At 43.9% G+C, this 72089-nt stretch overlaps 2 protein-coding genes and 1 pseudogene across 2 annotated transcripts; 1 reads left to right on the top strand and 2 right to left on the bottom strand.

Moving 5' to 3' along the window:
* Positions 1-10744: 10744 nt before the first annotated feature.
* Positions 10745-11841, bottom strand: LOC120970477 (alpha/beta-gliadin A-II). The gene has a single exon (XM_040397546.2). The coding sequence runs from the start codon at positions 11764-11766 to the stop codon at positions 10909-10911; it is 858 nt and encodes a 285-aa protein (XP_040253480.2). The 5' UTR covers positions 11767-11841; the 3' UTR covers positions 10745-10908.
* Positions 11842-28589: 16748 nt separating this feature from the next.
* Positions 28590-65462, top strand: LOC109760466 (uncharacterized; annotated as a pseudogene).
* On the bottom strand, positions 46311-47403 carry LOC109760459 (alpha/beta-gliadin A-II-like). The gene has a single exon (XM_040391756.3). The coding sequence runs from the start codon at positions 47327-47329 to the stop codon at positions 46475-46477; it is 855 nt and encodes a 284-aa protein (XP_040247690.1). The 5' UTR covers positions 47330-47403; the 3' UTR covers positions 46311-46474.
* Positions 65463-72089: the final 6627 nt, after the last annotated feature.

Raw genomic sequence — 72089 nt, 5'->3', positions numbered from 1 at the left:
TTTACTCCCACATAAGCAAGTTTGCTGAGTTGGAGTCGATGTTACTGCTGAAGTTACTCCCACTTTGGCTAGTCTGATACTAGCTAGTCGTCTATGATATACTAGCTACCTCACTAAGAGCATGGTTAATAATACAGCCAAGGGTCGGCTATAAGAAGTTGTCATGTCATATACAGCCAACCTCTTAGCGGCCATGTGCAATAATAATTTTTATATACGTACTAGTTTATCAATAGTTGGCCACCTTACATCCTCACAAAGTGCTTGGGTCTCGTGTTGTAGCTGGCTCTACTAACCAAGAGCCCGCTTCTCTTCTCTTTCCTCCAACTAATAAGCACATATATATTATTCTATTCCTTATAGCCTGCTTAGACTACCCACAGTGGGAGTAACATAGGTAGTAATATCACACATACCTAGATAAAATAGATGATGTGGCAAGCAATAAATGAAGAAAGAGAGGAAAGTGGTAACATAGACTGGCCACAATGGGTAGTAACATGCACATGTTACTAGTCTATGTTACTACCTCTATAGTGGGGATTAACATATGTGTGGTAACATGCAACACTTCATTTATTAGGCTATAGACTCATTTTTCCTTGACAAATCTACACAAATAACACATAAGTAGTATCAAAGACAAGCCATGCAGCAGTATAGGATCAAACCGACAAACAGTAACAATACTCTAATGCAAGCAGTAGAGGGAAAGAGTAGGCGATATCGGGATGATCAAGGGGGTTTGCTTGCCTGGAAGCTCTGCTTACAAGGAGGGGTCATGGACACCGTAGTCGACCGGGGCACCACCGACGTCGGTCTCGTAGTCTACCGGAGAGAAGAGGAGGAAGAAACAATGAATACAATGCAAACAGATGCATGACGATGCATGACATTACAATAAGTGGTGCTAGGTATGCCCTCACGCGGTACTAGGTGCTAATGGTGAAGGGGAAACATCCGGAAAAGTATTTCCCGTGGCTGACATTTTCGGACAGTCGAACCGGAGGGGGATGGTTGCATGTTTGCTATGCTAGGGACGTGTGGCAGACGAACGGACTGTGTATTCGGATTCGTCTCGTTTTTTGAGCAACTTGCATGTATAAAGTAATTTCATCCGAGTTACGGATTATTTTATTTTAATTTTAAAAGTTTTAATCTTTTTTTGAAATTATTCTAATTTATTTTAAAACAAATATTGTAAATGCAAAATGCTAGGTGTACTTAGAAAGGTACCCAGCAGAACAGCACAGAGGCTGACTGGTGGGGCCCTCTGGTTAACTGTCCGGTCAGCATTTGACTAGACCGTTGACTGGTCAAATGTTTAGTGGGGCCCATATGTCATAGACTCAATGTTAATAGATTTTAATTAAATCAGTTTAATTAATAGGGGACCCACATGTCATACACTAATGTTAATTTAAGATTTTTAATTTATTAAATGGTTAATTAGGGGATGTGGGTCCCGGTGTCAGCGGGTCAGTGGGGGTTCATTAGCGAGGGGGGGGGTAGGCCGTTTAGGGGCGGTTAAACGTGAGCAGCGGCGGAGCCAACCGGGAGCTTCGGCGCTGGCAGAGCAGCGGGAAGCGGCGGCGGCCACAGCGCAATATTAGCGTAGCAGTAGAGCGGTGGCGAGGCGCGGGCGGGGGAGGCGTGGCAGCGAGCAGCGGGACAGGGGCAGCCGACGCCCCTAAAAGATGGCACGGGGGAGCATGGGGGCCGCGGCGAGCGCGGGACGAAGGCGGGCCGGACAAGGGGATCACGGCGCGGGCGTGGCTAGGGTCATGCGCGCACAAGCGTGCAGGAGAGGGCGCTGAGCGGGGGCTGGCGCGGTGGTGGGCGTGCGCGCGGCGAGGGGCACGGCGGGCGGCGCGGTGAACACTGCTACCTCTTGAGCACTGCGTTGGTTTTCCCTTTGAAGAGGAAAGGGTGATGCAGTAAAGTAGTGTAATTATTTCCCTCAGTTTTTGAGAACCAAGGTATCAATCCAGTAGGAGGCCACACTCAAGTCCCACGCACCTACACAAACATATAAGAACCTCGCAACCAACGCGATAAAGGGGTTGTCAATCCCTTCACGGTCACTTACGAGAGTGAGATCTGATAGAGATGATAAGATAAATTTTTTTGGTATTTTTATGATAAAGAGTAAAAGTAAAGATTGCAAGGTAAATAAAGATAGAAATAGCTTGTTGACGGAAGATTAATATGATGGAAAATAGACCCGGGGGGCCATAGGTTTCAATAGTGGCTTCTCTCAAGAGCATAAGTATTACGGTGGGTAAACGAATTACTGTCGAGCAATTGATAGAATTGAGTATAGTTATGAGAATATCTAGGTATGATCATGTATATAGGCATCACGTCCGTGACAAGTAGACCGAAACGATTCTGCATCTACTACTATTACTCCACACATCGACCGCTATCCAGCATGCATCTAGAGCATTAAGTTCGTAAGAACAGAGTAACGCTTTAAGCAAGATGACATGATGTAGAGGGATAAACTAATGCAATATGATATAAACCCCATCTTTTTACCCTCGATGGCAACAATACAATACGTGCCGTGCTGCCCCTGCTGTCACTGGGAAAGGACACCGCAAGATTGAACCCAAAGCTAAGCACTTTTCCCATTGCAAGAAATATCAATCTAGTAGGCCAAACCAAACTGATAATTCGAAGAGACTTGCAAAGATAACCAATCATACATAAAAGAATTCATAGGAGATTCACATATTGTTCATAGATAATCTTGATCATAAACCCACAATTCATCGGATCTCGACAAACACACCGCAAAAAGAAGAGTTACATCAAATAGATCTCCAAGAGAAACGAGGAGAACTTTGTATTGAGCCACAAAGAGAGAGAAGAAGCCATCTAGCTAATAACTATGGACCCGAAGGTCTGAGGTAAACTACTCACACATCATCGGAGAGGCTATGGTGTTGATGTAGAAGCCCTCTGTGATCAATGCCCCCTCCGGCAGGACGCCGGAAAAGGCCCCAAGATGGGATCTCACGGGTATAGAAGGTTGCGGCGGTGGAATTAGGTTTTCATGGTCGCTTCTGATGGTTTGGGGGTACGTAGGTATATATAGGAGGAAGAAGTAGGTCGGTGGAGCCACGAGGGTGGAGGGCGCGCCCAGGGGGTAGGCGCGCCCCCCTACCTCATGGCTTCCTCGTCTGTTCCTTGACGTCCACTCCAAGTCCTCTAGATCACATTTGTTCCGAAAATCACGTTCCCTAAGGTTTCATTCCGTTTGGACTCCGTTTGATTTTCTTTTTCTGCGAAACACTAAAATAGGCAAAAAAACAGCAATTTGGGCTGGGCCTCCGGTTAATAGGTTAGTCCCAAAAATAATAAAAGTGTATAATAAAGCCCATTAATCATCCAAAACAGAATATAATATAGCATGGAACAATCAAAAATTATAGATACGTTGGAGACGTATCAAGCATCCCCAAGCTTAATTCCTGCTCGTCCTCGAGTAGGTAAATGATAAAAACAGAATTTTTGATGTGGAATGGTACTTAGCATAATTTTCAATGTAATTCTCTTATTTGTGGTGTGATATTCAGATCCGAAAGATTCAAGATAAAAGTTTAATATTGACATAAAAGTAATAATACTTCAAGCATACTAACTAAGCAATTATGTCTTCTCAAAATAACATGGCCAAAGAAAGTTCATCCCTACAAAATCATATAGTTTGTTCATGCCCCATTTTCTTCACACAAGAATGCTCTCATCATGCACAACCCCGATTACAAGACAAGCAATTGTTTCATACTTTAGTAATCTCAAAAAAAATTCAACTTTCACGCAATATATGAGCGTGAGCCATGGATATAGCACTATGGGTGGAATAGAATATGATGATGGGGGTTATGTGGAGAAGACAAAAAGAAAAGAAAGTCTCACATTGACGCGGCTAATCAACGAGCTAGGGAGATGCCCATCGATTGATGTCAATGCAAGGAGTAGGGATTGCCATGCAACGGATGCACTAGAGCTATAAATGCATGAAAGCTCAACAAAAGAAACTAAGTGGGTGTGCATCCAACTTGCTTGCTCACGAAGACCTAGGGCATTTGAGGAAGCCCATTGTGGGAATATACAAGCCAAGTTCTATAATGAAAAATTCCCACTAGTATATGAAAGTGACAAAACAAGAGACTCTCTATCATAAAGACCATGGTGCTACTTTGAAGCACAAGTATGGAAAAAGGATAGTAACATTGCCCCTTTTTTTGGGCCTTTTTTTCATTTGGCCTTTCTCCTTTTTTTGGGACAATGCTCTATGAATGATGATCATCACACTTCTATTTATTTATAACTCAATGATTACAACTCGATACTAGAACAAAGTATGACTCTATATGAATGCCTCCGGCGGTGTACCGGGATGGGCAATGAATCAAGAGTGACATGTATGAAAAATTATGAACGGTGGCTTTGCCACAAATACGATGTCAACTACATGATCATGCAAGGCAATATGACAATGTTGAAACGTGTCATGATAAACGGAACGGTGGAAAGTTGCACAACAATATATCTCGGAATGGCTATGGAAATGCCATAACAGGTAGGTATGGTGGCTGTTTTGAGGAAGATATAAGGAGGTTTATGTGTGACAGAGCGTATCGTATCACGGGGTCTGGATGCACCGGCGAAATTTGCACCAACTCTCAAGGTGAGAAAGGGCAATGCACGGTACCGAAGATGCTAGCAATGATGGAAGGGTGAGAGTGCATATAATCCATGGACTCAACATTAGTCATAAAGAACTCACATACTTATTGCAAAAATCTACAAGTCATCAAAAACCAAGCACTACGCGCATGCTCCTAGGGGGATAGATTGGTAGGAAAATACCATCACTCGTCCCCGACCGCCACTCATAAGGAGGACAATCAAAGAACACCTCATGTTTCAAATTTGTTACACAACATTTACCATACGTGCATGCTACGGGACTTGCAAACTTCAACGCAAGTATTTCTCAAATTCAAAACTACTCAACTAGCACAACTTTAATATCACTACCTCCATATCTCAAAACAATCATCAAGCATCAAACTTTTCTTAGTATTCAACGCACTTATAAGAAAGTTTTTACTAATCTTGGATGCCTATCATATTAGGACTAATTTCTCAATTTAAGCAAATTACCATGCTGTTATGTAGGACTCTCAAAATGATATAAGTGAAGCATGAGAGAAAAATAGTTTTTATAAAACAAAACCACCACCGTGCTCTAAAAGATATAAGTGAAGCACTAGAGCAAAAACTATATAGCTCAAAAGATATAAGTGAAGCACATAGAGTATTCTAATAAATTCTGAATCATGTGTGTCTCTCTCAAAAGGTGTGTACAGCAAGTATGAATGTGGTAAAATAAAAAGCAAATACTCAAATCATACAAGACGCTCCAAGCAAAACACTTATCATGTGGTGAATAAAAATATAGCTCCAAGTAAAGTTAACGATGGACGAAGACGAAAGAGTGGATACCTTCCGGGGCATCCCCAAGCTTTGGATTTTTGGTGTCCTTAGATTTACCTTGGGGTGCCTTGGGCGTCCCCAAGCTTAGGCTCTTGCCACTCCTTGTTCCATAATCCATCAAATCTTTACCCAAAACTTGAAAACTTCACAACACAAAACTTAACAGAAAATCTCGTGAGCTCCGTTAGCGAAAGAAAACAAAACACCACTTCAAGGTACTGTATTGAACTCATTCTTTATTTATATTGGTGTTAAACCTAATGTATTCCAACTTATCTATGGTTTATAAACTATTTTACTAGCCATAGATTCATCAAAATAAGCAAACAACACACGAAGAACAGAATCTGTCAAAAACAGAACAGTCTGTAGTAATCTGTAACTAACACAAACTTATGTAACTCAGAAAAATCTACCAAAATAGGAAGACCTAGATAATTTGTTTATTGATCTACTGCAATTGGAATCAGTATTTTATCACGTTCTGGTGATTTTTAACAATTGTTTTCGTGAACAGAAAGTTTCTGGAATTTTCAGCAAGATCAAATAACTATCATCCAAGAAGATCCTATAGGTTTAACTTGGCACAAACACTAATTAAAACATAAAAACAAGTCTAACCAGAGGCTAGATCAAAGATTTATTCCTAAACAGAAGCAAAAAAACAAAAAAACTAAAATAAAATTTGGGTTGCCTCCCAACAAGCGCTACCATTTAACGCCCCTAGCTAGGCATAAAAGCGAGGATAGATCTAGGTATTGCCATCTTTGGTAGGCAATCCATAAGTAGCTCTCATAATAGATTCATAAGGTAATTTTATTTTCTTTCTAGGAAAGTGTTCCATACCTTTCCTTAACGGAAATTGGAATCTAATATTTCCTTCTTTCATATCAATAATTGCACCAATCGTTCTAAGGAAAGGTCTACCAAAAATAATAGGACATGAAGGATTGCAATCTATATCAAGAACAATAAAATCTACGGGCACATAGTTCCTATTTGAAACAATAATAACATCATTAATTCTTCCCATAGGTTTCTTGATGGTGGAATCCGCAAGATGCAAATTTAGAGAACAATCATCAAATTCACGGAAACCTAGCAAATCACACAAAGTTTTTGGGATCGTGGAAACACTAGCACCCAAATCACACAAAGCATAGCATTCATGATCTTTAATTTTAATTTTAATTGTAGGTTCCCATTCATCATAAAGTTTTCTAGGGATAGAAACTTCCAACTCAAGTTTTTCTTCATAAGATTGCATCAAAGCAACAACGATATGTTTAGTAAAAGCTTTATTTTGACTATAAGCATGAGGAGAATTTAACACGGATTGCAACAAGGAAATAAAATATATCAAAGAGCAATTATCATAATTAAATTCCTTGAAATCCAAGATAGTGGGTTCATTGATATCTAAAGTTTTGACCTCTTCAATCCCACTTTTACCAAATTTTGCATCAAGATCTAAAAACTCCGAATTTTTGGGACGCCTTTTAACTAAAGTTGACTCATCTCCAGTCCCATCATTATCAAGATTCATATTGCAAAACTAAGATTTAATAGGGGACACATCAATAACTTTTAGATCTTCATCTTTATTCTCATAAAAAATTACCGGTTTAGCGGCCATCTTATTAACTAAGGTGGCCTGCTTATCCGAAATTTCAGCAATTAATTTTTCGAGATGAGAAATCTAAGATTTCAGACCATAAAATTCCTTAGACATATCGTCGAGCTCTTTATTCATGTAACCCATAAAGCTTTTTTGTTCCTTAAGCTCGTTTCTAAAGAAATTGTTATGCTCAAATTGTAAAGTCATGAAACTTCTGACGTTGCTTTCAATCTCTTCTAACCTTTTAATGGAAGATCACCAAATCTAGGTAGAGCCATCGCGACAAACAAGCAATCCAACACACGAGCAAACAAGAAGCAAACGAAAAGGAGGCGAAGGGAAAGAGGAGGCGAATAAAACGGCAAGGGTGAAGTGGGGGAGAGGAAAACGAGAGGCAAATGGCAAATAATGTAATGCGAGGGATAAGAGTTTGTGACGGGTACTTGGTATGTCTTGACTTGTGCGTAGACTCCCCGGCAACGGTGCTAGAAATCCTTCTTGCTACCTCTTGAGCACTGCGTTGGTTTTCCCTTGAAGAGGAAAGGGTGATGCAGTAAAGTAGCGTAAGTATTTTCCTCAGTTTTTGAGAACCAAGGTATCAATCCAGTAGGAGGCCACACTCAAGTCCCACGCACCTACACAAACAAATAAGAACCTCGCAACCAACGCGATAAAGGGGTTGTCAATCCCTTCATGGTCACTTACGAGAGTGAGATCTGATAGAGATGATAAGATAATATTTTTGGTATTTTTATGATAAAGAGTAAAAGTAAAGATTACAAGGTAAATAAAGATAGAAATAGCTTGTTGACGGAAGATTAATATGATGGAAAATAGACCCGGGGGCCATAGGTTTCACTAGTGGCTTCTCTCAAGAGCATAAGTATTATGGTGGGTAAACGAATTACTGTCGAGCAATTGATAGAATTGAGCATAGTTATGAGAATATCTAGGTATGATCATGTATATAGGCATCACGTCCGTGACAAGTAGACCAAAACGATTCTGCATCTACTACTATTACTCCACACATCGACCGCTATCCAGCATGCATCTAGAGTATTAAGTTCATAAAAACAGAGTAATGCTTTAAGCAAGATGACATGATGTAGAGGGATAAACTCATGCAACATGATATAAACCCCATCTTTTTATCCTCGATGGCAACAATACAATACGTGCCTTGCTGCCCCTGCTGTCACTGGGAAAGGACACCGCAGGATTGAACCCAAAGCTAAGCACTTCTCCCATTGCAAGAAAGATCAATCTAGTAGGCCAAACCAAACTGATAATTCGAAGAGACTTGCAAAGATAACCAATCATACATAAAAGAATTCAGAGGAGATTCAAATATTGTTCATAGATAATCTTGATCATAAACCCACAATTCATCGGATCTCGACAAACACACCGCAAAAAGAAGAGTTACATCAAATAGATCTCCAAGAGAAACGAGGAGAACTTTGTATTGAGATCCAAAGAGAGAGAAGAAGCCATCTAGCTAATAACTATGGACCCGAAGGTCTGAGGTAAACTACTCACACATCATCGGAGAGGCTATGGTGTTGATGTAGAAGCCCTCCGTGATCAATGCCCCCTCCGGCAGGACGTCGGAAAAGGCCCCAAGATGGGATCTCACGGGTACAGAAGGTTGCGGCGGTGGAATTAGGTTTTTGTGGTCGCTTCTGATGGTTTGGGGGTACGTAGGTATATATAGGAGGAAGAAGTAGGTCAGTGGAGCCACGAGGGGCCCATGAGGGTGGAGGGCGCGCCCAGGAGGGTAGGCGCGCCCCCTACCTCGTGGCTTCCTCGTCTGTTGCTTGACGTCCACTCCAAGTCCTCTGGATCACGTTTGTTCCGAAAATCACATTCCCGAAGGTTTCATTCCGTTTGGACTCCGTTTGATATTCTTTTTCTGCGAAACACTGAAATAGGCAAAACAACAGCAATTTGGGCTGGGCCTCCGGTTAATAGGTTAGTCCCAAAAATAATATAAAAGTGTATAATAAATCCCATTAATCATCCAAAACAGAATATAATATAGCATGGAACAATCAAAAATTATAGATACGTTGGAGACTTATCAAACACGGTGGAAAGAGAAGGAGGGAAACGGGGGCGGCTCACAGCGTTGCCAAGAAGGGGGGCGGCGTGGCTTGAGGAGGCGAGTCGGGGAGAGATACGAGGAGGCGACGCGAGGTCCGGCGACGACGAGGTCTTCGGGTGGCGGTGCTGGCGCACAACGTCGATGGAGGGGGGCGTCGGGCTCATTGCCCCTTCTCGATCCATATCGGGTCGGGGAAGAGGAGCGAGAGGGGAGGAGAGCAGGAGACGGGCGGCGGGGAGGAGGCCCGGCGACGCCGGCGGGCGATGGGCGAGCGGGTGATTCGGCGATGGCGACGGGGTCGATGGGGGCGATCCCCTCCCCGATCCAGATGGGATCGAGAGGTGGGGAGGCTGACGAGGGGGTGTGGGGGAAGTGGGGCGATCGGGCTATTGTTCGATGGGGAGTGGGGGGTTAAGGGAGGCGGCTGGGCCGGCCTAGCTAGCCTAGTGGCCAGCTAGGCCGAGGCCCAGTGAGGGGTTGCCCCCTTTTGCTTTTATTTGTTTTGTCTTTCCTTTTATGTTTTATCCTATTTTTCAATCTACTTTAATTTTGTAAATTATATAATTAGCATCTAAATTTTTTCTACTAAATATACCACTGCCACCAAAAGTTTGGTACCCAATTAATTTAGTTAGAACATTTTTACTATTTTAAAAGCATTTAAATAATAGTTTAAGCCACTGTTTTATTCCTTTTAGAGTATTTAAACATTTTATAAAAGTGTGGTTTCTCCACCATAATTACTTATGCATTATTTTTCACCTCTCGAAGATTTTAGTTTTAATGTTTGAAACTTTTGATGTTTGCCTTTATTTTAAATTTGGATTTGAATGGGATTGAATCATTGTGAGGTTAACAACAGTAATCGTGGTGACGTGACATCATTAGCAGGGAACTACCATAGCATAACTAACCGGGCGTTACAAAAGCTAACCCTCAAACCGCTCACAACCATCTGGACATGTTTTGCCATCCAATACGGTCCTATATCGGCCCGCAGGCCAGTCTGGATGTGCATTTTCCTGTAAACCAAAAACAAACTACGAGGCTTTGTGGGCGTCTGGACCGCTGCCACGGCCGCTTCTTACTCCCTTGACCCACCAAAAACACCTCTCCCGCGCCCGCACCCCTTCACATGAGAAGCAGTTAGGTACTAGTGCTCCAGAGCACCGGTACCTCATTCATGCCGATTTGGAGTAGCCACGATGAATATACTCATGTTGAGGAGAAGTACCAGCCACAAAAATCAATGTAATTGATTGATGAATTGAATGCTTCTCAGCAAATAATTGATCAAGGGCAAGCCAAGGATGTGGATAGTCCTTACTACTTTAATAATACTCCATTTGAAAGTCCAAGGAAATACTTCAATTTAATTCAAATTTCAGACTCATTTTGTTATCTTTAGATTAATGCAACATAAATATCTACTTAATGCATAATATATATAATTAGGGGTGAACTTGTGAATGGGCACATGAGTGGAACTCAAACAAACAATCATATGTAGACAAGACCTGTGTTTGTCTTTTATTCCCAAGTTTGAACTAGTATAGTTCAGGTTCTTACATGATAGTGCATGTCACTTTATTTTTTCACCGCTACAACGACCAATCCATGGACTAAGAAAACGGTGTATCATATATCTACTACTAGAGTTCTTCTCTTCTCAGTTAGTACTGAAGATGCCAAATGGAGCAATGGTGCAATATGGAGGGATATACACATTGCACATTGCAGGTAGCGTCTGTAGCGCTAGGTTCCTTATTGCCTCAAACTGGGGCAGTTGTTGAGGCTGGAAAGAGCCCTGGGCCTGTGGGTTTTGCTGAGATGGTTGGAAGGAGCCCTGGCCTGATGGATATTGTTGCTGAGGCTGTTGGAAGGAGACCTGGCTCAACGGTTGTTGTTGTTGTTGTTGTTGTTGTTGGTGGTGGTGGTGTTGTTGATGCAGAATAATAGCATGAACAACATTGTGGATGGCTTGGCACCGCGACTGCTCGGGGATCTGCCACAGCTGCTGACAACACAATTGTTGCACCAGCTGGTAAGTACTTTCTTGCAAAACTTGTGAGCTTCCATGCGCTATGTTGTGTTGTTGCAATACAACATCCCTGCATGGAATCAGTTGTTGTTGCAAAATTTGTTGAAGGATTTGTTGTTGTTGTTGTTGTTGCTGCTGCTGCGAAATTGGTTGTTGTGGTTGCGAATACTGTGGTTGCAGCTGTGGATATGGTTGTTGTGGTCGAAATGGTTGCGGCTGCGGATATGGTAGTTGCGGCTGTGGAAATGGTTGCAGCTGCAGATATGGTTGTTGTGATGGAAATGGTTGTGGCTGCGGATATGGCTGTTGTGGTGGAAATGGTTGTTGCTGCCCTGGAAATTGTTGTTGTTGTACCAATGGAACTTGCTCTTGTGGCTGTTGCTGAGATGGATTTTGTAGCTGCAATTGTGGCACTGGAACTCTAACTGCAGTTGTGGCGGTGGTCCCCACAATAGCAAGGAGGGCAAGGATGAGAAAGGTCTTCATGGTGGATTTGTATTGAGCACTGCTTGCTTGGCTTAAATGATGCGCTCTACTTATGAGAATGATGGATGAGGAAGGATGATCGTCATGCTACGGGCCTATTTATAGCTGCCATGGCATGATCTCTTTCACAATTGGCATTTGCTTGTGTGGAAGTGTTTGGATACTTCTCAAAATCAAAATTTGGTATGTTGTGTTCGGTGGCACTACTTACAAGTGTATTCTTGGACTGGTCATTAAAGTTCCTTGTTGTTGCACTATTATTCCACAACCAAAAAGGTGTGATAACACACATGACTCATCTTATTCACTTTACAGCTCAAACACTAATCTAGATTGCCTATTTTTCTGAAACTAAGTTTGTAATTTTCTGCAAATTGTTACGCATAAACTAGATAAGCATGGCTAGCACAGAACTTAGTTTGTAATCTTGTGTGGCCTGTTAAGGTAGATAAGACTAGTAATATAACTTGCTTTAGTAGGCCATGACTCATCAAATTCCTTTTACATGTCAAGTGTTGTAGTGTTCTAGAGGTTATTAGCAAACATAAATTTTGTAATGTTCTACAAGTTGTTACATGTAAACTAGATAAGCTTGACTTGCACACAAACAAGGTTTTAATCATGTGTGACCTGTTAAGATGGATTAGACTAGTAATGTGCCTTTGATAGACCATGACTCATCAAATTGCTTTTACTTGTCTTAAGTGTTGTATATGTTGTAGAAGTTATTAACACTTATCAGCTTAGTATGGCTTGCAATGTGTGTGCATGCCAAGGTACGTTCTAGCTTCTATTCGTTTGTAGATCTTATTTTGATTTACGCAAATCGTATAAATGATCATCTACGATAAAGCTTGCGAGTGCAGCTGTAACAATGTTGGCAGGGTCGGAGGGAGCTTGTGGCATGCCATGAGTTCTTATGACAACCGTTCATCATGTGTGAAAAGATACGCGTTATGTTTTTCATGCGTGCTAAAAAGATGTTTTTAAATACAAATTATATTTTGATTAGCAAAGTTCTCAGAAAAGTTGACATGACCTCTACTCATTATTTATCTTTTGGATCAAATTCAAATAATAATAAAATAAATGGATGTGATTCCATCATGGCCATTTCAAATATATTTGAAAGTAAATCCAAACATTATCCTCAGATTACAGTATAAATTACACGTCAACTGTTTGAGATAAAAATATAAATGATCTATTATATTATTAAAAGAAGAAAAATGAGTTAAAAAGAATGGATGTGATTTGCTTGAATGAATGTGTATGCATGTCTCCTTATCCCGCAAGTTTCCAGAAAAACAACGCTAGGCTCACTCTATTGGAATCAGTCGGATCACAATAAAGCATATGTAAGAGGAAAGCTGGAGTCCGAACCTAACATATAAACGTGTCTTTCCTTATAACTTGTTATAAGTGCTTTTTATGATTAAAAAACACAATGGATTCATAAACTCTAAGGCATCTCCAACGTCGACCCTCAATTAAACCGTCCACAACCATCCGGACCACATGGTCCGGACGTGTTGTGCCATCCAATGCGGGCCTGTATTGGTCCATCAAACGGTCCGGACGTACTTTCTCCCGTAAACCGGAGACAAACATGGAGGGGGGGCTTTCCAGGCGTTCGGACAACACCCATGACCTCTTCTCACCACCCGTGCCCACCCAAACCCCCTCCTCCCTCACCTGCACGCGTTCCCACTCTGCGCCAGCTGCCCGCATTCATGCGCTGCAGAGCGGACGCGACCTCTCACTACCTCCGCAATGGAAGCAGCACGCCGGCCGAGGGCGCTGCCCGCTGCACGCCGGCTAAACACGCATCCTTGCCTCATTCCTGCAGACTGCCCGCCTTCCACCATTAAACCCGCGTGTGTGCCAGGATAATTACTCCGGCCACATGTTCGTTCGCGAGCCAGTTGGCATTGAACAGAACGCCGGTTGGCTCCTCTCGTGTCCCCTCGCTATTTAAACAATGTCAGATGTTGGGCAAGAAGCGCATCACACGTCCACTCATCATTTTCCTCCTTGAACAGTTTTCTCCATGACATCTGACGAGCAGGAAGAAGAGTTGGCCGGCATAAAAAATGGCTAGGTGGACCGTAAAGCCCGCCGGTCACGAGCCGAGGAGTGGCAAGTTGCTCCAGGTCGGCACTGGGAGGGACCACGGTGGCGCGGGCATCATGGCTGCCATTGACGGTGCCATGTTGTACCGCCCCTCTCGTGCATGTGACCGAGTCATCCGATGTCAACGCGAGCGTAACCGCGTCCTTCCTACAGAGAAAGAAGCGGGCTGCACGGACATCGACGAGGTGGTGTCCAACACGTCCGCGCTCGCTGCCATCATTGAGGAGGCGCTGCCGCTTGGGTCCCATGAATGCCACACCAGGTGACACCAGCGTACACAGTCGGTGTCTTGCCCTCTGACAGGCCACCGCCGTTCCCCCAACCCAAAACCAACTCTAATTCGTGTAGCGTAGGGACCCTTCCCCATCGGCAGAAGCATCAACTGGTTGTTCCACTCCGATGAGCGGTAGGAGGCGAGCCGCTCTTTGCGCTGAAGCATATACCTCTAGGGCTCACAGCTGCCGAACATGGGGACGACATTGGAGATCTGCTGCGGCCGGCAGTAGACTAGTCAAGGGTATTCATGTTGCCGGAGTGGATATTCGCCGGCACCGGCTGTAGAGTTTTTAGTAAAAAAAAATGTCCAAAATGTAAACATTTTTGTCCGGTTTGTATGAAATCCACTGTGTTTGCATGAATTTCATCCTATTTTTTAAGTGTTTTAAATATATGCGGACATTGTTGGATGGCCAATTCCTGTATCCGTGTCCGCGGACTAATCCCCTATTCGTGGACGAACGCGGGAGGAAATTTACTGGTCGCTGTTGAAGATGCCCTAATCAAAGGCATTTTCTCCAAGCGTACTAACAAATAACACATAAGTAGTATCAAAGACAGGCCATGCAGCAGTATAGGATCAAACCGACAAACAGTAACAATACTCTAATGCAAGCAGTAGAGGAAAGAGTAGGCGATATCGGGATGATCAAGGGGGTTTGCTTGCCTGGAAGCTCTGCTGACAAGGAGGGGTCATGGACACCGTAGTCGACCGGGGCAGCACCGGCGTCAGTCTCGTAGTCTACCGGAGAGAAGAGGAGCAAGAAACAATGAATACAATGCAAACAAATGCATGACGATGCATGACATTACAATAAGTGGTGCTAGGTATGCCTCACGCGGTACTAGGTGCTACTAGTGAAGGGGAAACATCCGGAAAAGTATTCCCGGTGTTTGACATTTTCGGACAGTCGAACCGGAGGGGGGTGGTTGCATGTTCGCTATGCTAGGGACGTGTGGCAGAAGAACGGACTGTGTATTAGGATTCGTCTCATTTTTTGAGCAACTTCCATGTATAAAGTAATTTCATCCGAGTTACGGATAATTTTTTTTAATTTTAAAAGTTTCAATCATTTTTTTGAAATTATTCTAATTTATTTTAAAACAAATATTGTAAATGCAAAATGCTAGGTGTACTCAGAAAGGTACCCAGGAGAACAGCACAGAGGCTGACTGGTGGGGCCCTCTGGTCAACTATCCGGTCAGCATTTGACTGGACCGTTGACTGGTCAAATGTTCAGTGGGCCCATATGTCATAGACTTGAAGTTAATAGATTTTAATTAAATTAGTTTAATTAATAGGGGACCCACATGTCATACACTAATGTTAATTTAAGAGTTTAAATTTATTAAATGGTTAATTAGGGGATGTGGGTCTTGGTGTCAGCAGGTCAGTGGGGGTTCATTAGCGAGGGGGGGGGTAGGCCGTTTAGGCCGGCGGTTAAACGCGAGCAGCGGCGGAGCCAACCGGGAGCTTCGGCGCTGGCAGAGCAGCGGGAAGCGGCGGCGGCCACAGCGCAGTAGTAGCGTAGTAGCAGAGCGGTGGCGAGGCGCGGGGGGGGGGGGGCGCGGCAGCGAGCAGCGGGACAGGGGCAGACGGCGCCCCCGAAAGAGGGCGCCAGGGAGCATGGGGACCGCGGCGAGCGCGGGACGAAGGCGGGGTGGATAAGGGGATCACGGCGCAGGCGCGGCTAGGGTCATGCGCACGCAAGCATGCAGGAGAGGGCACGGACCGGGGCTGGCGCGGTGGTGGGCGAGCGCGCGGCGAGGGGCACGGCGGGCGACGCGGTGAACGCGGTGGAAAGAGGAGGAGGGAAATGGGGGCGGCTCACAGCGTTGCCGAGAAGGGGGTCGTCATGGCTTGAGGCGAGTCGGGGAGGGATACGAGGAGGCGACGCGAGGTCCGGTGACGGCGAGGTCTTCGGGCGGCGGTGTTGGCGCACGGCGTCGGTGAAGGGGGGCGTCGGGCGCATTGCCCCTTCCCGATCCAGATTGGGTCAGGGAAGAGGAGCGAGAGAGGAGGCGAGCCGGAGACGGGCGGCAGGGAGGAGGCCCGGCGACTCCGGCGGGCGATGGGCGAGCGGGCGATCCGGAGACGGCGACGGGGTTGATGGGGGCGATCCCCTCCCCGATCCAGATGGGATCGACAGGTGGTGAGGCTGACGACGGGGTGTGGGGGAAGTGGGGCGATCGGGCCAGGGTTCGATGGGGAGTGGGGGGTTAAGGGAGGCGGCTGGGCCGGCCTAGCTAGCCCAGTGGCCAGTTAGGCCGAGGCCCAGCGAGGGGTTGCCCCCTTTTGCTTTTATTTATTTTGTCTTTCCTTTTATGTTTTATCCTATTTTTCAATTTACTTTAATTTTGTAAATTATATAATTAGCATCTAAATTAGTTCTACTAAATATACCACTGCCACCAAAAGTTTGGTACCCAATTAATTTAGTTAGAACATTTTTACTATTTTAAAAGGATTTAAATAATAGTTTAAGCCACTGTTTTATTCTTTTAGAGTATTTAAACATTTTATAAAAGTGTGGTTTCTCCACCATAATTACTTATGCATTATTTTCCACCTCTCGAAGATTTTAGTTTTAATGTTTGGAAATTTTGATGTTTGCCTTTATTTTAAATTTGAATTTGAATGGGATTGAATCATTGTGAGGTTAACAATAGTAATCGTGGTTACGTGACATCATTAGCAGGGAATTACCATAGCATAACTAACCGGGCGTTACAAAAGCTAACCCTCAAACCGCTCGCAACCATCCGGACATGTTTTGCCATCCAATACGGTCCTATATCGGCCCGCAGGCCGGTCTGGATGTGCATTTTCCTGTAAACGAAAAACAAACTACGGGGCTTTGTGGGTGTCTGCACCGCTGCCACGGCCGCTTCTTACTCCCCTGGCCCACCAAAAACACCTCTCCCGTGCCCGCACCCCTTCACATGAGAAGCTGTTAGGTACTAGTGCTCCAGAGCACCGGTACCTCATTCATGCCGATTTGGAGTAGCCGCGATGAATATACTCATGTTGAGGAGAAGTACCAGCCGCAAAAATCAATGTAATTGATTGACGAATTGAATGCTTCTCTGGAAATAATTGATCAAGGGCAAGCCAAGGATGAGGATAGTCCTTACTACTTTAATAATACTCCATTTGAAAGTCCAAGGAAATACTTCAATTTAATTCAAATTTCAGACTCATTTTGTTATCTTTAGATTAATGCAACATAAATATCTACTTAATGCATAATATATATAATTAGGGGTGAACTTGTGAATGGGCACATGAGTGGAACTCAAACAAACAATCATATGTAGACAAGACCTGTGTTTGTCTTTTATTCCCAAGTTTGAACTAGTATAGTTCGGGTTCTTACATGATAGTGCATGTCACTTTATTTTTTCACCGCTACAACGACCAAACCATGGACTAAGAAAACGGTGTATCATATATCTACTACTAGAGTTCTTCTCTTCTCAGTTAGTACCAAAGATGCCAAATGGAGCAATGGTGCAATATGGAGGGATATAGACATCGCACATTGCAAGTAGCGTCTGTAGCGCTAGGTTCCTTATTTCCTCAAACTGGGGCAGTTGTTGAGGCTGGAAAGAGCCCTGGGCCTGTGGGTTTTGCTGAGATGGCTGGAAGGAGCCCTGGCCTGATGGATATTGTTGCTGAGGCTGCTGGAAGGAGACCTGGCTCAACGGTTGTTGTTGTTGTTGTTCAGGCCCAGCGCATCTCTAGGCAATTATATGTTGTTCTGTGTTCGATCAACTTGCATCAGTCTCTGCTCCTCGGTGTGAAAAAGGGGAAGTGTAGAAGTAGTGGGGATTGCAGCTGACTAAAATCCATGTAGCATTTGTGTTGGGTACATCGAAATGAAGATCAGGAGAATTCCGATGATTCTGATGTGGAAATGGATGATGTCATACCTCTGGAGTACTCTGAAAGGTGCTCTTTTATATTTGGTTCCTTAGTCATGGCATCATGAGGTTCCTTTCTTCGGCCAAACTGAAGCACTTAATTCTACTTTGTCTTTCCTTTTGAATTAAATGTTATATATCCTTGTTAGACGTATCATTGCCTATGATGGTTCTGAACTCAAATAACATAGTATATGTAGTTTGATTGATGTGATACTGATAGATCCTAATGAACTCAAACAATACAACATACACCCATATTGATGTACATAAGTGATACTGATGACCAAACATGACAACCGAACTGCCCAGACAAAATAAGTGTGCATAGGCCCGCCTCAGGTGGCGCCCCAGCCTCTAGTATGGTGTATGCTACACCGAATGGAGTACCAACTGTTGTTCATGGCGGCGTCTATGCGGTTGGAGCAAGTGGCCAGGGAGATATTTACTCAACATGGATGGCAGCATAATCTCCAGATCGCTCCACCACCTCCTTCGACAGAGGCATAGTGTCGGTACTATATGACTCACTGTTGTCGATATGTCGATTTTCTTATCTTATTTTTGTCAGACTTCTGCTTTTGGCTGTGTGCATCTTAGTTATGCATAGACCGGGTGTGGCTCATTATGTTTTGTATCCGCTTGATGCTATATTTTGAGTTAATAAAAACACCCATTATTAAAAAAATCTTTGACTAGGAGCATGTAGTGGAACGAGAGAGATAAGAAAAATTATGGTTGTACAATTGAAAATAATATATGAATAAATTTGAAACAATAATAATAATATAAAAGCATATGCATAGGCATTATTTTCTTTTACGGGAAAACATTGGTGTTCAGTATCAGACAATACAAACTTTCCACCATGAAATGTAACTTTTGGTGGGTGGGGGGGGGGGGGGGGGGGGGGGACAGATGCATAAATCTAAATGTGTAATGACAGATATTTTTTGTAAAAAAAACTACAACATGTGGGGGGGGGGGGGGGGGGGGGGGGGAGATACATAAATCTCCCGCTTGGGCCGGCCCATGCAGTAGGGACCTCCTATACTGCGCTCTAGGCGCTGGCAGAAGATACAGTGCGCCCGTTTGGGCCGGCCCATGTTCGGTCGGCCTATTCTTTAACTTTGTTTTCTATCATTCCTTTCTCTTTTCTGTTTTTGATTTTTCTACTTTAAATAATTTAGGATTTCACAAAAATTCTAAAATTAAAAATATTGTGTATTGAAAAAAATGTTTCATAAATCATAAAATGTTTCTGGGTTAAAAAAATGTCCACGATTTTGTAAAAAACAATTTGCTTCTTTGGTAAATAATCATGTTCATGATTTTTTAAAAAGGTTTGTGCACTAAAAATTGTTAACGAAATTGAAAAAAATTTCACCAATTGAAAAAATGTTCATGAAGGGAAAAATATCCTAAAAATTGAAAAACTGCTCATGACTTACAAACTAGTTTATTCATTCATACAACGTTCACAGATTCAAAAAATGGTCATGTATTTCAAAAAATGTTCGTTAAGTTAAAAAAATGTTCGTTAACTAAAAATATATTTATGAATTTCCCAAGTTATTCCACCAATTTTCATAAAAATGTTCGTCCATTAAAGGAAATTGTCTGTTTATCCAGTCAAATACTTCTTCGTTAGTTGGTAGAACCCATGCCAATATCATATTAAATCTCTCTCATCCAATAAGAGTTTCCGAGAGTTACTATATTCAAATTCTCTCATTTCCAAAGCTCCACAAGGAAAAAAGAGTACCTAATAATAGTAAAGGGGCTATTGTGCTTCTGGTGGTACGTCATGGAATTACCTCTAAAGTTGCAAAATATTACCCACCAATGCCACTTATAAGTCTTTTTAGACAAATTCCGAAGCTTTTTATTATATCGTCATAACGTTTACAGGGACGAAAGAAAGTCCATCTGGTTGTCCGAGCCAGACATGGCGGCGAGCTGGAAGGGATAGCGCATGCTTCATGAGTTCAATGCCACATATAAGTGATACAAAAAATTCACACAGGGGAATTCCCCCATCTGGGCCGGCCCTGCAGTTGGGACCTCCTATAATGCTCTCTGCACGCTGGGAGAAGAAGCTACACATATGTTTGGGCCGGCCCATTTCAGGCTGGCCTGTTTCTTTGATTTTGTTTTCTATTTTCATTTTTCTTTCCTGTTTTCGTTCTTTTCTACAATAAATAGTTTGGGATTTCAAAAAAGTTTCGAAAATTAAAAAAATGAGTATTTTGACATAAAATTTTCATAAATCATAAAATGTTAGTGGATTTAAAATATGGTCGCTGTTTTGTAAAAAACAATTGCTTACACAATAAATGTTCAAAATTTTAAAAACAATTTTTTGGGAAATCAAATAAAATTCATGATTTTTTAAAAAGTTTTTCTATCAAAAATTGTTAATGAAATTGAAAAAATAGCCAATTCAAAAAGTGTTCATGAATGGAGAAATATCCTAAAATTCAAAAACTATTTCGTGACTTACAACATAGTTTAGTCATTCAGAAAATGTCCACTGATTCAAAAAATGATCATGTATTTCAAAAACTGTTAGTTAAATCAAAAAATGTTTGTGATTTTCGAAAATTGTTCCATCAATTTCCATAAAAATGTTCCTCGATTAAAGAAAATTGTTTATAAAGATGTTCGGAATCTTTAAAAAGTGTTTGCAAATAGTATAAAATGTTCATCAATTCCAAAAATGTTCTTGATTTTAGAAAATGTTCGGAAATTTGTATAAGTGTTCATGAATTTGAAAAATGTTCACGATTTCAAATATGTGTAATAATTTTAAAACATGTTCGTGATTTCAAAAATTATTCATGATTACACGAAATTGAGAGTGATAGGGGTGTCTTGGTGATGCAACAAAATATGGTCATGGTCATTGGAGATTTTGATTTTATTTCTCCCGTTACAACGCACGGACACTTTTGCTAATAATAATAAAGGGGCTATTTCTTCTTATGGCACGTCGTACAAATTACCCACAAATGTCACGTATAAGTTTTTTTTTTGAGGGGAAAGCCAAATTTTATTCATCAAAGACCACAATGGGTGGGATACAACTCGGGTCATGGGGCTGACCTAACCAGAGGTGGCGCCCCGGACCGATATTAAGCGAATATTTGTCTAGTCTATGTGCTTCGACATTAACAGCACGGCCTTCAAAAGAAAAATTACAATGAAAAAGAGTTGCTCTAGTGTTTATCTCCTGGATAATAGTACCACTCTTGCCTCTGCCTCCACTTAAGATGTCAGCCACTGTTTGCTTGGAATCAGATGCAACGACAAAATTATGCAGATTAAGGTCTTCCGCCAGCGCCAATGCCTCTCTACAAGTGATAGTCTCTAGTATGGCTGGGTCCTCTAGACCGGCGATCACCAACGCGGAGCTGCCTAGGAAATTGCCTTGCCTGTCCCGGCATACAGCAGCTGCTGATCCACCTTTCCTTGCTCTTACTCCCGCGTCCACATGAATCTTGGCGTAGCCGATCGGGGGAGCTTTGGGGCGTGCAGCTCGTGACAGGCCCATAGATTGAGCTCCTCCCCTCATAGGCCTTTCCACTTTAATCATGTTTAGTTCAGCTATGAAGCGTCTGAGAAAGTTGTTAGTTGCCTGAGGCGATTGGACTATTCCTTCATGAATAGCCTTGCGCCGCGCTGTCCAGATCGCCCAGAGAGTGACCGCAAGCAATACAAACTGATCGTGTGATAGCGAGTGCATGAAGGTGAAGAGCCACTGCTTGGCGTTGGGTTCCGTGGTTGAGACTAGGTTTTGTGCTAGCTCCTCATCAACTAAAGCCCACACACCATCTCGAGCTAGTGCAGTTAACCAGAGAGTGTCTCCACGAATCAGCCGAGCCACATAAACCGCAAGTAGCGTTATCTGCCATATGCCGATGAGCCCTGACGTCCTCCGTTGGGAGAGAGTGCTTTGATAAACGCCATAGAATTGCAGGAACCTGGGTCTTCCACAACGTTTTCTAAGCCCCCTCCTCCGACGTGCTGTTTGATGTTCCAGCAGTGCCCTCAAGCCATGCCTCCCGGCGCTGTCTTGTCGCTACAAGCATGCGGTAAGCAGATTTGACCGTGAAGTTGCCACTCGTTTCAAAGATCCAGCTCCAGAAGTCATGGAGATTGCGAGTGCACACCGGGATCCCCATAATGGTACAAGCATCCATGGGCATAAACACTTGGTTGATTAGCTGACTGTTCCATGAAGCGCTAGTGTGATCGATCAGTTCCGAAACCAAGGTTGGCGGATTGGGGTGAATGCTCCCATATGGCCGTAACATCTCATCTCTTGGCAGCCACGGATCCTCCCAAATACGAGTAGATTGACCATTGGCAATTCTACGAATGAGACCTTGTTTGAGTGTATCTCTGCCTTCGATGATGGCTCGCCATATCTGATTGGGATGGTTGCACAAGGTCGCCTCCAAGACGGTAGAATCAGGGAAGTATATGCTCTTCAACAAGCGTGGGACTCTGGTGTTTGGATTAATCTCCAAGCCTGTCTTGCCAGCATCGCCATATTAAAGAGTTCAAAATCTTTGAACCCTAGTCCTCCCATTCCCTTCGGCTGTGTCATACTTTTCCAAGATACCCAGTGAGGTTTCCTTTTGCCATCTTTGCTCCCCCACCAGAACTTCCTAATAAGCATATTAAGGTGTTCACATAATCCCCTTGGATGTTTAAAGCATGACATTGAGAATATAGGTATGGACTGGGCAACTGATTTCACCAAAACCTCCTTGCCTGCGGATGACATGGTGTTTTCCACCCAGCCCTGTACCTTACTCCATAAATGATCCTTGACGTATTTGAAGGCCCCGTTCTTCGAACTCCCAATATCTGACGGCATCCCTAGATACTTCTCATTTAAAGTTTCATTGGGAATATTGAGTAAACCTTTTATTTCTGTCCTCGTAGCTTCCGGCACTCCCTTGCTACTCGCTGACCGGATGCTTGGCAGTATGTATTCAGTACTAGGTTCACCTCATTAGCTCCCGCACAATTTGCCTTACAGAACAGCAGGCTGTCATCAGCGAATAATAGATGGCTAACTGGCGGCGCCGTAGGAGCCATTGCACACCACCCAGATTGGATGACTCACTCTTTGATTTTAACAGGCACGACAGGCCCTCTGCTGCTATTAAGAACAAGTACGGAGATATTGAGTCCCCTTGTCTGATTCCTCGTGAAGGTTCGAATTCCTCCAATCTTTTCCCATTAAACATGACAGAAAACTTAACAGTGGTAACCAGTCCCATAACTATGTCCACCCATCTCTCAGTGAACCCTAGTTTCACCATGATTGCTTTCAGGTATAGCCACTCCACCCTGTCATAAGCCTTCATCATGTCTAGCTTCAGAGCAAACGACTGGTGCTTTTTAGCTTTATTTCTTTTCATAAAGTGTAGGAACTCGTAGGCAGTGATGATGTTGTCAGTTATAAGTCTACCAGGGACAAAGGCAGATTGTTCCTCAGATATAATGTCAGGTAGTATCACCTTCAGCCTGTTAGAGATCACTTTGGACGCTATTTTGTAAAGAACATTACATAAGCTGATGGGTCGGAACTGGCTCAAGAGGGTTGGGTTTTTTACCTTAGGGATTAGCACCAAGACTGTCTCATTGATACATGCTGCAGATTCTGTGCCCTCAACAATTTTAAGAACGACTTTGGTGATTTCGTCTCCGCACGTCTCCCAGTGCCTCTGAAAGAAGTGAGCGGGAAAGCCATCTGGTCCCGGTGCCTTGGTGGGAAACATTTGAAAAAGGGCAGTCTTGACTTCTTCCGGGCTATATGGGGCATTCAACGAGGCGTTCATTGCATGCGTAACCTTGCATGGTACTGTTTCTAGCACCTGTGCCATATCACCAACCCCTTCTGTCGTGTACAAGTCCTTGTAAAAGGAGATCGTCATGTTTTCCATCTCCAGTTCATTCTCCGTTACCTGCCCGTCAGCTCGCTGCAAGGATTTAATTTGGTTTTTCCGTCGACGCCTACTCACTCTCATGTGGAAGAAATAAGTATTTTTGTCGCCATGCATGAGCCAATCAATCCTAGCTCGCTGCCTCCACAAGATCTCCTCGCGATGAAACAATTCAACCAGGCGGTCGCAGATTTTTGTCTCCCGTCGAGAGGGGCCAGATCTTCCTGGAAATTCTCGCAACACCTGTAGTTCCTTTTTTTAATTCGGCTATCTCTCTGCGCACGCTTCCAAAATGTTGCCGATCCCACGTCGACAGGTCGCCCGACAGTGTTTGGAGTTTAGCCTTCACCTGGTCCACCGAATCCCCAGGATGCTGATTCCACCCCGCATGCACCATTGTCTCCAGTGTTGGGTCGCGCTCCCAACACAACTCATATTTAAACGGCCGTGGTCCCCTTCTGCATGCATGCATTGCTTGAAGCCGAAGCAACAACGGGACATGATCAGAAGTAGCTGCGGTGAGATGCTCAAGGGATGCATCTGGGAAGGCCAAAGCCCATGCAGGATTAGCCACGCTCCGGTCCAAGCGCACCCTGGTGTACGTACCGCCCATCACCTTCTTTTCAAAAGTCCAGCTTTGCCCCTTATAACCAATATCTGATAAGCCGCATGTGTCAATAGCATCTCGGAAGGCGTCCATCTGCGCCTGGCTTCGTTGGCCGGTTCCATCATGCTCATGGGCATGAAGTACTTCGTTAAAGTCTCCAATCACTACCCATGGGTCGTTGCTAGTTCCAGCAATTCCGCGCAACATGTCCCAAGTTTTGTACCTTGCACTTGTTTGGGCCTCACCATACACAAAGGTGATTCTGGTTTTAGTTTCTACCATCTGCTCAACTAGAACATCTATGTGGTACTCAGAATAACCGATAACTTCGAGTTTTATTTCCTCATTCCAAAAAATGCCTAGTCCACTGCTCCTGCCGGAGCTGCTTACAGCAAAGCTTTTATTATAACCTAAAGTTCCTACCAGATTCTCGACACGCGAGCCCTCTATCTGGGTTTCAAGAATGCATACAATAGAGGGGGCAAGTAGCTTCGATAGATCTCGAAGCTCACGAACTGTCGCAGGTCTGCCAGCCCCGCGACAGTTCCAAACTAGGCAACTCATTGCGCCAGGCGCGACCAGTTGATAGGGCTCGCCATTTGCGCATTGTTTTGGGTGTTTGAGGACTTGTTCTTCCCTGGGTTCTTCTCCAACTGACGGGGGTTGGTCTTTGTTCTTTTGAGGTCTTGCTTCGACGAGGGACTCTGTGGAACGGTGGCTGTAGCGAGGGCTTGGGGTTCCATCGAAGATGATGGGTTGGTCCCTGAAGAAGTAAGCAAGAGTGTGTTTGCATGAGCTCCTCTCTTGCGGTTCCCGTCTCCTTCTTCCATGTCTGTATCCAGATCAACAGCCTGGTCAAAGTTATCTTGTTGTGTTCAACCCGAGCCACGGCCTCCATGACCTGCACGACCATTACCTCTCCCTCGACCACCTTCAAAGCCTCTTGCAGCACCTGGTCCATGGCCTGGGCTCCTGAACCAGTTAGCTTTCAGATTTTTGAACACAAGCGCAGATTGGGGATGGATCCCATCGCCACACTCTTTGAACTGATGACCTAGCATACCACAGACAGCACACCAATCTGGAAGCCTCTCATATTTCACCCTGAATATCTCTCTCCTCTTCTTGATCACCAGCGATACAGCGTTCTTGAGCGGCTTTGTGACATCCACTTTCACTCGAACCCTAAAAAAGTTCCCCTCAAAGTCCTGGGATTTGGGCTCAGCAAATATGAAGTCACCAACAGTAGATGCTAGCGATTTAATCAACTGGAAGAACAGTTCAGGGAGATCATGGATCTGGATCCACATCTCAATCTTGTTAAGAACAATAGACGATGGTCTGGTGAAACCATCATAGGGCTCGATTACGACAGCTTTTCCTTTGTATGTCCAGGGGCCGTCCTCCATGACTCTCTCCCAATCACCCAGGTAGGAGAATTGCAGAGTATAGAGGTTGTCTTCTAGAGGGCGGAACTTGACTTCTTGTGCTAGATCCCATGCAACCCGCATGTTACGAAAAAACCAATACTGACTGTACGGCTTATCCATGTGCACCCGCAGGATCACCATCCACCGCGCCGCTTCCTCTGGTATGTCGCCATCCTGAACCACAACATCCTCCAGATCATCTTCTTTCAGGCCCAATTCCTTCATCATAGCTTCCATGTCGCTCATCGCTGCGGCTGACGCCGACGTTGAGCCTTCCATCAGATCTCTTGCCCGAGAAGTCGGTTTCCGCGGGCGGGAGAACCCTAGACAGATCGCCCAGCGCGCACACGAGCCCGACGTCCGAAGCCGCCGGCGATCAGTGGTCTAGGAGACGCAGGGGATCGCGGTCTCCACGTCGGTGCCAGGCGCCGCCGGGAGGAGAGAAAACCCTAACTAGAGGGGATCCAAATGTCACGTATAAGTGATATAAATGTTTCACACAGGGGAATCCCCGTCTGGACTGGCCCATGTAGTAGCGACCTGCCATACTGGGCTCTGCGCGAAGGGATAAGGCGCGGCCCGCCCATTTGGGCCGGCCCATGTCCGGGCAGCCTGTTTTTAACATTTCCTTTTTTATCTTTTTCCGTTTTTCTACTTTAATTAAATTCGGAATACAAAAAATATTTCAAAATTAAAATAATTTCCAAATAAAGTTTTAATAAATCATAAAATGTTTATGTATTCAAAAAATATTTGCAATTTTATTAAAGAATCTGGCTCGAAAAATGTTTGAAATTTTGAAAACAAATGTTCATGAAACCAAAATACGTCCATGACTTTTTAAAAATTCGTGTACAAAAAATGTTAATGAAATTTAAGAAAATATCACCATTCAAAAAATGTTCATGAATGGGGAAATAACCAAATATTTGAAAAACTGTTCGTGACATACAAAATAGTTTATACAAAAATGATCATGCATTTCAAAAAATGTTTGTAAAATCAAGAAAATGTTCGGGAATTTCAAAAATTATTCCACCGATTTCTAAAACAATGTTCGTCCATTTTAGAATTGTTTGCCTATTCAAGAAAATTGTTAAAAAAACGTAATTTCTAAAAATGTTTGTAAATACTATAAAATGTTCATGAATTCAAAATATGTTCTTGATTTTAGAATATGTTTGCAAATTTGTAAAAGTGTTCATGAATGTGAAAAATGTTCACAAGTTTAAAAAATGTACATGATTTCCCGAAGTTGAAAGTGATAGTGTATCTCGGTGATGAAAAAAAATGTGATCATGGTCATTCAAGATTATAATTTTTTTCTCCGCGCACGGGCCCTTTTGCTAGTATAGAATAATACAAAAAAAAGAGCCCAAAAGTAGGTCCTGAGTGGTCGGCTTTATTGTTCAGACCAAACCATTCATACAAAACATCAAACACTTTGCACACTGATGCTGATAAATCTACCATAGGAATATTTATATATTTCATCGTGTGCGTCCAGTTTTGTCACAACGTACCAATTATGTAAGTCCTATGTGAATATCTCAAATGACTTGCGTTCACGACCTAAAAGAAAAAGAAAAAGAAAAAGAAGATAGTGCCGGTTCCCTGTAGCATGATCGATTGAACTGATGCCTGCCATGGAATCGAGCGTCCCTGGTGCACACTGTTTTCCGACAAGGTGCAAGAGAAGAGAAACACACGAGACAAGAGAGCTTTCAGCTTTTTCCTTTACAGTGTAGAATCTCTTGTCTGCGCCAAAGGCAGAAACGGCCGTGAGGCCAACTCCAGCACGCGACCCCATTCCGTTCTGGTGCGTCCGTTTAGGGTAGAACAGACGAATAGCATGACTCAAGGCGCGGCTTCAAATAGACAAATGTCCGGATTTCGTCCGTTTTTTACCCATTCCCGGCCCAAACTTGTGCCGAGTTTGGGGTGAAATGGACATCACGCGGACGGGCTGGACACACGCCCTTGTCCTCCCCGTGGCCCGCCTGTCGGGGACACTAGCACTCCATTTGCCTCCAACGCCTCCACCCGCTCTCCTCCGCCGCATCCCGCCACCGGCGCCGCCAGTATTCTCCGACCGCCTCCTCACTGCTCCCTCCCCCTGCCCATCCATACCAAACCACGTCTCGACACGGCCGCCACAACGCCCGCGCTTTCTAAGGAGTTCTGGCCATCGCTTGGAGGAGATTTGGCCGTCGCCATTGTAGCCGGTGCCAGAGGGGATACGACCACCGGCGACGGATATGGACCACGGCAGCTTCCGCCGGGTGCTCTAGAGCGGCCAGTAGCCGGCCGCCAACCACCCCTGCTGCATCGAGATGATCATCGCGGCCTCTTTGCCACCACGACCGCAAGGTGTTGGACACTTTGCCCACAAAGGTATGGACAGTGGAGATGAATTTTTCTTCCACCACTTCATTTATTCATCGGATGATTCGTCCTCGGATGACGAAGATCTGGTGGTGGTTGCACTGGTCGTTCACGATCACATTGGGCAGCTTCCTCGGTACATGGGGTCAGTCCCTGGCCGTGCTCCCAACCTGAAACGCAATAGAGAGAGAGGCCACGCCTTGCTCTATGCCGATTACTTTGCGAATACCTCGCTCTTCAAGCCGGATAAATTCCGTCGCCGTTTTCGTATGGCAAGGCATCTGTTCAATCGTATCCGAGAGGGAGTGTTTGCTCATGACCCATACTTCGAGTGCAAGACGGATGCCCTTGGCAAGCTTGGATTCTCCTCTTACCAGAAGTGCACCGCGGCCATCGGCATGCTTGCATATGGAATTCCAGGCGATCTGGTGGATGAGTACATGCGCATGAGTGAGTCGACATGTCTGTTGTCACTTTACAAGTTCTACAAGGCTGTGGTGGCAGTGTTTGGCCCTGAGTACTTGAGGCAGCTGTCGGTGTCAAAACCGGCGGATCTCGGATAGGGGGGCCTGAACTGTGCGTCTAAGGATAGAGGGTAACAGGAGGCAGGGGACACGATGTTTACCCAGGTTCGGGCCCTCTTAATGGAGGTAATACCCTACTTCCTGCTTGATTGACTTTGATGAGTATAGGGATTACAAGAGTTGATCTACCTCGAGATCGTAATGGCTAAACCCTAGATATCTAGCCTGTATGATTATCCTTGCCTCTACGGACTAAACCCTCCGGTTTATATAGACATCGGAGGGGGCTAGGGTTGTACAGACTCGGTTTACAGGGAAAGGAATCTTTAATATCCGCACGCCAAGCTTGCCTTCCACGCCAAGGAGAGTCCCATCCGGACATGGGGGGAAAGCCTTCCATCTTGTATCTTCGCGGCCCATTAGTCCAGCCCATGTTACACAGCCCAGACGCCCGAGGACCCCTTAATCCAGGACTCCCTCAGCAGCCAAATGCCACTGATACAGAAAGCTTGTTGGCGACCAACGCAGCTAGAGCTTTCCAGGCATGATTGGTAGCATAGATTGTATGCACTGGGAGTGGAAGAACTGTCCATTTTCTTGGCAGAGCCAGTACAAGGGGCGTGTTAAAGCTTGCACTATCATATTAGAAGCGGTGGCTTCGCAAGATCTTTGGATATGGCATTCTTTCTTCGACATGGCAGGTTCTCACAATGATATCAACGTGCTGCCGCGTTCTCCAGTCTTCGCAAGGCTTGCAGAAGGCCACTCCCCACCTGGCAACTTTGAGATCAACGGCCACCAGTATAACAAGGGATACTACCTAGCTGATGGTATATATCCTCAGTGGTCAACTTTTTGTGAAGACAATCTCGAACCCCCAAGGTGAGAAGAGAAAGAGATTTGCCCAAATGCAAGAGAGTGCTAGGAAGGATGTGGAACGTGCTTTTGGTTTGCTTCAATCCCGATGGGGTATCGTTTGAAACCCTGCATTGACATGTGATGAAGGGAAGCTTCGGGAGGTGATGACTGATTGTGTGATCACGCACAACATAATCATCGAGGACGAGCGTGATAACAGCATCTTCGACCAAGGATTTGATTTTCAAGGTGAAAATGTTCAGCCCCTGCACCAAGAACCGGCCACGTTTGAGAAGTTTGCCCAATTTCATCGTGAAATGCATGATTGGCACACTCATTTGGATCTTCAAAATGACTTGGTTGAGCACATGTGGAATCACATTGGCAACCAATAGATGTATTGGTTCATTATGTTCATTCAAGACAATTTCGATTTGGTTGTACAACTATTTTATTAGAGACAATTTTGATTGGGTTGTAAAAACTTTTTTTATTTTCAGACAATTAATATTTGGACGTGCAAACTAGTTTTGAACATTGAAATATGAATATATGGGCATTTTTGGCCGTGGCGGACATGATGAGGCCAAAGGATGCGTCCGCGCGTTGTGCGCACGGCCACCGCATCACAGGACAGGCCCGGACACGACCCCATTGCCCTATCCAAACGGGCAGAATCCAGGCAAAACAGATGTCCGTTTGGGGTCGTGCGCTGGAGTTGGCCTGACTTTGGCAGTCAGCAACAAACCTGATTCGCCTGAACGAATCAACCAAACATTCTTTGTGCTATAATATATACAACCTTGGTTTGCTAATGATACAACTGGAATACACACATATTTCTGCGAGAAAACTTTCAAAAGCGTCACAATTCAGAACAACGTCTAACTGGATGAATATTGGGTTTTGTTCCGAACGGATAAAATCATCCATTCTTCCATTTCTTAACAAGAAAAGAGTAGTTCTATCATGTGTAAATCGTTTATACATTTCTCCAGTCTCATCCAGCACATTTAGTTAGCTGTTGACTGGCCTCCCCTGAAATTGTTGCATTACAATTAATTACTTCCTTCGTTCACAAATATAAAATATTTTGAATATATGAATATGGACTACATATATACGGATTGAACAGAGGGAGCAATTTGCAATGCTTCTTACTCCTACTAGTAACTGAAAATACCCGAGAGCACAACTAGGGCGAGCCCTAGTCCACCTTTTTGGTCTGACGTTTGGGACCTTCGTCTCCTTCCTCCCGCTGTCTCGCGACTCGGTGAACATAGCGACTCCTTGAGTCAAAACATAAGTGAGCGGGTCGCCCGACGACATCAGCACGGGGCAAATTACTTGGCATCCATGGTCAAGATCTTATTATGAATATTCCTGGGCCACCGACTTCCTCAGACGTACCACCCCCGGTTGCCTCAAAGGTTATTGTACAACTACAAAACATGGAGGATTCTACGGCATGCACCGCAAAAAGACACAGACGGCCGACCAACACTTCTACGAAAAGGTGTCGACCAAGATAAAGGACAATTTCATCATCTCGCAAAGTCCTAGATTACATCTTTAGAAGATCCGATCTATGTAGTCCCACTCAGATCATCCACATTAGTAGGTAATGTTACAACACAATTCAAATAAGATGAAAATATCCTCCCATTTTATTAGTTATAAGAAGACATAGCAATGACATTGTTCAAAAGTGGCATCACAAGTTTGAAGGAGTAGAAAATAGATGAATCAATGAAACCATGCAACCTTTGTGATGCTACTATGTTATATCAACTATGTTATGAGAGGAGATCAGGCGAAACCATAACTCAAGGTACAGAGGTGGCCTGTGATGCATGGGATGTCGGGGCAACGGCACCAACACCACAACACAAATAGTTCCTCGGGCAACACCCCGCTACCCATGGTAAGGAGGCCACAGGCCTCCCAGCAGCTTGTGCAAACGGTGCGGCCATCATCATGAGAAGGCAAACCTGTGCCATGAAAAAAAGTATGAAAACTTGATGGTTCTATTCAACATTTTCACCCAACTTGCTGAACAAAGTGCACTAGAGAACAATGTACACTACTCCTTCTCACAATATGTGTTTGTTATGTCATACTGAACACCAAATTCAGTATATATAGAACATAGTGGCCATGATGCTCGACCTTATCCTTACAAAATACATTAATAACATGTTTGACTACTATTTAGCGAAAGAAGGGAAACAATTAATAGCAACTAAAATATCCAGTCTTATCTTCTCGGAAGCATATAAGAGAAACTAGCGGTTACTATGTATGCTTAGTCATAATTGACGATGAAGGATAAGATTTAACTAAGGGAATCAAAGATATAATTTTTTATCCATTCCTCATGCAGGCCTTGTACACTGAAAGGAAATCCACAAGCTATATACCTCATATTTTCACATGGCCGTTGCTCGGCCTCCCATTATTTCCAAAAATTCTAAGTTTGTACTACACGTGTGTGCGTGTGCTTGCGTATGTGCATGTGTGTGTGTGTGTGTGTGAGGAAACTCTCCCCTTGATAAAAGTTTGAATGCCACATGGTGCAGTCTACGATGGCCATGAAAGGAAGGGGTGGAAGGAGAGAGAGAGACGATCTACCATGTGTATGTAAATCGTTTTTGGATTTCTCAATGCCATCCAGCCTACTTAATTAGCTGCCGATCGATCTTGCCTGAAGAAATTACTGCCTCAATGTGTTTTCTTGGGCGTAGCGAACACTATATGTGTTTTCTTGGGCGTTTGAGCGTACGTGAGAAACTCAAAATGCCTCAAAAAAATGTGAGCAATTAAAAAAATGAATTTACGGGAGCATATATAGTACAAATGAATTTACGGAAATGAACTAAGATAAAAGAAAAAAGGCGATTAAGCCATGTAATTTAGGCAGGCTATAATGAGATCAAATGAAGCAGAAATATTTAAGAGCATTCCTATAAATTGTTAGAGGGATCAAGTCAAAGCAATACCATTTTATTCATCATAATTAATCAAATTATCATAGCATTTATAATTTTTTATACAGACACATATCTATTAAAAATTGTCAAAGTTATGCATCAAGATCTAAAAACAACGGATGTAATAAGATATACGAAACAGTGGTGGCGCAACATACAAGCTATGGGGTCAGTTGAGGCCATTTTTTTGCGGAATAAGCACTAAAATTATTCTACACTATGATGAAAAATATCACCAAAATTAATAATGACGCAGAGGTTCTTCCGGCTGGCTTCACCACTGATACGAAATCTGAAATTCATTTTAGGCAAATACAAATCCAACTCCCCACCTAAGGAGCGCAAGTATTTAACCACATATATTAATTACCACCACCATTAACTATACAGTGGATCATAACTATAGCAGTTCGGATTTATTTGTATCAAATATGATAGTATACTCCAGTGTCCAGTACTAAGCACAACAAACTGATCATAAAGCACACAGGTTAGAAGAATACCGGAAAGCGCAAAGGTCACACACAGCTCATTTACTGCTGAAATCAACATCGACATTGTCAGGTAAACATGAGTCGGACGTACATGCAGCTTGAATTGTCCTTTTTGTAAGTCAACGTGTTTAAAAAAAAAATTGGGTTTATGCATTTGTACCACTTTTACATGTAAAATTTCATGAAAAACTACGTAATTAGTAGTTGAGTTCATATCTTGGAAAATATATTGTAAGAATGGATATGAATACAATAAAGAAACATGAAAATGAATAAGGTAGAATAAATTGAACGCGAGAAAATCCTTAAACTATGAAGTGAATCCGAGAAAATCCTTAAGCTATCAACACACAAATACAAATATACAATGATGACCAATCATATCATGACGAGCATGTGTGGATGCTTACATTCGGCAAACAAGATAATGCAAACCAATAAAGAAACGATCGACGTTTCTAATCTATGAATAAACTGAATGAGAGAAAAATTCTGAAGCACAAATACCAGAATACAGAGGTAAGTGGTCATATAAATATGATCGTGTGTGGATGCATATATTGGTAGGCAAGACATTGCATTAACCAAGAATGTCAAAGCAACTAAGAATGCAACCAGTAATTAATTTGGGAGGAACAAGAGAACATTTGGTACACTTTGAAGCCATTCATGCTAAGATCCAATTCTTGGAACTCCAAAGACATATTGGGTGCAAAGATAGATACCAAGGGACGAGGAGAGGATCAAAGATGGGAACCATGAAGATTGGTATAGAAGTCTATATATGATATTGCGCCCGTCTTCTGAGCACTCAATAATCTGACCATGTTTCGTCGCAAGTTGCCTTTTAATTATAATCTATGGATATAACATATGGTGGTGGTAAATTAAATTAGATAATATCTGAGTAAGAGGCCATAAAGTTGGCATAGAAAAATAATCCCAAATATAACAATATATGTAGTCAATCTAGCCGCGCAAATGCGCGGGTGACTCTGCTAGTTTAAGTAATATAAATAACAACTTTATTATTGCATCTAGGGCATATTTCCTTTAGATAGATAGATAGATAGATAGATAGATATATAGATAGGTAGGTAGGTAGGTAGGTAGATAGATGGATGGATGGACAGATGGATGGATAGATAGATGGATGGATAGATAGATAGATAGCTAGATAGCTAGATAGATAGGTAGGTAGATAGATGGATAGATAGATAGGTAGATGGATAGATAGATCGGTAGATGGATAGATGGATAGATGGGTAGATGAAGAGATGGATAGATCGATAGATCGATAGATCGATAGATGGAAAGATCGATAGATGGATAGATGGATAGATGGATAGATATATGGATAGATGGATAGATCGATAGATGGATACATGGATGCATGGATAGATAGATGGATGGATAGATGGATAGATGGATCGATGGATGGATAGATGGATCGATGGATACATAGATAGATAGATAGATAGATAGATAGATAAATAGATGGATAGATAGATGGATAGATGGATAGATAGATAGATGGATAGAGATAGATAGATGGATAGGTGGATAGATAGATGGATAGATAGATAGATAGATAGATAGATGGATAGATAGATAGTTAGATAGATAGATAGACAATGGTACGCGTCGGTTCTAAACAAACTGTTTTCAACCCCTTTCCGCGATGGCATTTGGAACCGTCGCCAAGTGAGTGTGTGCGATAGGGTGTACTTCCCACACGACCCAGAAACCGTCGGGGATATGGAGCAGTGATCCAGAGGCCTTCCAAAATGTAATCGTGTGCGATGAAGCACACACTAAATTCTTTCGCACGTGTGGTATCGGTGATTAAGCGTTTCTAATGACGCACTGAAACCATACGGTCTGTCGTAACAAACCGTTTGGGAAATAGTATGTAAGGCACACGGGCCAACATATGAACTGTGTGCGATTTGTGCCCCATCGCACACGAGTTTTCTGCGTAACCTGTCTGCCATGCTAGACTCCTCGCACACGTTTGCCAACAATTATCGTCTACGATAATGTTCTATCACAAACGGTTCAGGAGCCTCTTCGCACACATACAAGTGCTGCAGACCGTTTGTGATTTATTGGGTATCACCGACGGTTGCCGCAAGAGTGACATGTACTTTTCGTTTGGGATACCACACGTTTCCTGAAAAAATTATGACTGGGATTGTATTTTGCATTGGGCACGGTTTACTCCCACATAAGCAAGTTTGCTGAGTTGGAGTCGATGTTACTGCTGAAGTTACTCCCACTTTGGCTAGTCTGATACTAGCTAGTCGTCTATGATATACTAGCTACCTCACTAAGAGCATGGTTAATAATACAGCCAAGGGTCGGCTATAAGAAGTTGTCATGTCATATACAGCCAACCTCTTAGCGGCCATGTGCAATAATAATTTTTATATACGTACTAGTTTATCAATAGTTGGCCACCTTACATCCTCACAAAGTGCTTGGGTCTCGTGTTGTAGCTGGCTCTACTAACCAAGAGCCCGCTTCTCTTCTCTTTCCTCCAACTAATAAGCACATATATATTATTCTATTCCTTATAGCCTGCTTAGACTACCCACAGTGGGAGTAACATAGGTAGTAATATCACACATACCTAGATAAAATAGATGATGTGGCAAGCAATAAATGAAGAAAGAGAGGAAAGTGGTAACATAGACTGGCCACAATGGGTAGTAACATGCACATGTTACTAGTCTATGTTACTACCTCTATAGTGGGGATTAACATATGTGTGGTAACATGCAACACTTCATTTATTAGGCTATAGACTCATTTTTCCTTGACAAATCTACACAAATAACACATAAGTAGTATCAAAGACAAGCCATGCAGCAGTATAGGATCAAACCGACAAACAGTAACAATACTCTAATGCAAGCAGTAGAGGGAAAGAGTAGGCGATATCGGGATGATCAAGGGGGTTTGCTTGCCTGGAAGCTCTGCTTACAAGGAGGGGTCATGGACACCGTAGTCGACCGGGGCACCACCGACGTCGGTCTCGTAGTCTACCGGAGAGAAGAGGAGGAAGAAACAATGAATACAATGCAAACAGATGCATGACGATGCATGACATTACAATAAGTGGTGCTAGGTATGCCCTCACGCGGTACTAGGTGCTAATGGTGAAGGGGAAACATCCGGAAAAGTATTTCCCGTGGCTGACATTTTTGGACAGTCGAACCGGAGGGGGATGGTTGCATGTTTGCTATGCTAGGGACGTGTGGCAGACGAACGGACTGTGTATTCGGATTCGTCTCGTTTTTTGAGCAACTTGCATGTATAAAGTAATTTCATCCGAGTTACGGATTATTTTATTTTAATTTTAAAAGTTTTAATCTTTTTTTGAAATTATTCTAATTTATTTTAAAACAAATATTGTAAATGCAAAATGCTAGGTGTACTTAGAAAGGTACCCAGCAGAACAGCACAGAGGCTGACTGGTGGGGCCCTCTGGTCAACTGTCCGGTCAGCATTTGACTAGACCGTTGACTGGTCAAATGTTTAGTGGGGCCCATATGTCATAGACTCAATGTTAATAGATTTTAATTAAATCAGTTTAATTAATAGGGGACCCACATGTCATACACTAATGTTAATTTAAGATTTTTAATTTATTAAATGGTTAATTAGGGGATGTGGGTCCCGGTGTCAGCGGGTCAGTGGGGGTTCATTAGCGAGGGGGGGGGGGTAGGCCGTTTAGGGGCGGTTAAACGTGAGCAGCGGCGGAGCCAACCGGGAGCTTCGGCGCTGGCAGAGCAGCGGGAAGCGGCGGCGGCCACAGCGCAATATTAGCGTAGCAGTAGAGCGGTGGCGAGGCGCGGGCGGGGGAGGCGTGGCAGCGAGCAGCGGGACAGGGGCAGCCGACGCCCCTAAAAGATGGCACGGGGGAGCATGGGGGCCGCGGCGAGCGCGGGACGAAGGCGGGCCGGACAAGGGGATCACGGCGCGGGCGTGGCTAGGGTCATGCGCGCACAAGCGTGCAGGAGAGGGCGCTGAGCGGGGGCTGGCGCGGTGGTGGGCGTGCGCGCGGCGAGGGGCACGGCGGGCGGCGCGGTGAACACTGCTACCTCTTGAGCACTGCGTTGGTTTTCCCTTTAAAGAGGAAAGGGTGATGCAGTAAAGTAGTGTAATTATTTCCCTCAGTTTTTGAGAACCAAGGTATCAATCCAGTAGGAGGCCACACTCAAGTCCCACGCACCTACACAAACATATAAGAACCTCGCAACCAACGCGATAAAGGGGTTGTCAATCCCTTCACGGTCACTTACGAGAGTGAGATCTGATAGAGATGATAAGATAAATTTTTTTGGTATTTTTATGATAAAGAGTAAAAGTAAAGATTGCAAGGTAAATAAAGATAGAAATAGCTTGTTGACGGAAGATTAATATGATGGAAAATAGACCCGGGGGGCCATAGGTTTCAATAGTGGCTTCTCTCAAGAGCATAAGTATTACGGTGGGTAAACGAATTACTGTCGAGCAATTGATAGAATTGAGTATAGTTATGAGAATATTTAGGTATGATCATGTATATAGGCATCACGTCCGTGACAAGTAGACCGAAACGATTCTGCATCTACTACTATTACTCCACACATCGACCGCTATCCAGCATGCATCTAGAGCATTAAGTTCGTAAGAACAGAGTAACGCTTTAAGCAAGATGACATGATGTAGAGGGATAAACTAATGCAATATGATATAAACCCCATCTTTTTACCCTCGATGGCAACAATACAATACGTGCCGTGCTGCCCCTGCTGTCACTGGGAAAGGACACCGCAAGATTGAACCCAAAGCTAAGCACTTTTCCCATTGCAAGAAATATCAATCTAGTAGGCCAAACCAAACTGATAATTCGAAGAGACTTGCAAAGATAACCAATCATACATAAAAGAATTCATAGGAGATTCACATATTGTTCATAGATAATCTTGATCATAAACCCACAATTCATCGGATCTCGACAAACACACCGCAAAAAGAAGAGTTACATCAAATAGATCTCCAAGAGAAACGAGGAGAACTTTGTATTGAGACCCAAAGAGAGAGAAGAAGCCATCTAGCTAATAACTATGGACCCGAAGGTCTGAGGTAAACTACTCACACATCATCGGAGAGGCTATGGTGTTGATGTAGAAGCCCTCCGTGATCAATGCCCCCTCCGGCAGGACGCCGGAAAAGGCCCCAAGATGGGATCTCACGGGTATAGAAGGTTGCGGCGGTGGAATTAGGTTTTCATGGTCGCTTCTGATGGTTTGGGGGTACGTAGGTATATATAGGAGGAAGAAGTAGGTCGGTGGAGCCACGAGGGTGGAGGGCGCGCCCAGGGGGTAGGCGCGCCCCCCTACCTCATGGCTTCCTCGTCTGTTCCTTGACGTCCACTCCAAGTCCTCTGGATCACATTTGTTCCGAAAATCACGTTCCCGAAGGTTTCATTCCGTTTGGACTCCGTTTGATTTTCTTTTTCTGCGAAACACTAAAATAGGCAAAAAATACAACAATTTGGGCTGGGCCTCCGGTTAATAGGTTAGTCCCAAAAATAATAAAAGTGTATAATAAAGCCCATTAATCATCCAAAACAGAATATAATATAGCATGGAACAATCAAAAATTATAGATACGTTGGAGACGTATCAAGCATCCCCAAGCTTAATTCCTGCTCGTCCTCGAGTAGGTAAATGATAAAAACAGAATTTTTGATGTGGAATGCTACTTAGCATAATTTTCAATGTAATTCTCTTATTTGTGGTGTGATATTCAGATCCGAAAGATTCAAGATAAAAGTTTAATATTGACATAAAAGTAATAATACTTCAAGCATACTAACTAAGCAATTATGTCTTCTCAAAATAACATGGCCAAAGAAAGTTCATCCCTACAAAATCATATAGTTTGTTCATGCCCCATTTTCTTCACACAAGAATGCTCTCATCATGCACAACCCCGATTACAAGACAAGCAATTGTTTCATACTTTAGTAATCTCAAAAAAAATTCAACTTTCACGCAATATATGAGCGTGAGCCATGGATATAGCACTATGGGTGGAATAGAATATGATGATGGGGGTTATGTGGAGAAGACAAAAAGAAAAGAAAGTCTCACATTGACGCGGCTAATCAACGAGCTAGGGAGATGCCCATCGATTGATGTCAATGCAAGGAGTAGGGATTGCCATGCAACGGATGCACTAGAGCTATAAATGCATGAAAGCTCAACAAAAGAAACTAAGTGGGTGTGCATCCAACTTGCTTGCTCACGAAGACCTAGGGCATTTGAGGAAGCCCATTGTGGGAATATACAAGCCAAGTTCTATAATGAAAAATTCCCACTAGTATATGAAAGTGACAAAACAAGAGACTCTCTATCATAAAGACCATGGTGCTACTTTGAAGCACAAGTATGGAAAAAGGATAGTAACATTGCCCCTTTTTTTGGGCCTTTTTTTCATTTGGCCTTTCTCCTTTTTTTGGGACAATGCTCTATGAATGATGATCATCACACTTCTATTTATTTATAACTCAATGATTACAACTCGATACTAGAACAAAGTATGACTCTATATGAATGCCTCCGGCGGTGTACCGGGATGGGCAATGAATCAAGAGTGACATGTATGAAAAATTATGAACGGTGGTTTTGCCACAAATACGATGTCAACTACATGATCATGCAAGGCAATATGACAATGTTGAAACGTGTCATGATAAACGGAACGGTGGAAAGTTGCACAACAATATATCTCGGAATGGCTATGGAAATGCCATAACAGGTAGGTATGGTGGCTGTTTTGAGGAAGATATAAGGAGGTTTATGTGTGACAGAGCGTATCGTATCACGGGGTCTGGATGCACCGGCGAAATTTGCACCAACTCTCAAGGTGAGAAAGGGCAATGCACGGTACCGAAGATGCTAGCAATGATGGAAGGGTGAGAGTGCATATAATCCATGGACTCAACATTAGTCATAAAGAACTCACATACTTATTGCAAAAATCTACAAGTCATCAAAAACCAAGCACTACGCGCATGCTCCTAGGGGGATAGATTGGTAGGAAAATACCATCACTCGTCCCCGACCGCCACTCATAAGGAGGACAATCAAAGAACACCTCATGTTTCAAATTTGTTACACAACATTTACCATACGTGCATGCTACGGGACTTGCAAACTTCAACGCAAGTATTTCTCAAATTCAAAACTACTCAACTAGCACAACTTTAATATCACTACCTCCATATCTCAAAACAATCATCAAGCATCAAACTTTTCTTAGTATTCAACGCACTTATAAGAAAGTTTTTACTAATCTTGGATGCCTATCATATTAGGACTAATTTCTCAATTTAAGCAAATTACCATGCTGTTATGTAGGACTCTCAAAATGATATAAGTGAAGCATGAGAGAAAAATAGTTTTTATAAAACAAAACCACCACCGTGCTCTAAAAGATATAAGTGAAGCACTAGAGCAAAAACTATATAGCTCAAAAGATATAAGTGAAGCACATAGAGTATTCTAATAAATTCTGAATCATGTGTGTCTCTCTCAAAAGGTGTGTACAGCAAGTATGAATGTGGTAAAATAAAAAGCAAATACTCAAATCATACAAGACGCTCCAAGCAAAACACTTATCATGTGGTGAATAAAAATATAGCTCCAAGTAAAGTTAACGATGGACGAAGACGAAAGAGTGGATACCTTCCGGGGCATCCCCAAGCTTTGGATTTTTGGTGTCCTTAGATTTACCTTGGGGTGCCTTGGGCGTCCCCAAGCTTAGGCTCTTGCCACTCCTTGTTCCATAATCCATCAAATCTTTACCCAAAACTTGAAAACTTCACAACACAAAACTTAACAGAAAATCTCGTGAGCTCCGTTAGCGAAAGAAAACAAAACACCACTTCAAGGTACTGTATTGAACTCATTCTTTATTTATATTGGTGTTAAACCTAATGTATTCCAACTTATCTATGGTTTATAAACTATTTTACTAGCCATAGATTCATCAAAATAAGCAAACAACACACGAAGAACAGAATCTGTCAAAAACAGAACAGTCTGTAGTAATCTGTAACTAACACAAACTTATGTAACTCAGAAAAATCTACCAAAATAGGAAGACCTAGATAATTTGTTTATTGATCTACTGCAATTGGAATCAGTATTTTATCACGTTCTGGTGATTTTTAACAATTGTTTTCGTGAACAGAAAGTTTCTGGAATTTTCAGCAAGATCAAATAACTATCATCCAAGAAGATCCTATAGGTTTAACTTGGCACAAACACTAATTAAAACATAAAAACAAGTCTAACCAGAGGCTAGATCAAAGATTTATTCCTAAACAGAAGCAAAAAAACAAAAAAACTAAAATAAAATTTGGGTTGCCTCCCAACAAGCGCTACCATTTAACGCCCCTAGCTAGGCATAAAAGCGAGGATAGATCTAGGTATTGCCATCTTTGGTAGGCAATCCATAAGTAGCTCTCATAATAGATTCATAAGGTAATTTTATTTTCTTTCTAGGAAAGTGTTCCATACCTTTCCTTAACGGAAATTGGAATCTAATATTTCCTTCTTTCATATCAATAATTGCACCAATCGTTCTAAGGAAAGGTCTACCAAAAATAATAGGACATGAAGGATTGCAATCTATATCAAGAACAATAAAATCTACGGGCACATAGTTCCTATTTGAAACAATAATAACATCATTAATTCTTCCCATAGGTTTCTTGATGGTGGAATCCGCAAGATGCAAATTTAGAGAACAATCATCAAATTCACGGAAACCTAGCAAATCACACAAAGTTTTTGGGATCGTGGAAACACTAGCACCCAAATCACACAAAGCATAGCATTCATGATCTTTAATTTTAATTTTAATTGTAGGTTCCCATTCATCATAAAGTTTTCTAGGGATAGAAACTTCCAACTCAAGTTTTTCTTCATAAGATTGCATCAAAGCAACAACGATATGTTTAGTAAAAGCTTTATTTTGACTATAAGCATGAGGAGAATTTAACACGGATTGCAACAAGGAAATAAAATATATCAAAGAGCAATTATCATAATTAAATTCCTTGAAATCCAAGATAGTGGGTTCATTGATATCTAAAGTTTTGACCTCTTCAATCCCACTTTTACCAAATTTTGCATCAAGATCTAAAAACTCCGAATTTTTGGGACGCCTTTTAACTAAAGTTGACTCATCTCCAGTCCCATCATTATCAAGATTCATATTGCAAAACTAAGATTTAATAGGGGACACATCAATAACTTTTAGATCTTCATCTTTATTCTCATAAAAAATTACCGGTTTAGCGGCCATCTTATTAACTAAGGTGGCCTGCTTATCCGAAATTTCAGCAATTAATTTTTCGAGATGAGAAATCTAAGATTTCAGACCATAAAATTCCTTAGACATATCGTCGAGCTCTTTATTCATGTAACCCATAAAGCTTTTTTGTTCCTTAAGCTCGTTTCTAAAGAAATTGTTATGCTCAAATTGTAAAGTCATGAAACTTCTGACGTTGCTTTCAATCTCTTCTAACCTTTTAATGGAAGATCACCAAATCTAGGTAGAGCCATCGCGACAAACAAGCAATCCAACACACGAGCAAACAAGAAGCAAACGAAAAGGAGGCGAAGGGAAAGAGGAGGCGAATAAAACGGCAAGGGTGAAGTGGGGGAGAGGAAAACGAGAGGCAAATGGCAAATAATGTAATGCGAGGGATAAGAGTTTGTGACGGGTACTTGGTATGTCTTGACTTGTGCGTAGACTCCCCGGCAACGGTGCTAGAAATCCTTCTTGCTACCTCTTGAGCACTGCGTTGGTTTTCCCTTGAAGAGGAAAGGGTGATGCAGTAAAGTAGCGTAAGTATTTTCCTCAGTTTTTGAGAACCAAGGTATCAATCCAGTAGGAGGCCACACTCAAGTCCCACGCACCTACACAAACAAATAAGAACCTCGCAACCAACGCGATAAAGGGGTTGTCAATCCCTTCATGGTCACTTACGAGAGTGAGATCTGATAGAGATGATAAGATAATATTTTTGGTATTTTTATGATAAAGAGTAAAAGTAAAGATTACAAGGTAAATAAAGATAGAAATAGCTTGTTGACGGAAGATTAATATGATGGAAAATAGACCCGGGGGCCATAGGTTTCACTAGTGGCTTCTCTCAAGAGCATAAGTATTATGGTGGGTAAACGAATTACTGTCGAGCAATTGATAGAATTGAGCATAGTTATGAGAATATCTAGGTATGATCATGTATATAGGCATCACGTCCGTGACAAGTAGACCAAAACGATTCTGCATCTACTACTATTACTCCACACATCGACCGCTATCCAGCATGCATCTAGAGTATTAAGTTCATAAAAACAGAGTAATGCTTTAAGCAAGATGACATGATGTAGAGGGATAAACTCATGCAACATGATATAAACCCCATCTTTTTATCCTCGATGGCAACAATACAATACGTGCCTTGCTGCCCCTGCTGTCACTGGGAAAGGACACCGCAGGATTGAACCCAAAGCTAAGCACTTCTCCCATTGCAAGAAAGATCAATCTAGTAGGCCAAACCAAACTGATAATTCGAAGAGACTTGCAAAGATAACCAATCATACATAAAAGAATTCAGAGGAGATTCAAATATTGTTCATAGATAATCTTGATCATAAACCCACAATTCATCGGATCTCGACAAACACACCGCAAAAAGAAGAGTTACATCAAATAGATCTCCAAGAGAAACGAGGAGAACTTTGTATTGAGATCCAAAGAGAGAGAAGAAGCCATCTAGCTAATAACTATGGACCCGAAGGTCTGAGGTAAACTACTCACACATCATCGGAGAGGCTATGGTGTTGATGTAGAAGCCCTCCGTGATCAATGCCCCCTCCGGCAGGACGTCGGAAAAGGCCCCAAGATGGGATCTCACGGGTACAGAAGGTTGCGGCGGTGGAATTAGGTTTTTGTGGTCGCTTCTGATGGTTTGGGGGTACGTAGGTATATATAGGAGGAAGAAGTAGGTCAGTGGAGCCACGAGGGGCCCATGAGGGTGGAGGGCGCGCCCAGGAGGGTAGGCGCGCCCCCTACCTCGTGGCTTCCTCGTCTGTTGCTTGACGTCCACTCCAAGTCCTCTGGATCACGTTTGTTCCGAAAATCACATTCCCGAAGGTTTCATTCCGTTTGGACTCCGTTTGATATTCTTTTTCTGCGAAACACTGAAATAGGCAAAAAAACAGCAATTTGGGCTGGGCCTCCGGTTAATAGGTTAGTCCCAAAAATAATATAAAAGTGTATAATAAATCCCATTAATCATCCAAAACAGAATATAATATAGCATGGAACAATCAAAAATTATAGATACGTTGGAGACTTATCAAACACGGTGGAAAGAGAAGGAGGGAAACGGGGGCGGCTCACAGCGTTGCCGAGAAGGGGGGCGGCGTGGCTTGAGGAGGCGAGTCGGGGAGAGATACGAGGAGGCGACGCGAGGTCCGGCGACGACGAGGTCTTCGGGTGGCGGTGCTGGCGCACAACGTCGATGGAGGGGGGCGTCGGGCTCATTGCCCCTTCTCGATCCATATCGGGTCGGGGAAGAGGAGCGAGAGGGGAGGAGAGCAGGAGACGGGCGGCGGGGAGGAGGCCCGGCGACGCCGGCGGGCGATGGGCGAGCGGGTGATTCGGCGATGGCGACGGGGTCGATGGGGGCGATCCCCTCCCCGATCCAGATGGGATCGAGAGGTGGGGAGGCTGACGAGGGGGTGTGGGGGAAGTGGGGCGATCGGGCTATTGTTCGATGGGGAGTGGGGGGTTAAGGGAGGCGGCTGGGCCGGCCTAGCTAGCCTAGTGGCCAGCTAGGCCGAGGCCCAGTGAGGGGTTGCCCCCTTTTGCTTTTATTTGTTTTGTCTTTCCTTTTATGTTTTATCCTATTTTTCAATCTACTTTAATTTTGTAAATTATATAATTAGCATCTAAATTTTTTCTACTAAATATACCACTGCCACCAAAAGTTTGGTACCCAATTAATTTAGTTAGAACATTTTTACTATTTTAAAAGCATTTAAATAATAGTTTAAGCCACTGTTTTATTCCTTTTAGAGTATTTAAACATTTTATAAAAGTGTGGTTTCTCCACCATAATTACTTATGCATTATTTTTCACCTCTCGAAGATTTTAGTTTTAATGTTTGAAACTTTTGATGTTTGCCTTTATTTTAAATTTGGATTTGAATGGGATTGAATCATTGTGAGGTTAACAACAGTAATCGTGGTGACGTGACATCATTAGCAGGGAACTACCATAGCATAACTAACCGGGCGTTACAAAAGCTAACCCTCAAACCGCTCACAACCATCTGGACATGTTTTGCCATCCAATACGGTCCTATATCGGCCCGCAAGCCAGTCTGGATGTGCATTTTCCTGTAAACCAAAAACAAACTACGAGGCTTTGTGGGCGTCTGGACCGCTGCCACGGCCGCTTCTTACTCCCTTGACCCACCAAAAACACCTCTCCCGCGCCCGCACCCCTTCACATGAGAAGCAGTTAGGTACTAGTGCTCCAGAGCACCGGTACCTCATTCATGCCGATTTGGAGTAGCCACGATGAATATACTCATGTTGAGGAGAAGTACCAGCCACAAAAATCAATGTAATTGATTGATGAATTGAATGCTTCTCAGCAAATAATTGATCAAGGGCAAGCCAAGGATGTGGATAGTCCTTACTACTTTAATAATACTCCATTTGAAAGTCCAAGGAAATACTTCAATTTAATTCAAATTTCAGACTCATTTTGTTATCTTTAGATTAATGCAACATAAATATCTACTTAATGCATAATATATATAATTAGGGGTGAACTTGTGAATGGGCACATGAGTGGAACTCAAACAAACAATCATATGTAGACAAGACCTGTGTTTGTCTTTTATTCCCAAGTTTGAACTAGTATAGTTCAGGTTCTTACATGATAGTGCATGTCACTTTATTTTTTCACCGCTACAACGACCAATCCATGGACTAAGAAAACGGTGTATCATATATCTACTACTAGAGTTCTTCTCTTCTCAGTTAGTACTGAAGATGCCAAATGGAGCAATGGTGCAATATGGAGGGATATACACATTGCACATTGCAGGTAGCGTCTGTAGCGCTAGGTTCCTTATTGCCTCAAACTGGGGCAGTTGTTGAGGCTGGAAAGAGCCCTGGGCCTGTGGGTATTGCTGAGATGGTTGGAAGGAGCCCTGGCCTGATGGATATTGTTGCTGAGGCTGTTGGAAGGAGACCTGGCTCAACGGTTGTTGTTGTTGTTGTTGTTGTTGGTGGTGGTGGTGTTGTTGATGCAGAATAATAGCATGAACAACATTGTGGATGGCTTGGCACCGCGACTGCTCGGGGATCTGCCACAGCTGCTGACAACACAATTGTTGCACCAGCTGGTAAGTACTTTCTTGCAAAACTTGTGAGCTTCCATGCGCTATGTTGTGTTGTTGCAATACAACATCCCTGCATGGAATCAGTTGTTGTTGCAAAATTTGTTGAAGGATTTGTTGTTGTTGTTGTTGTTGCTGCTGCTGCGAAATTGGTTGTTGTGGTTGCGAATACTGTGGTTGCAGCTGTGGATATGGTTGTTGTGGTCGAAATGGTTGCGGCTGCGGATATGGTAGTTGCGGCTGTGGAAATGGTTGCAGCTGCAGATATGGTTGTTGTGATGGAAATGGTTGTGGCTGCGGATATGGCTGTTGTGGTGGAAATGGTTGTTGCTGCCCTGGAAATTGTTGTTGTTGTACCAATGGAACTTGCTCTTGTGGCTGTTGCTGAGATGGATTTTGTAGCTGCAATTGTGGCACTGGAACTCTAACTGCAGTTGTGGCGGTGGTCCCCACAATAGCAAGGAGGGCAAGGATGAGAAAGGTCTTCATGGTGGATTTGTATTGAGCACTGCTTGCTTGGCTTAAATGATGCGCTCTACTTATGAGAATGATGGATGAGGAAGGATGATCGTCATGCTACGGGCCTATTTATAGCTGCCATGGCATGATCTCTTTCACAATTGGCATTTGCTTGTGTGGAAGTGTTTGGATGCTTCTCAAAATCAAAATTTGGTATGTTGTGTTCGGTGGCACTACTTACAAGTGTATTCTTGGACTGGTCATTAAAGTTCCTTGTTGTTGCACTATTATTCCACAACCAAAAAGGTGTGATAACACACATGACTCATCTTATTCACTTTACAGCTCAAACACTAATCTAGATTGCCTATTTTTCTGAAACTAAGTTTGTAATTTTCTGCAAATTGTTACGCATAAACTAGATAAGCATGGCTAGCACAGAACTTAGTTTGTAATCTTGTGTGGCCTGTTAAGGTAGATAAGACTAGTAATATAACTTGCTTTAGTAGGCCATGACTCATCAAATTCCTTTTACATGTCAAGTGTTGTAGTGTTCTAGAGGTTATTAGCAAACATAAATTTTGTAATGTTCTACAAGTTGTTACATGTAAACTAGATAAGCTTGACTTGCACACAAACAAGGTTTTAATCATGTGTGACCTGTTAAGATGGATTAGACTAGTAATGTGCCTTTGATAGACCATGACTCATCAAATTGCTTTTACTTGTCTTAAGTGTTGTATATGTTGTAGAAGTTATTAACACTTATCAGCTTAGTATGGCTTGCAATGTGTGTGCATGCCAAGGTACGTTCTAGCTTCTATTCGTTTGTAGATCTTATTTTGATTTACGCAAATCGTATAAATGATCATCTACGATAAAGCTTGCGAGTGCAGCTGTAACAATGTTGGCAGGGTCGGAGGGAGCTTGTGGCATGCCATGAGTTCTTATGACAACCGTTCATCATGTGTGAAAAGATACGCGTTATGTTTTTCATGCGTGCTAAAAAGATGTTTTTAAATACAAATTATATTTTGATTAGCAAAGTTCTCAGAAAAGTTGACATGACCTCTACTCATTATTTATCTTTTGGATCAAATTCAAATAATAATAAAATAAATGGATGTGATTCCATCATGGCCATTTCAAATATATTTGAAAGTAAATCCAAACATTATCCTCAGATTACAGTATAAATTACACGTCAACTGTTTGAGATAAAAATATAAATGATCTATTATATTATTAAAAGAAGAAAAATGAGTTAAAAAGAATGGATGTGATTTGCTTGAATGAATGTGTATGCATGTCTCCTTATCCCGCAAGTTTCCAGAAAAACAACGCTAGGCTCACTCTATTGGAATCAGTCGGATCACAATAAAGCATATGTAAGAGGAAAGCTGGAGTCCGAACCTAACATATAAACGTGTCTTTCCTTATAACTTGTTATAAGTGCTTTTTATGATTAAAAAACACAATGGATTCATAAACTCTAAGGCATCTCCAACGTCGACCCTCAATTAAACCGTCCACAACCATCCGGACCACATGGTCCGGACGTGTTGTGCCATCCAATGCGGGCCTGTATTGGTCCATCAAACGGTCCGGACGTACTTTCTCCCGTAAACCGGAGACAAACATGGAGGGGGGGCTTTCCAGGCGTTCGGACAACACCCATGACCTCTTCTCACCACCCGTGCCCACCCAAACCCCCTCCTCCCTCACCTGCACGCGTTCCCGCTCTGCGCCAGCTGCCCGCATTCATGCGCTGCAGAGCGGACGCGACCTCTCACTACCTCCGCAATGGAAGCAGCACGCCGGCCGAGGGCGCTGCCCGCTGCACGCCGGCTAAACACGCATCCTTGCCTCATTCCTGCAGACTGCCCGCCTTCCACCATTAAACCCGCGTGTGTGCCAGGATAATTACTCCGGCCACATGTTCGTTCGCGAGCCAGTTGGCATTGAACAGAACGCCGGTTGGCTCCTCTCGTGTCCCCTCGCTATTTAAACAATGTCAGATGTTGGGCAAGAAGCGCATCACACGTCCACTCATCATTTTCCTCCTTGAACAGTTTTCTCCATGACATCTGACGAGCAGGAAGAAGAGTTGGCTGGCATAAAAAATGGCTAGGTGGACCGTAAAGCCCGCCGGTCACGAGCCGAGGAGTGGCAAGTTGCTCCAGGTCGGCACTGGGAGGGACCACGGTGGCGCGGGCATCATGGCTGCCATTGACGGTGCCATGTTGTACCGCCCCTCTCGTGCATGTGACCGAGTCATCCGATGTCAACGCGAGCGTAACCGCGTCCTTCCTACAGAGAAAGAAGCGGGCTGCACGGACATCGACGAGGTGGTGTCCAACACGTCCGCGCTCGCTGCCATCATTGAGGAGGCGCTGCCGCTTGGGTCCCATGAATGCCACACCAGGTGACACCAGCGTACACAGTCGGTGTCTTGCCCTCTGACAGGCCACCGCCGTTCCCCCAACCCAAAACCAACTCTAATTCGTGTAGCGTAGGGACCCTTCCCCATCGGCAGAAGCATCAACTGGTTGTTCCACTCCGATGAGCGGTAGGAGGCGAGCCGCTCTTTGCGCTGAAGCATATACCTCTAGGGCTCACAGCTGCCGAACATGGGGACGACATTGGAGATCTGCTGCGGCCGGCAGTAGACTAGTCAAGGGTATTCATGTTGCCGGAGTGGATATTCGCCGGCACCGGCTGTAGAGTTTTTAGTAAAAAAAATGTCCAAAATGTAAACATTTTTGTCCGGTTTGTATGAAATCCACTGTGTTTGCATGAATTTCATCCTATTTTTTAAGTGTTTTAAATATATGCGGACATTGTTGGATGGCCAATTCCTGTATCCGTGTCCGCGGACTAATCCCCTATTCGTGGACGAACGCGGGAGGAAATTTACTGGTCGCTGTTGAAGATGCCCTAATCAAAGGCATTTTCTCCAAGCGTACTAACAAATAACACATAAGTAGTATCAAAGACAGGCCATGCAGCAGTATAGGATCAAACCGACAAACAGTAACAATACTCTAATGCAAGCAGTAGAGGAAAGAGTAGGCGATATCGGGATGATCAAGGGGGTTTGCTTGCCTGGAAGCTCTGCTGACAAGGAGGGGTCATGGACACCGTAGTCGACCGGGGCAGCACCGGCGTCAGTCTCGTAGTCTACCGGAGAGAAGAGGAGCAAGAAACAATGAATACAATGCAAACAAATGCATGACGATGCATGACATTACAATAAGTGGTGCTAGGTATGCCTCACGCGGTACTAGGTGCTACTAGTGAAGGGGAAACATCCGGAAAAGTATTCCCGGTGTTTGACATTTTCGGACAGTCGAACCGGAGGGGGGTGGTTGCATGTTCGCTATGCTAGGGACGTGTGGCAGAAGAACGGACTGTGTATTAGGATTCGTCTCATTTTTTGAGCAACTTCCATGTATAAAGTAATTTCATCCGAGTTACGGATAATTTTTTTTAATTTTAAAAGTTTCAATCATTTTTTTGAAATTATTCTAATTTATTTTAAAACAAATATTGTAAATGCAAAATGCTAGGTGTACTCAGAAAGGTACCCAGGAGAACAGCACAGAGGCTGACTGGTGGGGCCCTCTGGTCAACTATCCGGTCAGCATTTGACTGGACCGTTGACTGGTCAAATGTTCAGTGGGGCCCATATGTCATAGACTTGAAGTTAATAGATTTTAATTAAATTAGTTTAATTAATAGGGGACCCACATGTCATACACTAATGTTAATTTAAGAGTTTAAATTTATTAAATGGTTAATTAGGGGATGTGGGTCTTGGTGTCAGCAGGTCAGTGGGGGTTCATTAGCGAGGGGGGGGGGGGGTAGGCCGTTTAGGCCGGCGGTTAAACGCGAGCAGCGGCGGAGCCAACCGGGAGCTTCGGCGCTGGCAGAGCAGCGGGAAGCGGCGGCGGCCACAGCGCAGTAGTAGCGTAGTAGCAGAGCGGTGGCGAGGCGCGGGGGGGGGGGGCGCGGCAGCGAGCAGCGGGACAGGGGCAGACGGCGCCCCCGAAAGAGGGCGCCAGGGAGCATGGGGACCGCGGCGAGCGCGGGACGAAGGCGGGGTGGATAAGGGGATCACGGCGCAGGCGCGGCTAGGGTCATGCGCACGCAAGCATGCAGGAGAGGGCACGGACCGGGGCTGGCGCGGTGGTGGGCGAGCGCGCGGCGAGGGGCACGGCGGGCGACGCGGTGAACGCGGTGGAAAGAGGAGGAGGGAAATGGGGGCGGCTCACAGCGTTGCCGAGAAGGGGGTCGTCATGGCTTGAGGCGAGTCGGGGAGGGATACGAGGAGGCGACGCGAGGTCCGGTGACGGCGAGGTCTTCGGGCGGCGGTGTTGGCGCACGGCGTCGGTGAAGGGGGGCGTCGGGCGCATTGCCCCTTCCCGATCCAGATTGGGTCAGGGAAGAGGAGCGAGAGAGGAGGCGAGCCGGAGACGGGCGGCAGGGAGGAGGCCCGGCGACTCCGGCGGGCGATGGGCGAGCGGGCGATCCGGAGACGGCGACGGGGTTGATGGGGGCGATCCCCTCCCCGATCCAGATGGGATCGACAGGTGGTGAGGCTGACGACGGGGTGTGGGGGAAGTGGGGCGATCGGGCCAGGGTTCGATGGGGAGTGGGGGGTTAAGGGAGGCGGCTGGGCCGGCCTAGCTAGCCCAGTGGCCAGTTAGGCCGAGGCCCAGCGAGGGGTTGCCCCCTTTTGCTTTTATTTATTTTGTCTTTCCTTTTATGTTTTATCCTATTTTTCAATTTACTTTAATTTTGTAAATTATATAATTAGCATCTAAATTAGTTCTACTAAATATACCACTGCCACCAAAAGTTTGGTACCCAATTAATTTAGTTAGAACATTTTTACTATTTTAAAAGGATTTAAATAATAGTTTAAGCCACTGTTTTATTCTTTTAGAGTATTTAAACATTTTATAAAAGTGTGGTTTCTCCACCATAATTACTTATGCATTATTTTCCACCTCTCGAAGATTTTAGTTTTAATGTTTGGAAATTTTGATGTTTGCCTTTATTTTAAATTTGAATTTGAATGGGATTGAATCATTGTGAGGTTAACAATAGTAATCGTGGTTACGTGACATCATTAGCAGGGAATTACCATAGCATAACTAACCGGGCGTTACAAAAGCTAACCCTCAAACCGCTCGCAACCATCCGGACATGTTTTGCCATCCAATACGGTCCTATATCGGCCCGCAGGCCGGTCTGGATGTGCATTTTCCTGTAAACGAAAAACAAACTACGGGGCTTTGTGGGTGTCTGCACCGCTGCCACGGCCGCTTCTTACTCCCCTGGCCCACCAAAAACACCTCTCCCGTGCCCGCACCCCTTCACATGAGAAGCTGTTAGGTACTAGTGCTCCAGAGCACCGGTACCTCATTCATGCCGATTTGGAGTAGCCGCGATGAATATACTCATGTTGAGGAGAAGTACCAGCCGCAAAAATCAATGTAATTGATTGACGAATTGAATGCTTCTCTGGAAATAATTGATCAAGGGCAAGCCAAGGATGAGGATAGTCCTTACTACTTTAATAATACTCCATTTGAAAGTCCAAGGAAATACTTCAATTTAATTCAAATTTCAGACTCATTTTGTTATCTTTAGATTAATGCAACATAAATATCTACTTAATGCATAATATATATAATTAGGGGTGAACTTGTGAATGGGCACATGAGTGGAACTCAAACAAACAATCATATGTAGACAAGACCTGTGTTTGTCTTTTATTCCCAAGTTTGAACTAGTATAGTTCGGGTTCTTACATGATAGTGCATGTCACTTTATTTTTTCACCGCTACAACGACCAAACCATGGACTAAGAAAACGGTGTATCATATATCTACTACTAGAGTTCTTCTCTTCTCAGTTAGTACCAAAGATGCCAAATGGAGCAATGGTGCAATATGGAGGGATATAGACATCGCACATTGCAAGTAGCGTCTGTAGCGCTAGGTTCCTTATTTCCTCAAACTGGGGCAGTTGTTGAGGCTGGAAAGAGCCCTGGGCCTGTGGGTTTTGCTGAGATGGCTGGAAGGAGCCCTGGCCTGATGGATATTGTTGCTGAGGCTGCTGGAAGGAGACCTGGCTCAACGGTTGTTGTTGTTGTTGTTCAGGCCCAGCGCATCTCTAGGCAATTATATGTTGTTCTGTGTTCGATCAACTTGCATCAGTCTCTGCTCCTCGGTGTGAAAAAGGGGAAGTGTAGAAGTAGTGGGGATTGCAGCTGACTAAAATCCATGTAGCATTTGTGTTGGGTACATCGAAATGAAGATCAGGAGAATTCCGATGATTCTGATGTGGAAATGGATGATGTCATACCTCTGGAGTACTCTGAAAGGTGCTCTTTTATATTTGGTTCCTTAGTCATGGCATCATGAGGTTCCTTTCTTCGGCCAAACTGAAGCACTTAATTCTACTTTGTCTTTCCTTTTGAATTAAATGTTATATATCCTTGTTAGACGTATCATTGCCTATGATGGTTCTGAACTCAAATAACATAGTATATGTAGTTTGATTGATGTGATACTGATAGATCCTAATGAACTCAAACAATACAACATACACCCATATTGATGTACATAAGTGATACTGATGACCAAACATGACAACCGAACTGCCCAGACAAAATAAGTGTGCATAGGCCCGCCTCAGGTGGCGCCCCAGCCTCTAGTATGGTGTATGCTACACCGAATGGAGTACCAACTGTTGTTCATGGCGGCGTCTATGCGGTTGGAGCAAGTGGCCAGGGAGATATTTACTCAACATGGATGGCAGCATAATCTCCAGATCGCTCCACCACCTCCTTCGACAGAGGCATAGTGTCGGTACTATATGACTCACTGTTGTCGATATGTCGATTTTCTTATCTTATTTTTGTCAGACTTCTGCTTTTGGCTGTGTGCATCTTAGTTATGCATAGACCGGGTGTGGCTCATTATGTTTTGTATCCGCTTGATGCTATATTTTGAGTTAATAAAAACACCCATTATTAAAAAAATCTTTGACTAGGAGCATGTAGTGGAACGAGAGAGATAAGAAAAATTATGGTTGTACAATTGAAAATAATATATGAATAAATTTGAAACAATAATAATAATATAAAAGCATATGCATAGGCATTATTTTCTTTTACGGGAAAACATTGGTGTTCAGTATCAGACAATACAAACTTTCCACCATGAAATGTAACTTTTGGTGGGTGGGGGGGGGGGGGGGGACAGATGCATAAATCTAAATGTGTAATGACAGATATTTTTTGTAAAAAAAACTACAACATGTGGGGGGGCGGGGGGGGGGGGGGGGGGGGGGGGGGGGGAGATACATAAATCTCCCGCTTGGGCCGGCCCATGCAGTAGGGACCTCCTATACTGCGCTCTAGGCGCTGGCAGAAGATACAGTGCGCCCGTTTGGGCCGGCCCATGTTCGGTCGGCCTATTCTTTAACTTTGTTTTCTATCATTCCTTTCTCTTTTCTGTTTTTGATTTTTCTACTTTAAATAATTTAGGATTTCACAAAAATTCTAAAATTAAAAATATTGTGTATTGAAAAAAATGTTTCATAAATCATAAAATGTTTCTGGGTTAAAAAAATGTCCACGATTTTGTAAAAAACAATTTGCTTCTTTGGTAAATAATCATGTTCATGATTTTTTAAAAAGGTTTGTGCACTAAAAATTGTTAACGAAATTGAAAAAATTTCACCAATTGAAAAAATGTTCATGAAGGGAAAAATATCCTAAAAATTGAAAAACTGCTCATGACTTACAAACTAGTTTATTCATTCATACAACGTTCACAGATTCAAAAAATGGTCATGTATTTCAAAAAATGTTCGTTAAGTTAAAAAAATGTTCGTTAACTAAAAATATATTTATGAATTTCCCAAGTTATTCCACCAATTTTCATAAAAATGTTCGTCCATTAAAGGAAATTGTCTGTTTATCCAGTCAAATACTTCTTCGTTAGTTGGTAGAACCCATGCCAATATCATATTAAATCTCTCTCATCCAATAAGAGTTTCCGAGAGTTACTATATTCAAATTCTCTCATTTCCAAAGCTCCACAAGGAAAAAAGAGTACCTAATAATAGTAAAGGGGCTATTGTGCTTCTGGTGGTACGTCATGGAATTACCTCTAAAGTTGCAAAATATTACCCACCAATGCCACTTATAAGTCTTTTTAGACAAATTCCGAAGCTTTTTATTATATCGTCATAACGTTTACAGGGACGAAAGAAAGTCCATCTGGTTGTCCGAGCCAGACATGGCGGCGAGCTGGAAGGGATAGCGCATGCTTCATGAGTTCAATGCCACATATAAGTGATACAAAAAATTCACACAGGGGAATTCCCCCATCTGGGCCGGCCCTGCAGTTGGGACCTCCTATAATGCTCTCTGCACGCTGGGAGAAGAAGCTACACGTATGTTTGGGCCGGCCCATTTCAGGCTGGCCTGTTTCTTTGATTTTGTTTTCTATTTTCATTTTTCTTTCCTGTTTTCGTTCTTTTCTACAATAAATAGTTTGGGATTTCAAAAAAGTTTCGAAAATTAAAAAAATGAGTATTTTGACATAAAATTTTCATAAATCATAAAATGTTAGTGGATTTAAAATATGGTCGCTGTTTTGTAAAAAACAATTGCTTACACAATAAATGTTCAAAATTTTAAAAACAATTTTTTGGGAAATCAAATAAAATTCATGATTTTTTAAAAAGTTTTTCTATCAAAAATTGTTAATGAAATTGAAAAAATAGCCAATTCAAAAAGTGTTCATGAATGGAGAAATATCCTAAAATTCAAAAACTATTTCGTGACTTACAACATAGTTTAGTCATTCAGAAAATGTCCACTGATTCAAAAAATGATCATGTATTTCAAAAACTGTTAGTTAAATCAAAAAATGTTTGTGATTTTCGAAAATTGTTCCATCAATTTCCATAAAAATGTTCCTCGATTAAAGAAAATTGTTTATAAAGATGTTCGGAATCTTTAAAAAGTGTTTGCAAATAGTATAAAATGTTCATCAATTCCAAAAATGTTCTTGATTTTAGAAAATGTTCGGAAATTTGTATAAGTGTTCATGAATTTGAAAAATGTTCACGATTTCAAATATGTGTAATAATTTTAAAACATGTTCGTGATTTCAAAAATTATTCATGATTACACGAAATTGAGAGTGATAGGGGTGTCTTGGTGATGCAACAAAATATGGTCATGGTCATTGGAGATTTTGATTTTATTTCTCCCGTTACAACGCACGGACACTTTTGCTAATAATAATAAAGGGGCTATTTCTTCTTATGGCACGTCGTACAAATTACCCACAAATGTCACGTATAAGTTTTTTTTTTGAGGGGAAAGCCAAATTTTATTCATCAAAGACCACAATGGGTGGGATACAACTCGGGTCATGGGGCTGACCTAACCAGAGGTGGCGCCCCGGACCGATATTAAGCGAATATTTGTCTAGTCTATGTGCTTCGACATTAACAGCACGGCCTTCAAAAGAAAAATTACAATGAAAAAGAGTTGCTCTAGTGTTTATCTCCTGGATAATAGTACCACTCTTGCCTCTGCCTCCACTTAAGATGTCAGCCACTGTTTGCTTGGAATCAGATGCAACGACAAAATTATGCAGATTAAGGTCTTCCGCCAGCGCCAATGCCTCTCTACAAGTGATAGTCTCTAGTATGGCTGGGTCCTCTAGACCGGCGATCACCAACGCGGAGCTGCCTAGGAAATTGCCTTGCCTGTCCCGGCATACAGCAGCTGCTGATCCACCTTTCCTTGCTCTTACTCCCGCGTCCACATGAATCTTGGCGTAGCCGATCGGGGGAGCTTTGGGGCGTGCAGCTCGTGACAGGCCCATAGATTGAGCTCCTCCCCTCATAGGCCTTTCCACTTTAATCATGTTTAGTTCAGCTATGAAGCGTCTGAGAAAGTTGTTAGTTGCCTGAGGCGATTGGACTATTCCTTCATGAATAGCCTTGCGCCGCGCTGTCCAGATCGCCCAGAGAGTGACCGCAAGCAATACAAACTGATCGTGTGATAGCGAGTGCATGAAGGTGAAGAGCCACTGCTTGGCGTTGGGTTCCGTGGTTGAGACTAGGTTTTGTGCTAGCTCCTCATCAACTAAAGCCCACACACCATCTCGAGCTAGTGCAGTTAACCAGAGAGTGTCTCCACGAATCAGCCGAGCCACATAAACCGCAAGTAGCGTTATCTGCCATATGCCGATGAGCCCTGACGTCCTCCGTTGGGAGAGAGTGCTTTGATAAACGCCATAGAATTGCAGGAACCTGGGTCTTCCACAACGTTTTCTAAGCCCCCTCCTCCGACGTGCTGTTTGATGTTCCAGCAGTGCCCTCAAGCCATGCCTCCCGGCGCTGTCTTGTCGCTACAAGCATGCGGTAAGCAGATTTGACCGTGAAGTTGCCACTCGTTTCAAAGATCCAGCTCCAGAAGTCATGGAGATTGCGAGTGCACACCGGGATCCCCATAATGGTACAAGCATCCATGGGCATAAACACTTGGTTGATTAGCTGACTGTTCCATGAAGCGCTAGTGTGATCGATCAGTTCCGAAACCAAGGTTGGCGGATTGGGGTGAATGCTCCCATATGGCCGTAACATCTCATCTCTTGGCAGCCACGGATCCTCCCAAATACGAGTAGATTGACCATTGGCAATTCTACGAATGAGACCTTGTTTGAGTGTATCTCTGCCTTCGATGATGGCTCGCCATATCTGATTGGGATGGTTGCACAAGGTCGCCTCCAAGACGGTAGAATCAGGGAAGTATATGCTCTTCAACAAGCGTGGGACTCTGGTGTTTGGATTAATCTCCAAGCCTGTCTTGCCAGCATCGCCATATTAAAGAGTTCAAAATCTTTGAACCCTAGTCCTCCCATTCCCTTCGGCTGTGTCATACTTTTCCAAGATACCCAGTGAGGTTTCCTTTTGCCATCTTTGCTCCCCCACCAGAACTTCCTAATAAGCATATTAAGGTGTTCACATAATCCCCTTGGATGTTTAAAGCATGACATTGAGAATATAGGTATGGACTGGGCAACTGATTTCACCAAAACCTCCTTGCCTGCGGATGACATGGTGTTTTCCACCCAGCCCTGTACCTTACTCCATAAATGATCCTTGACGTATTTGAAGGCCCCGTTCTTCGAACTCCCAATATCTGACGGCATCCCTAGATACTTCTCATTTAAAGTTTCATTGGGAATATTGAGTAAACCTTTTATTTCTGTCCTCGTAGCTTCCGGCACTCCCTTGCTACTCGCTGACCGGATGCTTGGCAGTATGTATTCAGTACTAGGTTCACCTCATTAGCTCCCGCACAATTTGCCTTACAGAACAGCAGGCTGTCATCAGCGAATAATAGATGGCTAACTGGCGGCGCCGTAGGAGCCATTGCACACCACCCAGATTGGATGACTCACTCTTTGATTTTAACAGGCACGACAGGCCCTCTGCTGCTATTAAGAACAAGTACGGAGATATTGAGTCCCCTTGTCTGATTCCTCGTGAAGGTTCGAATTCCTCCAATCTTTTCCCATTAAACATGACAGAAAACTTAACAGTGGTAACCAGTCCCATAACTATGTCCACCCATCTCTCAGTGAACCCTAGTTTCACCATGATTGCTTTCAGGTATAGCCACTCCACCCTGTCATAAGCCTTCATCATGTCTAGCTTCAGAGCAAACGACTGGTGCTTTTTAGCTTTATTTCTTTTCATAAAGTGTAGGAACTCGTAGGCAGTGATGATGTTGTCAGTTATAAGTCTACCAGGGACAAAGGCAGATTGTTCCTCAGATATAATGTCAGGTAGTATCACCTTCAGCCTGTTAGAGATCACTTTGGACGCTATTTTGTAAAGAACATTACATAAGCTGATGGGTCGGAACTGGCTCAAGAGGGTTGGGTTTTTTACCTTAGGGATTAGCACCAAGACTGTCTCATTGATACATGCTGCAGATTCTGTGCCCTCAACAATTTTAAGAACGACTTTGGTGATTTCGTCTCCGCACGTCTCCCAGTGCCTCTGAAAGAAGTGAGCGGGAAAGCCATCTGGTCCCGGTGCCTTGGTGGGAAACATTTGAAAAAGGGCAGTCTTGACTTCTTCCGGGCTATATGGGGCATTCAACGAGGCGTTCATTGCATGCGTAACCTTGCATGGTACTGTTTCTAGCACCTGTGCCATATCACCAACCCCTTCTGTCGTGTACAAGTCCTTGTAAAAGGAGATCGTCATGTTTTCCATCTCCAGTTCATTCTCCGTTACCTGCCCGTCAGCTCGCTGCAAGGATTTAATTTGGTTTTTCCGTCGACGCCTACTCACTCTCATGTGGAAGAAATAAGTATTTTTGTCGCCATGCATGAGCCAATCAATCCTAGCTCGCTGCCTCCACAAGATCTCCTCGCGATGAAACAATTCAACCAGGCGGTCGCAGATTTTTGTCTCCCGTCGAGAGGGGCCAGATCTTCCTGGAAATTCTCGCAACACCTGTAGTTCCTTTTTTTAATTCGGCTATCTCTCTGCGCACGCTTCCAAAATGTTGCCGATCCCACGTCGACAGGTCGCCCGACAGTGTTTGGAGTTTAGCCTTCACCTGGTCCACCGAATCCCCAGGATGCTGATTCCACCCCGCATGCACCATTGTCTCCAGTGTTGGGTCGCGCTCCCAACACAACTCATATTTAAACGGCCGTGGTCCCCTTCTGCATGCATGCATTGCTTGAAGCCGAAGCAACAACGGGACATGATCAGAAGTAGCTGCGGTGAGATGCTCAAGGGATGCATCTGGGAAGGCCAAAGCCCATGCAGGATTAGCCACGCTCCGGTCCAAGCGCACCCTGGTGTACGTACCGCCCATCACCTTCTTTTCAAAAGTCCAGCTTTGCCCCTTATAACCAATATCTGATAAGCCGCATGTGTCAATAGCATCTCGGAAGGCGTCCATCTGCGCCTGGCTTCGTTGGCCGGTTCCATCATGCTCATGGGCATGAAGTACTTCGTTAAAGTCTCCAATCACTACCCATGGGTCGTTGCTAGTTCCAGCAATTCCGCGCAACATGTCCCAAGTTTTGTACCTTGCACTTGTTTGGGCCTCACCATACACAAAGGTGATTCTGGTTTTAGTTTCTACCATCTGCTCAACTAGAACATCTATGTGGTACTCAGAATAACCGATAACTTCGAGTTTTATTTCCTCATTCCAAAAAATGCCTAGTCCACTGCTCCTGCCGGAGCTGCTTACAGCAAAGCTTTTATTATAACCTAAAGTTCCTACCAGATTCTCGACACGCGAGCCCTCTATCTGGGTTTCAAGAATGCATACAATAGAGGGGGCAAGTAGCTTCGATAGATCTCGAAGCTCACGAACTGTCGCAGGTCTGCCAGCCCCGCGACAGTTCCAAACTAGGCAACTCATTGCGCCAGGCGCGACCAGTTGATAGGGCTCGCCATTTGCGCATTGTTTTGGGTGTTTGAGGACTTGTTCTTCCCTGGGTTCTTCTCCAACTGACGGGGGTTGGTCTTTGTTCTTTTGAGGTCTTGCTTCGACGAGGGACTCTGTGGAACGGTGGCTGTAGCGAGGGCTTGGGGTTCCATCGAAGATGATGGGTTGGTCCCTGAAGAAGTAAGCAAGAGTGTGTTTGCATGAGCTCCTCTCTTGCGGTTCCCGTCTCCTTCTTCCATGTCTGTATCCAGATCAACAGCCTGGTCAAAGTTATCTTGTTGTGTTCAACCCGAGCCACGGCCTCCATGACCTGCACGACCATTACCTCTCCCTCGACCACCTTCAAAGCCTCTTGCAGCACCTGGTCCATGGCCTGGGCTCCTGAACCAGTTAGCTTTCAGATTTTTGAACACAAGCGCAGATTGGGGATGGATCCCATCGCCACACTCTTTGAACTGATGACCTAGCATACCACAGACAGCACACCAATCTGGAAGCCTCTCATATTTCACCCTGAATATCTCTCTCCTCTTCTTGATCACCAGCAATACAACGTTCTTGAGCGGCTTTGTGACATCCACTTTCACTCGAACCCTAAAAAAGTTCCCCTCAAAGTCCTGGGATTTGGGCTCAGCAAATATGAAGTCACCAACAGTAGATGCTAGCGATTTAATCAACTGGAAGAACAGTTCAGGGAGATCATGGATCTGGATCCACATCTCAATCTTGTTAAGAACAATAGACGATGGTCTGGTGAAACCATCATAGGGCTCGATTACGACAGCTTTTCCTTTGTATGTCCAGGGGCCGTCCTCCATGACTCTCTCCCAATCACCCAGGTAGGAGAATTGCAGAGTATAGAGGTTGTCTTCTAGAGGGCGGAACTTGACTTCTTGTGCTAGATCCCATGCAACCCGCATGTTACGAAAAAACCAATACTGACTGTACGGCTTATCCATGTGCACCCGCAGGATCACCATCCACCGCGCCGCTTCCTCTGGTATGTCGCCATCCTGAACCACAACATCCTCCAGATCATCTTCTTTCAGGCCCAATTCCTTCATCATAGCTTCCATGTCGCTCATCGCTGCGGCTGACGCCGACGTTGAGCCTTCCATCAGATCTCTTGCCCGAGAAGTCGGTTTCCGCGGGCGGGAGAACCCTAGACAGATCGCCCAGCGCGCACACGAGCCCGACGTCCGAAGCCGCCGGCGATCAGTGGTCTAGGAGACGCAGGGGATCGCGGTCTCCACGTCGGTGCCAGGCGCCGCCGGGAGGAGAGAAAACCCTAACTAGAGGGGATCCAAATGTCACGTATAAGTGATATAAATGTTTCACACAGGGGAATCCCCGTCTGGACTGGCCCATGTAGTAGCGACCTGCCATACTGGGCTCTGCGCGAAGGGATAAGGCGCGGCCCGCCCATTTGGGCCGGCCCATGTCCGGGCAGCCTGTTTTTAACATTTCCTTTTTTATCTTTTTCCGTTTTTCTACTTTAATTAAATTCGGAATACAAAAAATATTTCAAAATTAAAATAATTTCCAAATAAAGTTTTAATAAATCATAAAATGTTTATGTATTCAAAAAATATTTGCAATTTTATTAAAGAATCTGGCTCGAAAAATGTTTGAAATTTTGAAAACAAATGTTCATGAAACCAAAATACGTCCATGACTTTTTAAAAATTCGTGTACAAAAAATGTTAATGAAATTTAAGAAAATATCACCATTCAAAAAATGTTCATGAATGGGGAAATAACCAAATATTTGAAAAACTGTTCGTGACATACAAAATAGTTTATACAAAAATGATCATGCATTTCAAAAAATGTTTGTAAAATCAAGAAAATGTTCGGGAATTTCAAAAATTATTCCACCGATTTCTAAAACAATGTTCGTCCATTTTAGAATTGTTTGCCTATTCAAGAAAATTGTTAAAAAAACGTAATTTCTAAAAATGTTTGTAAATACTATAAAATGTTCATGAATTCAAAATATGTTCTTGATTTTAGAATATGTTTGCAAATTTGTAAAAGTGTTCATGAATGTGAAAAATGTTCACAAGTTTAAAAAATGTACATGATTTCCCGAAGTTGAAAGTGATAGTGTATCTCGGTGATGAAAAAAAATGTGATCATGGTCATTCAAGATTATAATTTTTTTCTCCGCGCACGGGCCCTTTTGCTAGTATAGAATAATACAAAAAAAAGAGCCCAAAAGTAGGTCCTGAGTGGTCGGCTTTATTGTTCAGACCAAACCATTCATACAAAACATCAAACACTTTGCACACTGATGCTGATAAATCTACCATAGGAATATTTATATATTTCATCGTGTGCGTCCAGTTTTGTCACAACGTACCAATTATGTAAGTCCTATGTGAATATCTCAAATGACTTGCGTTCACGACCTAAAAGAAAAAGAAAAAGAAAAAGAAGATAGTGCCGGTTCCCTGTAGCATGATCGATTGAACTGATGCCTGCCATGGAATCGAGCGTCCCTGGTGCACACTGTTTTCCGACAAGGTGCAAGAGAAGAGAAACACACGAGACAAGAGAGCTTTCAGCTTTTTCCTTTACAGTGTAGAATCTCTTGTCTGCGCCAAAGGCAGAAACGGCCGTGAGGCCAACTCCAGCACGCGACCCCATTCCGTTCTGGTGCGTCCGTTTAGGGTAGAACAGACGAATAGCATGACTCAAGGCGCGGCTTCAAATAGACAAATGTCCGGATTTCGTCCGTTTTTTACCCATTCCCGGCCCAAACTTGTGCCGAGTTTGGGGTGAAATGGACATCACGCGGACGGGCTGGACACACGCCCTTGTCCTCCCCGTGGCCCGCCTGTCGGGGACACTAGCACTCCATTTGCCTCCAACGCCTCCACCCGCTCTCCTCCGCCGCATCCCGCCACCGGCGCCGCCAGTATTCTCCGACCGCCTCCTCACTGCTCCCTCCCCCTGCCCATCCATACCAAACCACGTCTCGACACGGCCGCCACAACGCCCGCGCTTTCGTAGGAGTTCTGGCCATCGCTTGGAGGAGATTTGGCCGTCGCCATTGTAGCCGGTGCCAGAGGGGATACGACCACCGGCGACGGATATGGACCACGGCAGCTTCCGCCGGGTGCTCTAGAGCGGCCAGTAGCCGGCCGCCAACCACCCCTGCTGCATCGAGATGATCATCGCGGCCTCTTTGCCACCACGACCGCAAGGTGTTGAACACTTTGCCCACAAAGGTATGGACAGTGGAGATGAATTTTTCTTCCACCACTTCATTTATTCATCGGATGATTCGTCCTCGGATGACGAAGATCTGGTGGTGGTTGCACTGGTCGTTCACGATCACATTGGGCAGCTTCCTCGGTACATGGGGTCAGTCCCTGGCCGTGCTCCCAACCTGAAACGCAATAGAGAGAGAGGCCACGCCTTGCTCTATGCCGATTACTTTGCGAATACCTCGCTCTTCAAGCCGGATAAATTCCGTCGCCGTTTTCGTATGGCAAGGCATCTGTTCAATCGTATCCGAGAGGGAGTGGTTGCTCATGACCCATACTTCGAGTGCAAGACGGATGCCCTTGGCAAGCTTGGATTCTCCTCTTACCAGAAGTGCACCGCGGCCATCGGCATGCTTGCATATGGAATTCCAGGCGATCTGGTGGATGAGTACGTGCGCATGAGTGAGTCGGCATGTCTGTTGTCACTTTACAAGTTCTACAAGGCTGTGGTGGCAGTGTTTGGCCCTGAGTACTTGAGGCAGCTGTCGGTGTCAAAACCGGCGGATCTCGGATAGGGGGGCCCGAACTGTGCGTCTAAGGATAGAGGGTAATAGGAGGCAGGGGACACGATGTTTACCCAGGTTCGGGCCCTCTTAATGGAGGTAATACCCTACTTCCTGCTTGATTGACTTTGATGAGTATAGGGATTACAAGAGTTGATCTACCTCGAGATCGTAATGGCTAAACCCTATATGTCTAGCCTGTATGATTATCCTTGCCTCTACGGACTAAACCCTCCGGTTTATATAGACATCGGAGGAGGCTAGGGTTGTACAGAGTCGGTTTACAGGGAAAGGAATCTTTAATATCCGCACGCCAAGCTTGCCTTCCACGCCAAGGAGAGTCCCATCCGGACACGGGGGGGAAGCCTTCCATCTTGTATCTTCACGGCCCATTAGTCCGGCCCATGTTACGCAGCCCAAACGCCCGAGGACCCCTTAATCCAGGACTCCCTCAGCAGCCAAATGCCACTGATATAGAAAGCTTGTTGGCGACCAACGCGGCTAGAGGCTTTCCAGGCATGCTTGGTAGCATAGATTGTATGCACTGGGAGTGGAAGAACTGTCCATTTTCTTGGCAGGGCCAGTACAAGGGGCATGTTAAAGCGTGCACTATCATATTAGAAGCGGTGGCTTCGCAAGATCTTTGGATATGGCATTCTTTCTTCGACATGGCAGGTTCTCACAATGATATCAACGTGCTGCCGCGTTCTCCAGTCTTCGCAAGGCTTGCAGAAGGCCACTCCCCACCTGGCAACTTTGAGATCAACGGCCACCAGTACAACAAGGGATACTACCTAGCTGATGGTATATATCCTCAGTGGTCAACTTTTTGTGAAGACAATCTCGAACCCCCAAGGTGAGAAGAGAAAGAGATTTACCCAAATGCAAGAGAGTGCTAGAAAGGATGTGGAACGTGCTTTTGGTTTGCTTCAATCCCGATGGGGTATCGTTCGAAACCCTGCATTGACATGGGATGAAGGGAAGCTTCGGGAGGTGATGACTGCTTGTGTGATCATGCACAACATAATCGTCGAGGACGAGCGTGATAACAGCATCTTCGACCAAGGATTTGATTTTCAAGGTGAAAATGTTCAGCCCCTGCACCAAGAACCGGCCACGTTTGAGGAGTTTGCCCAATGTCATCGTGAAATGCATGATTGGCACACTCATTTGGATCTTCAAAATGACTTGGTTGAGCACATGTGGAATCACATTGGCAACCAATAGATGTATTGGTTTCATTATGTTCATTCAAGACAATTTCGATTTGGTTGTAAAACTATTTTATTAGAGACAATTTTGATTGGGTTGTAAAACTATTTTTATTTTCAGACAATTAATATTTGGACGTGCAAACTAGTTTTGAACATTGAAATATGAATATATGGGCATTTTTGGTCGTGGCGGACATGATGAGGCCAAAGGATGCGTCCGCGCGTTGTGCGCACGGCGACCGCATCACAGGACAGGCCTAGACACGACCCCATTGCTATATCCAAACGGGCAGAATCCAGACAAAACAGATGTCTGTTTGGGGTCGTGCGCTGGAGTTGGCCTGACTTTGGCAGTCAGCCACAAACCTGATTCGCCTGAACGAATCAACCAAACATTCTTTGTGCTATAATATATACAACCTTGGTTTGCTAATGATACAACTGGAATACACACACATATTTCTGCGAGAAAACTTTCAAAAGCTTCAGAATTCAGAACAACGTCTAACTGGATGAATATTGGGTTTTGTTCCGAACGGATAAAATCATCCATTCTTCCATTCCTTGACAAGAAAAGAGTAGTTCTATCATGTGTAAATCGTTTATACATGTCTCCAGTCTCATCCAGCACATTTAGTTAGCTGTTGACTGGCCTCCCCTGAAATTGTTGCATTACTATTAATTACTCCCTTCGTTCACAAATATAAAATATTTTGAATATATGAATACGGACTACATATATACGGATTGAACAGAGGGAGCAATTTGCAATGCTTCTTACTCCTACTAGTAACTGAAAATACCCGAGAGCACAACTAGGGCGAGCCCTAGTCCACCTTTTTGGTCTGACGTTTGGGACCTTCGTCTCCTTCCTCCCGCTGTCTCGCGACTCGATGAACATAGCGACTCCTTGAGTCAAAACATAAGTGACCGGGTCGCCCGACGACATCAGCACGGGGCAAATTACTTGGCATCCATGGTCGAGATCTCATTATGAATATTCCTGGGCCACCGACTTCCTCAGACGTACCACCCCCGGTTGCCTCAAAGGTTATTGTACAACTACAAAACATGGAGGACTCTACGGCATGCACCGCAAAAAGACACAGACGGCCGACCAACACTTCTACGAAAAGGTGTCGACCAAGATAAAGGACAATTTCATCATCTCGCAAAGTCCTAGATTATATCTTTAGAAGATCCGATCTATGTAGTCCACTCAGATCATCCACATTAGTAGGTAATGTTACAACACAATTCAAATAATATGAAAATATCCTCCCATTTTATTAGTTATAAGAAGACATAGCAATGACATTGTTCAAAAGTGGCATCACAAGTTTCACGGAGTAGAAAAGAGATGAATCAATGAAACCATGCAACCTTTGTGATGCTACTATGTTATATCAACTATGTTATGAGAGGAGATCAGGCGAAACCATAATTCAAGGTACAGAGGTGGCCTGCGATGCATGGGATGTCGGGGCAACAGCACCAACACCACAACACAAATAGTTCCTCAGGCAACACCCCGCTACCCATCGTAAGGATGCCACAGGCCTCCCAGCAGCTTGTGCAAACGGTGCAGCCATCATCATGAGAAGGCAAACCTGTGCCATGAAAAAATGTATGAAAACTTGATGGTTTATTCAACATTTTCACCCAACTTGCTGAACAAAGTGCACTAGAGAACAATGTACACTACTCCTTCTCACAATATGTGTTTGTTATGTCATACTGAACACCAAATTCAGTATATATAGAACATAGTGGCCATGATGCTCGACCTTATCCTTACAAAATACATTAATAACATGTTTGACTACTATTTAGCGAAAGAAGGGAAATAATTAATAGCAACTAAAATATCCAGTCTTATCTTCTCGGAAGCATATAAGAGAAACTAGCGATTACTATGTATGCTTAGTCATAATTGACGATGAAGGATAAGATTTAACTAAGGGAATCAAAGATATATTTCTTTATCCATTCCTCATGCAGGCCTTGTACACTGAATGGAAATCCACAAGCTATATACCTCATGTTTTCACATGGCCGTTGCTCGGCCTCCCATTATTTCCAAAAATTCTAAGTTTGTACTACACGTGTGTGCGTGTGCTTGCGTATGTGCATGTGTGTGTGTGTGTGAGGAAACTCTCCCCTTGAGAAAAGTTTGAATGCCACATGGTGCAGTCTACGATGGCCATGAAAGGAAGGGGTGGAAGGAGAGAGAGAGACGATCTACCATGTGTATGTAAATCGTTTTTGGGTTTCTCAATGCCATCCAGCCTACTTAATTAGCTGCCAATCGATCTTGCCTGAAGAAATTACTGCCTCAATGTTTCTTTCTCCTAGTAATTAAAAAGGCGAGGGCTGGTTCACCTTTTTGCTCTGCCGGTTGGGACCTTCGTCTTCTTCCTCCTCTCCAGCTTCCCACTCCAACTGCAGTAACTGCCAACGCAAAACAGTCAGTGGCAAACAAGTCGCGTCTCAAAACCAGGCTGATCCAGATTGCCAGTTATTTTCTCTGATCCCAGCACTACACAAAAGGGACAAAGTAGACAGGCTTACTTGCCCGCTTTCACCTCTCCATTCCACGGAGAGTGAACGGCGACCAAACCAGTCATGCGCCAGGAACGATGTGCAACAGAGCAGGCTGCAAGATGCCATGATATATTAGCAGCGCGGCTTGAAACCAGATCATCACCGCTACCTTTAGTGCCAGACCGGTGGCGTATCCCAGAAACGCGCTGTTGAACGGCTCTTGGTTCCCCGCGTCATGTCAAAACACTAGCGCGATGAATATGTCTGCAATCAGAATTAGGAGCATATACGTTATACATTTTGCATAGGAAAAAGAGCTCTTCCTGAACCAAACCAGGTACTGAACAGAATGACAAATAAAATTAAGCGACGGAGATGCATCGATGCTTTTACAAGTGTAATTAGAAGAAAAATGATGGTTTGATTTGCGTCCGCCTACCACTCCACTACTAACAAACACTGTTTTATGATTGGCGTGAATGTTGTTGGATAAACAACAATTAATATTCACTGAAGGCCAAATGCCATTACATATACATGTGTGGTGAAGTGCAGGAAACCCCTTATACAATGGGGAAGAACCAAAAAGGGACTATACACATCTAACACCCCCCTCAAACTCATGGTGGATCAACAACACTGAGTTTGGAGAGAAGAAAACCATGCCGCACTTGAGTCTGTGCCTTCCCGCCAACTATAACTCAGAGGGAACATAGTGAAGAGCAAGAGTCTGATCATGCACAGCAGCACGCACAAAGTGGGCATCCACACTGATGTGCTTGGTGAGCTCATGCTTCACCGGGTCACGCGCAATACTGATAGCACCGGTTCTGACAGTAAGGGAGTCGAGGTAGTAGCAGGCACTCCAAAATCCTCAAATAACCACCGTAACCAAATCACCTCAGCCGTCAACATAGCCATGGCTCGCAACTCAGCCTCTGTACTCAAGCGAGAAACGTTAGTCTATTTCTTTGTCTTCCAGGCAATGAGAGAGCCACCAAGAAAGACACAGTATGCAGACGGCGAGCGTCGATCAGAGGGATCACTAGCCCATGTAGCATCAGAGTAGGCCTGGAGCTCAAGAGAGCTTGAGCGGGGAAAGAAAAGGCGATGAGAGAAAGTGCCACGAAGATATCGGAGAACACGGAGGAGATGACTATAGTGGACAGAGGTGGGTGCTGAAACAAACTGACTCAGTATATGAACATGATAGGAGATGTCGGAACGCGTAACAACAAGGTAGACAAGGCTGCCAACGAGGTGGCGATAGCGAGTAGGATTAGGAAGAGGGTCACCGTCAGAGGCACGAAGCTGAACGTTGAGCTCCATAGGAGTCACAACAGTGCGCTCATCACCAAGAGTAGCACGAGCAAGAAGATCCTGAATGTATTTTTCCTGGGAGATGTAGAAGCCATCAGAGGTCGAGGAGATCTCAATCCAAAGAAAATATTGAAGTGGACCAAGATCAGTCATGAGGAACTGGTCGCGAAGGCGGGCCTTAACAAAGGCACTGTAGTCAGAGTCGTCACCTGTGATGATCATGTCATCAACATAGAGAAGGAGAAGAGTCCGACCACGAGGAGACGTGTGAACAAACAACGCGGGATCATGATCACTGGCAAGAAACCAGCGGTAGTCACCACAGAGGCGAAGCGCTCGAACCAGGCGCGAGGGGCCTGTTTAAGACCATAGTGAAAGTGCAACTATCCCTGGGTGGTTTTGGTAATTCCTAACAACATATAGCTCATTGAGCTAATGCTATTCCAAGATAAATATTTCAGGAAAGCTCAATGTTTGGCATGGCATGGATTAGGAAGTGGACCCTTCAAAATGCTAAGGTCAAAACATTGGCTCAAGCTCAAAGCAGAAGACTCTACATTTTTCATTTTAGTGATCCAAGATCACATTGAGTCTATAGGAAAAGCCAATACTATTAAGAAGGGATGAGGTGTTGCTTAATGAGATTCTTGCTCAAAATGCTTAGTGATATGCTCCAAAACCCTCCACTACTTTCTCATATCCACATATGTCCTAGACCAAAAAGTCCAACTCGGCCCTACCGATTCTGTCCATCCGGAGCCACCGAGTTCAGTTGACATAGCCACTGCCAGAAACCCTAATCAATTCGGTCTCACCGATAGGGATCTCGGTCTCACCGAGATGGGGTTGCAAACTCTCTGTTTCCCTTCGTAACGTTTCGATCAAACCGAGATGAGCGATCGGTCCCACCGAGATTGCAATGCAAACTCTCTGTTTCCCTTTCGTAACGTTTCGGTCCAACCGAGATGAGCGAATCGGTCCCACCGAGTTTGCCTGACCAACTCTCTGTTTGGCTATTACCAAAATCGGACTCGCCGAGTTTGTGTAATCGGTCTCACCGAGATTACGTTATGCCCTAACTCTAATGACATCGGTCCCACCGAGTTGACATGTCGGTCCCACCGAGAATCCTAACGTTCACATTATGAACCAAATCGGTCTGACCGAGTTCTTTGAATCGCTCCCACCAAATTTGGTGATTTGTGTGTAACGGTTAGATTTTGTGTGGAGGCTATATATACCCCTCCACCCACTCTTCATTCGTGGAGAGAGCCATCAGAACATGCCTACACTTCCAATACATATTTTCTGAGAGAGAACCACCTACACTTGTGTTGAGTTCAAGATATTCCATTCCAACCACATAAATCTTGATCTCTAGCCTTCCCCAAGTTGCTTTCCACTCAAATCTTCTTTCTACCAAATCCAATCCTATGAGAGAGAGTTGAGTGTTGGGGAGACTATCATTTGAAGCACAAGAGCAAGGAGTTCATCATCAACACACCATTTGTTACTTCTTGGAGAGTGGTGTCTCCTAGATTGGCTAGGTGTCACTTGGGAGCCTTCGACAAGATTGTGGAGTTGAACCAAGGAGTTTGTAAGGGCAAGGAGATCGCCTACTTCGTGAAGATCTACCCTAGTGAGGCAAGTCCTTCGTAGGCGACGGCCATGGTGGGATAGACAAGGTTGCTTCTTCGTGGACCCTTCGTGGGTGGAGCCCTCCGTGGACTCGCGCAACCGTTACCCTTCGTGGGTTGAAGTCTCCATCAACGTGGATGTACGATAGCACCACCTATCGGAACCACGGATAAAAAATCTCCGTGTCAACATTGCGTTTGCTCCCTCAAACTCATCCCTTTACCTTCATATGCAATTGCTTTACCTTTCCGCTGCTATACTCTTAGAATTGCATGTGTAGGTTGATTGCTTAACTTGTGCTAAGTTGCTAAAATCTGCCAAGAACTAAAATTGGGAAAATGCTAGATTTTTATTTGGTCAAGTAGTCTAATCACCCCCCTCTAGACATACTTCCGATCCTACAAGTGGTATCAGAGCTTTGGTCTCCATTTGCTTTGATTTCCATAGCTTTTGGTGGTCATAGCCTTGGTTTCACAACCTAGGAGAGTATGGCGTCTAGTGAGGGAAATTACCACCGTAGAGGTCCTTACTTTGATGGCACTAATTTTGCTAGTTGGAAGCATAAGATAAAAATGCATATTCTTGGACATAACCCCGCCGTTTGGGCTATTGTGTGTATTGGCTTGCAAGGTGAATTCTTTGATGGGAGAGAACCGAACCGTGAAGCTACCGCGGAAGAGTTGAAGATGCTACAATACAATGCTCAAACTTGTGATATTCTCTTCAACGGATTGTGCCCCGAAGAATTCAACAAAATCAGCCGTCTTGAGA

The sequence above is a fragment of the Aegilops tauschii genome, chromosome 6 (genome assembly GCF_002575655.3).
Source record: "Aegilops tauschii subsp. strangulata cultivar AL8/78 chromosome 6, Aet v6.0, whole genome shotgun sequence".
Taxonomy (NCBI): Eukaryota; Viridiplantae; Streptophyta; class Magnoliopsida; order Poales; family Poaceae; genus Aegilops; species Aegilops tauschii.
Note: the sequence above shows the minus strand (reverse complement) of the source record. Positions and strands in the feature narration are given on the sequence as shown.

Excerpts from the sequence above, each read along its gene's own strand:
- LOC120970477 (XM_040397546.2), bottom strand. The coding sequence starts at position 11,766 with ATGAAGACCTTTCTCATCCTTGCCCTCCTTGCTATTGTGGGGACCACC.
- LOC109760459 (XM_040391756.3), bottom strand. The coding sequence starts at position 47,329 with ATGAAGACCTTTCTCATCCTTGCCCTCCTTGCTATTGTGGGGACCACC.